This window comes from Xiphophorus maculatus, chromosome 3, assembly GCF_002775205.1.
Source record: "Xiphophorus maculatus strain JP 163 A chromosome 3, X_maculatus-5.0-male, whole genome shotgun sequence".
NCBI lineage: Eukaryota > Metazoa > Chordata > Actinopteri > Cyprinodontiformes > Poeciliidae > Xiphophorus > Xiphophorus maculatus.
The window spans coordinates 6,105,938-6,168,180 of record NC_036445.1 but is presented as its reverse complement, the minus strand read 5'-3'; the positions used below and the strand labels follow the sequence as shown (position 1 = coordinate 6,168,180).

Here is a 62,243-nt window from a genome sequence, read left to right as displayed (position 1 = left end):
TTCCTTTCCCAAAGAAAAATCAGAAGAAAAAAAGAACTCCTGTGCATCAAGGTAGCTTGCACGAACACCTCCCCCTTTGGTGCCTTCGAGTGTGCATGAAAGAAACCTGTAATTAAAAGTTGCATAACAAGGCCACACTGTGCACTCAGACATGACTGATGTTGAGAAATTTGTCAGAAATAGCAGGCCTTTAAAATGCAGGAGGATGTGTCATGTGATGTCTCATGGTATGACTTATTGTTGAGCACCAGTGGGATCACATGATTAAAATGCCATCTTGCTAATAGTTTATTATTTTTAAAATGTGAGGAAAATTGCTCATTAAAGACATGATTGCTTTGAAATGATTTATTATATTTCCATTCCTACGTGCCAAGAATAACAAGGAGACCAACGGTGAACACAGACAAGGCTTTTTTCCCCCAGCTTCTACACTTTAACACAAGGTTTTGCTTGAGATGCTTCTCAAGTAGCACTTATGAAAGCCATAATTTTGGTGACACTTGAGATTACACAATGTGCCTTGATTACACGGGAAGTGAAAGAAAACCAAATGACTATCAAGAAGGCAAACAACCATATTCAGAGGCTCACAGCAGGACTGAATCTCGAGGGAGACAAAGCTCTTAGGAAGCAAAGGGTCTCCGACAGAAAACGGAGGCGGGGCCATAGTGCCGTACAGAAGTGTGCATACTTGTGAACCTTTTCACATTTTGTCACAATAAAACCTCAAAATTCACTATATTTGTTGAGATTTTATGTGATATATCAATATAAGCCAGCATAATTGAAATAAGAGGGGAAAAGGAGACATTTTGAAAATTTCATAAAATAAAAATTGTATGTGCAGAGCTCATTCCCTCTGGTATCCTGGCATAAAATCCATTGCAACCAATTGCTTTCCCAAGTCACCAAACTTATCCAATCTCAGTGTAAGTTTGGTAATTTACTGAATCCTTTACAGAACATAATTTGCAGATGTTCTGTAAAGGATTTAGTGAATGTCATGAATACCAAGGAAGATCTAGTAATTTGAAAGTGTATAATACCAACAGGATTAATTATTCATTCCACAAATCTGGCCTTTATGTAACAGTGGCAGGAGGAAAGTCACTGTTGAATAAAAGCTATACGAACATGTGAAAGAACACGATCTGATTCGATGAGAGCAAAATTGAACTCTTGGAGCTGCATTCAAAGAACTGTGTGAGGAGAAACTAGCACTGCACTTTGTGGTTAACACTCTGAAATATGGTGTTGGCAGAATCATGCTGTGGGAGTGGAGCAAATCACAGGACAATCCTGAAAGAAAGCCTTATTGGACATGAGAGTGTGGTGAACAGTCCTAGACCTAAATCAAATTGAGACTCTATGACACACTAAAAGAGCTTTTCACCGACAGCAACTCTTTTCATAATTTTATTTGTACAAAGATATGAAAACCATTGTATCATTTCCTATCACTTTCCAATGATGTTGTTCAGTCATAAAATCCAAATACAATCCTGGGCAATTTGTGGTTGAACCAGAACAAGCCTTGGAAAAATTAAAGGGTATAAATAACTTTGAAAATCTCTGGCGATAGCCAGCAGTTTCTTTTGCAATCTACCAGTGCTTTGTCCCCTCTGGGTCTTTCTTCATACCAGACATTCCAGAGGTAGCAAGACTGCCCTAAAGATCTGAGTGGCTGACCCTGGAACAGCGTGTTCTGCATGGTAGTAATAACCTCATAATGCCCCCAGAGAGGCAGAGCATCACATGAACAACATGTCAGAGCTTTATGCATGTCAATCCTTGCACCCCATTTTACCTAGCGGGGTTTGGACAAGATATATGCAGCATCCAGCAGACCCCCCTTGGGAAATGGATGTCTGTCCTGAAAAGCTCCTCATCCTGTCTCCACTCCTCTCAGCAAACAACCCACATTCCCCACTAACAAGCCTACAGGTTCTCCTTGTATAAAAAAAATAAAAAAAATAAATAAAAAAAGAGGGGGGGAGGGTTCGATTTAGTGCAAGGAACATTGGAGACAGTCTCACCCCTTTTGTGGCATTGACCCAAGGTAGGCTGCCTTAAAGACTTCCTGCTTGGAGAAACTGCCAGCTTTATGCAACATCCTGGCATTTGCATCTCTGTACTGAAAATTTTGTTTTGTGGAGATTATTGGTGCCAAACAGCTTAAAAAGGGTCATGTTGTAGACTGGAAAGCATAGCATGACTTCCATCCCCAATCAGAGGTCTAATACAATATGATTAACACAATCCAACGTAGCCACTTAATTATAAATATGGGAAAAACAAATAAAACCGACTGGAAAATCTGTGTGTTCTCTGCCCGTACTCAAGGCTGTAAGTGACTAAGTTGTGTAACAAAAAGTACCAAAGCTAAAGATGTTTCAAGGCAGTGTTTTAGAGCTGAAATGTTTTAATCCAAGTCAAAGTAAAGTAAAGCAACAAAGTTCTTCTTAAATGATTCCTACAAAAATGACCTTACATATACAACCAGATCTATAATCATATGTCCCATATGTCCCAGTCAAAGTGGTAAAATGTAAAAATCCCTGTTCATGGACACTCACCATCCAATCTGACTCAGCTTACGCTAATTCACAAATAAATATTGGCAAACATACTCCTTTTACTGCCTACTTGAGGCAAAGGAGGTTCAAAGGATTGACTCAGGGGCTGAATGCAAACAGGTGCCCCATTAGTCAGTGCTTTTTTGTAAAAAAAAAAAAAAAAAAAAACAAGCAAAAAACAACACATAAAACTTAAATGTGAAAAACATACATAACTTCACAAAGCATTATATGTATTTCTGAGAGAAGCTTTTTGTTTTCTATTTGTCTTCATCAAAGTCAGACTTCTTACTTTTGGAAGTTAGTGCTTGGTAACATTCATAATAGCTAAGTAGGCCAGATGCCAAAACACTGATTAGCCCAGCTATGGCTGAGCTCTCTAGGCATTGTGGAGTGGAGGTGCAGTGGGAGACCAGCTCATCACCAAAGAGCACTGCGCTAAACACAACTTTAAGTGGAAAAAAGCCAGAAGACTGTAGTGTATCCTTGCTGGACACATAAAGCCTTAGGCAAGGAGGCATCTGTCTCTTTAATACATAATTCACTTGGAGCTGAAGCATCATACTTTAGTCCGTAGGGCCAGCCCTCTGCTTGGTGTTATTGGAACATAAAACTGTCTCCATCATACAGTTCAGTCTTACCAAGACAAAACTTAAGCCTAACCAGTAATTGAATGCAAAATTAGATCCAACTAAACAGACCAATCATTAAAAAGTGATTAAAACATCTCTACAATTATTACTTTTTTTTTTTTTTTCGTGTTTAGACAAGTGGCTTTCAAAGTGCACTAAATGCATGTGGAAGCACAGTCACCTCACCTTTCCACCTCAGTGAGAGAGCTTGTCCTCATCAGCCTTGACATGCAGGTAGGTCAACGTGTACAGACAGCCATCAGGCCCTGGAGCTCTCCTCTCAGACATGCATGCGGTCACTTTGCATCTGAACTCCAGCAAATGCATCTTCCTGCAAGCGTATTATTAGAAGCACTCACGTCTTTTTGCCAACATCATTATCATAACCGACAGGATGTGCATTAGTTACTTCCGTCTTCTGCTGGCAATTGGCCCCTAATGTTGACGCACCAGTGCAGAGTCCTTTCGTTGACTTCAACATGGACACGGAAGAACCTGAGGCAGCTCCAAGGTTTACATGTGTGACACTTCCAGCTCAAGTTCATGGAAAAAAAGGGGCACTAATGAGTTAACAGTGGAAATGAGAGGGGAAGAGAGTGGAAATCAATGCTTTTGTTGAAGGGAAGAAAGAAAGGCTTTCACAGGTCTATGTATCATTAAGCAATTGAGAAAGCTAATTAGAGTAGGGTAAAAGATGTGCGGATCTCGCAGCTAATTATTTCCATGGCAACCAGAGCTCCTGTAGATGAGGAGAGGTGGCATTCAGTGTGCGCCAATTAAGGCTGGAAAAAAGAAAAAGAGCGACCCCTAGTGGCTTTGACAAGCGTATTCATTTTAAAAACGAGTTTGACTTAAAAGGGTTTTGCATCTTTAAAGCATGGAAAGATTTTGTTCAACTGTTTGGAAGATGAAAAGGAGCAAAGTACAATTACCTGGCAACAGATACCACCTGTTTAAACAGTTCGTCTTTCCCATAGTTTGCTGTAATCACAAGTGTATACTTTATATGCATCTGCTTTTTCTTAAAAAAAACCCAAAGTGATAAAATTACTAAGATAAAAAAAAATATATATATATATATAGTAAAAATTAAATCACTGATATTTGAGAAAAAGCCACACTATTTTACAGCAAAGTTTAGAAAAAAAGCAAATATTATTCAATTGTTTTTACCTACAACAAAAAAAGCAACATATATTCCCAATGTTTGTGCTATTCTGCTCATTACAAAGTAACACAGGTATGAGAGGCTGTATGCCCAGTTAGACCTGCAGTCAACAGGTTGTTCAGTTTTCCAAGTTTGCTGTCAAAACAGAAGGGTCCTAATGAGACTTGCAGGTGGCACTACTCTAGCTTCAACACCACGACTGTAAATATGTTTTCTGCTAGACTTATTTCCAACACACTAACTTTGCCTTCTAAGCAAAGTGAAAAGTTTAGTGGCCTTTTGTCAAGCAGCCGATCAGCAGTGTGCAGACAGGGGAGGCTTAGTTCTGAGTAACATACAGCAGTAGAAAATTACTAATACCACTCCACCACTTTCTCTCCCATCTGATTAAAAGGAATTTAAACTATAGGAACAAAAGTGTTTGTGTCTTTGAAACTGTACATTTTTAAACTCTTGGTTGGCCTTAATATGGGAAGACATCCAATGCCGATAAAAGATTATCTTTTGTCCAACTTGCAGAACAAATCAACCAGAAATATAGCTGCATAGTCAAAATTGTACTGTATTTTATTAACTGTAGCAAAAATATTTTAAGTACAAAATTAACAAGATATTTTGCATTCAGAATAGACTAGATCAACATAAGTAATACTTCAAAGTATTTAAAGTGAGGTTCTGTTAAAAGCTTAGCAGTAGTTATCTTATAAACAGCAGCTAGCTCTCTTGGTGTCTCCATTTTATTATAAATTCAGATTAGTTCAGAAGACTGATGTTAATGCCTAGTCAGATGATTTCTACCATAATAAAACTATTCTAATCTAAAAATGATCATTGCCGATTGTGAAAACACTATTTTATGACAATTATTTTCAAAAACTATGATTTTAGGAAGATAGATGTTCTTACTAAATACTGTTTTAAAACAAACCTGTTAGATAGTAATCACCTTTGATTGTGGCCTCTCTTTGACCAAAATAAAGACACCAATGAAGGTATTAACTGAAAGCAAAGACAGAAGATGCTTCTTCTCGTTTACCAGAACCCCATTTTGAAGCCTTCTTAATGTCTCTGCTTGCTCGGGTCGATCTTCTCCAAATGAATCAGAGGTCTCAGCTGCTCAGCAAAGCTCCGCATGTCCTCCGATACGGTGTCCTGGCCGGCTGGTGCCAAAACACTCAGTTCAACCAAATGTGAAAGCGACATTCGCTCTGTGTTCTCAGTGTTCCCGGGCACCAGCACACGGGAAACGTTGCACACCACAACCTTCATAGCTCCCTTTCGGAATATGTGTCCGCTGGTCACAAACTCGTGGTCCATGCGGAAGCCCATCTCATTGAGGAAATCCGGAAGGCTGTGAGAGGCGGCCACGTCGACGCAGTTACGCACCAGAGCGTGGCGGCTCTTGTCTCCTACTTCAGGTTGGCCCAGATAGCGGAGGTGCCAGGGAGCTGTGGGGTGGGAGAGAGAGCGGCGAGCGCGCAGAATGAAAGGGTTTCCCTGCTGGCCTTTCAAAAGGTACACCAGTTCGTGGTCTGTAAACGTCTCCGGCTCCATGTTGTCACACAAACCACGCAGACGATGCAACAGGCTTTCCAGAGCCGCATCTAACACGCTGCCTGAAATTAAAAGTCAAAAAGATGAATTAAACACAGACGACATATTTTCATGCAAAAACAGACAATGGAATCTGCTAAAAATCAAACAGTAGCTTGATAGCTACAACACCTTAAAACTACACAACTTCTAATATCTTAGTACTTCCTTTTAAAAACACGCAGACATACACACACATTAAAATATTGTTTGATACATATTGTACACCAGCACAGTTTGAGATCTGAGAAACCTTTATTTCTTTGCAGGGTTCATACACATTTCTTATTTCAAAGTTTAACACTCCTTCAGACTAAAATGTTTACATTTTTTCTGCTGTTGTAGTTGCAAATCGGACATTCGAGTATAAAACAGTAAGACTGAACTGTAAAAAAGTTCATTAATTCAAATCATCAAATCATGAAACACTATAGTGTTGACTCTGAAACTGGTACAATGCCATTTCACAACTTTTTTGGAAATAATTCAAATTCTTAAAATTTTTACATTAAGAACTTTTTACCTTTATTTAGTTTGTAAAATCTCTCATCCTAACAGTTGCAGAACCATAAGTCCAGTTTCAAACCATGAATCAAGAAAGTCAAGAGACTAAAACCGATTTGAAATCAAAACAATCAATACGTTTTTCCAAGCGGCATGACAAATGAATTCAATCTGAATTTTTGAAAGAGGGCTATTGATTCAAGATTATTTCTTCATGTGTAAAGTAATACAAGAGGATTCATTGAGAACACTTGCATTTAAATGTTTGTTCCTGTTCGTGGCTGTATCAAACACATCCTACCTTGCAGCAGATACTCCATCATGTTGATTGTGCCACTGGTGATGGGCATAACAGTAACAGGAGGAGCCTCCATCTCGTTTCAGGATTCTAGGAGCTTAAAGGAGAAAAACGTAGTCAATACATTAAATAGTATTAAAGTAACATCGAAGACACTGACATTGTTTTCAGTGCAAAATACAATCTTTTTGTAACATTTGTTTCTTAATTGTCAGAGCGTTACCAACTTCCATTTTAACTAGCAGATAAAGCTAGCTGTTATGCACATCGCTTATGAACAGCGTCTTTTGTACAATTTTACCTGAAAAATACAAGAAAGACAATGTGTCTCCCCGCCGAATGAGGACAACCGGGGAAATGTTCGTATATTTTGTATCTCCTTGCCTAACCTCACAGTGTTAGCCCATTCAACACTAGGCTAGTAGCTTCCCAGTTAGCTCCGAGCTACTTCACTAATGGTGATTGAGGCGCAACGCAGTAACGCCAATAATTGTCTGAACATTTCACAAGATTGTAAAAAAGAAAAAAAGTTGGCAATCAAAACAAAACTATTCGCTACAATTTAACTGAAACTGTCGCCACATCTGCACCTACTGCCTGAAAGAAAAACAGCTTTCCTTCTTCTTCTCAGTAAAGGCAAACTATGCGTACTTCATCCAGGTTACTACTGCCCTCTAGAGCTTAGAGTGGGTGTAAAATCAAAATCAGACTCGGTTATTGGTTATCCAAGCAAATATTTATTCCAATCTCTTTTTTTCTTTCCTTTATATTTCTTTTGCAGTGACATAAATCCATTGTTGCAATTTTGTCATGTAGAAAAGTGGCCTTTTAAAATTAAAACCAAAATATCAAAAGTCTTCTAAGTGTAGCAAAATGTTAATAATTTAAATTATACTTATTCTACAACAACAACAACAACAACAATAATAATAATAATAATAATAATAATAATAATAATACAAGGTAGCATGAATGGATGATGTAAAATTATAAAAACTTTGAGGATTGATATCTATGTGAGTAAAAAAGGGATACCTTTTATTGGAAATAAGATTTAGATAATTCTAGAAAATTGTTCAACCACTTATCTATATGATGACATTGAAACACAATTCAAAATTAGACTTCTATATTAACTGACACATAATTTTTGGTTGGAAAATGGCTCAGAATTATTTATGACTAACATAAGCCAAACAGAGCAGCTTATGTTTCCTTGATTCAAGATAATTGTAAAATCATAAATAGATGACATCATTTCTCTTCAGTAGTTCAAAAACTAGATGAAAAACTTCCTGTGGGTGTGTGGATGTTTTCAACGTGTCATGAAACACAAGTCACTGCCGTGGAATGTATTACAAAATCTATTGACAGTGTGGAAATTATGATCACCAAAAGTTCCATTTAGTGTTGACTTCTATCGACACTAAATAGTATTTCCTCTACACTGTAATTCACTGTAAATACAGCTTTCAGGAACTGTGTGTTGACTTCTTGTTTTTGCTGGTGTCCTGATGATAACAGATGAATAAATTACTGTGGACTCCTCTTCCGCCTGCATGAAATAACAAGTTTCATAATGTGGTCAAGACAACAAAGATGGCATGTCAGTGCCATGCCTTTTTAAGCTTGTACAAAGTTCACTGGAAACCAGCATCTATCTGCATTTGTTCTCACCTCATGAGTGAAGCCACAACATGAAAGATGAAAAGGAAATGCTAAGGAGAAACAGAAACACAAAGAGATTTGGGGGGCGCATAAATTTCAAGACTGCAAACTGCCGGCTGTGCAAAAAACACAGGAAGTGTTTTTTTTTTAAATAAGTAAATAGTTGCAGCCTTACCAGCCTGTACTCTTGATTTCAAACAGAAAGTTAATATTGCAAGTAAAATAAAAAATGTAAAGGCAGCTACTACTCCATAAATAATTGGCATCAAAGATTCAGTCTTCTCAAAAACACCTGTAAAACAATATAAACAAAATTTTAAAAATCCTCAATATGAAGTCATTTTAACATATTTTTTAAGGACAGAAATATACAGACATGATTATGTTTGCTAACGTTGCTGTAAAAATGCACAGAAAATCTCTAATTAAGTTAATCTGTTATTGCAGCAGAATTATATCACTGAAACTTCTTGAAAAGTTCAACATTTGAGTTTAGTGTTTTGACAATTGAATCCATGTTAAGAAAAATATTTTTTTAATAATATCTCCAGCAAAAAAATTAATGAGACCACTGCTGTTCTTACTTCTAAACCATACCTCCGTGTAGGACAATGCTAAGTCTTGTCCAATAATGTTTCACAATCTGTGCAGGATGTTCATGCACAGATTGTGCCACATGTTTTCAATAAGTATTCTGCTAAAAAGAACAAATAATGATCAATGTTCCACTAAGTTGTGGAGTACACAAGATATTTAGTTAAAATGTTGCAGTAATTTAAAAAGTTAATTATGCACAAGAAACTGACCCAGAGCATCACACATCTTCAGTCCTACTAAAAAGTGGATGGAAAATATTTTCCCCAAATATTTATTGATTGTTTTACCCCAGGCCTACATTAAAGCGACCGTTTCAGAAAAGCTGGATGTCATTTCATCAAATTACACTTTCTTTGGAAGAGAATTGAGCAAACTCTTCTAAGACAAAAAAATATGTTTACACCCATAAAACACCTGCTTGGTTTCAGATGCAAGCAGTATCTGATGGTTATTATGAAGACTTTGTGACCAAAGATACCATATCTCCAGTACTCTAAAATTTGGGGGATATTTTTCACCTTCCTTTTAATCCTGCTCATCATACATGGAGGCAAAATAAAGATGAGTCCTTGTTCAGTTACGTACCCACTGCAAAACTAAATGTACGCCGTATGTGGTAAAGGACCCAACCCAGTCATGGGATAGGTAATACACACTGGAAGTAATTTAAGGACAAAGATAAACTTACAAATAAGTACAGTGGGAGGAGACATCTGCCATAACCAGGGAGTATACAAGCAAAGAAAATGCAGAAAGAAGGAGAATCCAACAATGAATTACTGAACAAAGGAGAATAAATATAGAGCAGAGTGATTACTAACAGAACAACCAAGTGAGTAGCAGGGAAAATACTGATAGAAATAGACAAATGAAAATACAGGGACAAAAATATCATATAACATGAGAAAATTCCATAACAATCAGGAATGAACACTGTAATATAAGACACTAAACGTGAGCAACGGAAATCAAATTTCAATAAATTCTTAACAGCAGATTATTTACTGGAATATTACACTTTAAAAAGTAAAGTATAAACTTCACAAATGAGCTTTAGCTGTAGCTATTTTAATAAGACTTTTAGGATTATTGACAGGTTATTTTGTTTCAAACAATTATTTCTTAACATTGTTTTTTTCTCTAGTTAAGTACATCTACTCAAATTAAAGATAGTATTTTCTAAGCATTTTACTCGGACTATGTAGTACTTCTACAATAGGAGATGAATTTATTTAAAGCTTTTTTAAGTTTGGTACAACAATACCAACAAACGTATTTGAATCTGTAGAACAAAAATACCCACCCATTGTTGTGTTTAAAGCAGCTGACACTGTGTAGCTGTTCGTAGTTGGTATAGGCTGCCCATCCAAGATCTCAGTTGAATTACAGATTAAGGACCCGGATGGATCTATGTCCACTGATATTGTTTGATTGCTCATCAGAAGACTCAAATTTTTTTTTAATCCCACATCGCATGTCACAGCACAAGAGAAAATAGAATGCTCTTTGCGGGAAACTGTCAGAAAGCAAACAAATAGTGTTAGACAAACATTTTTCATCTAATAAATCTAAAAGAAAGGAGAAAGTTTAGAACAAAACTTTGGAGAAATATCAAATGCTCACCTGTGACGACGCATAAGTTGATTGTGAGCTGTTTCTGATTCGGACCACCACATCTATTCACCCAACAGGTGTATTTCCCAGCATTAGTATTTTTTACAGATCCAATATATAAGGTCTTGTTGGTAGTAACAGTAACCATTTCTGATCTTAGTTCTAATTCCCTTTGGGTTGCATTACTGGCTTCAAATGTCCATTTTAAGTTAGCAAATTCACCTGGGCATGAGCGGGTGAAACTGCTGCCGGAAAGAATGTAAAATATCTCTTGCATTTCATCCATAATTTCTGAAATCAAAACAAACACAAACTCACAATGAAATTGTGCTTTAAGATGCAGAACTTTGGAACTGAATGAATGATACACATTAATACTTTTATATTAATGACAGCAGCGCAAACCTTTCTGCATAGTGATGAAGCTGGATGGTTCCCTGCTACAGGTTTCTTGAGAGCAGTTTTCACACCAGTAGTCGCCCTGATCTTTGTCAGTAAAATTATTTATAACCAGAGAACGATTTGCCATAACGTCTACTTTTGGACGACTGACATCATAGTGTTTTATTCCATTCTTATTCTGAAAGAATAGCTGGATTTCCTTACTGTGCTTGTCCTCCTTGTAAAACCATTTGAAAGAGCCCGAGTCAGCACTGTGACCCTGACAATGTATCAGAACTCGACATCCCAGCCAGGATCGACGCTGATGTGCTGCAGCTAAAGTATCCGTTTTCAGTTAGTCATAAAGGCAAGAGGCAGGTTCAAAATGTTGCTTTTGAAATACATTGAGATGACAGTGATTTTATCAGCTACTTACCATTTCCTGGGAAAATGCTTGCGTTCCAGTAAGTCAGAAAAAATACACAAATGAACGCGTTTCGAGGTGATGAAGTCATGTCTTTGCATAAACGAAGGCAGAATGAAGCAAATCAAAGATTCCTTCTCCAGTCAAACCATCATCACAGCTCATCAAAACATAGTTCAGAGACTCTGTGCAGCATCACAAGGTTTTAGTTTGAGTGTCATAATTAAGCTGAGGCTGACACATAGGAAGTGGTCCAACAGCCACTGCATAGGAAATTTAACAAAGCTCTCGCCCACACGTTTTTGTCTATCGCTGCGCCTTATGTATTTCGCTTTCTGCATCTCCTAGGTGTCGAGATATTGCATGTGCATCACAAACAAGTTTGATTTCTCATACAGAGGTGTCAGTTCTCTATAATTCTGTGCATATGTTACTAGATTTTTTTTTATTTTTTAGAAAAATACTGATTGACCTTGTGAAAGCCAGCTTTAATCTAAATTGAAGCTTAAACATCTAAAGTTATTATAGTTTGATTGTCAGAAATGTTTTTCAGGTTAATTCGCAAACTCTAATTTTTAGAGGTATTTTCTGACAGTGAACCAACAGTGGAAACATTGTTTCACAGCTTAGCATGAGCACCATGAAACAGACGTGAGTCACACAAGCTGAGTACATCCAGGAGCGGGTTAAAGTGTTTCTCATCTGTCTTATGAAATTTTTCCCAAATATAAATTGAAATTTTTCTAGCAGAAAATTCAATTGTGCATCTGTAGCACAAGGTAAAAATTACAAAGTATATTTACAAAATAAAAAAAATGAAATAAAAGCAAATTAAATAAATTAAGATGAGCCTATATGTAAAAGGAAGTTCTAGGTCAAGAGGTCTAATACTAGGTCAAATACACTGAACACACTGAACTGAAAGCAGTAGTGTCTCTATCTCCAAACTTCGTACCCTAAGTAGATTTAGATTTAAAATGATTTTCATTCAACCAAGAAATAAGTTTCAGATAGGAAATATACAGGAATTTGCAGAGAAAATAATTTTAAGGGAATGTTTATTTCTATTTGTTTTATTTACAAATTATTAATAATGGCACCTAGAAACTTTTTTATTCCCTTATTTAGTAATTGATGGAAAAGTTCTTATTGGCACTACAGCAAGTTTTCACTTCCACGTTATAATGATGATTCTTCCTCATACAACAAACAACAAAGATTTGTTCTTTGTTGTAAAGCAAAATGTGAGAAAAACCAAGAGGTAAGAAGACTGTTGCAAGGCACTGTGTAGATTGTGTGGAAAGTTAGCTTGCTGAGTGGATAGAGAGTACATCATGTACTGATTGAAATCTGCCAGAGACATTATAAATGTCAAAACATCTTTTATATTTGTCATGAAAGATGTACATTTCATTCTTTTAGGTAGAACAGTGATGAAATCAGGAATGTTGCTCAAAACCCCAGTGATAACAACAAAAGGGTTTAGTCTGACACACTGATAAAGTAAAGAATTTGCCAATTACTCAATGATTAAGCAATATGTGCAATCAATACAGTACAAAAACAAACACAATATAGCAAATAATAGTTTGACACCAATCACTTGTAACCTGGCTTTGCTTTGACACACAATTTCCTTCATTATAATGTATTGTGTTTTTTTTTTTTTCTAAATGTAAACGTATCTGTAGCTGATGAAAACCAGAATCAAAAGAACTATTCTTCCCAGGATGTGTCTCTGTGTGGAGGTCCACAAAGGCAAGAGTCCTGAATGAATGGACTTTCCTTCATAACCCTCTCAAGGCTGAGATTATGTTGCTTGTGCATGTACTCTATGACATGTTTCCTTCCACTAAACTTTCCACTATTGCGCAGCATTCTGTGAACAGTCAGCTTTTTTTAATAATGAGAATTTGTGGTTTACTCTTCTTGTTGTCTGCTTAGCAAATGTCAAATCGTGTTACTAGTGAGCCATAACAACATTTCTTTATTAAACATAAAATTTTTGTCAGCAATATTGAATTGTCTGAGAAAATTAATTGTGGGTTTTTATTAACCTTAAGCCAATTTCATCAGTGCTACAAACAGGTTAAATATGTCACTGTAATCATTACAAATTCATAGATTGTTTTTCATGTTTTATTTATAAAAATATAATTTACGGAGATGTACCGGTTTATTACCTAGGAAGTAAAAAGTATGTTTTTAGATGTAGGACGCGCCAAAAACATTTTTATTTTGCATTTAAATCATTTCAACATTTTGTTGACCAAAATTAAATCAAAAAGGGATTAGCTTTCAACCAAATGACATGATGGCATAAAATATGCTGCTTAATTGAACACTTGCAATAATCAGAAACATTTTAAGTGTTTATGGCCCAAATCCCTTTAAATATTCATCAGCAAGTGCAGACTCGGGTGCAGACCCCGCCTCGACACGTCCAATCTCCGCCTTCCGCAGTCAACCACACAACCACAAAGCCCGGCTGCCTGTCGCTGCACACACAGAGGGAGCGTCATTTCTCCGCTTGCACAACACGGACGTCGTCAGAATGCAGTTGACAGAAGCTCTCTTGAAATACCAGCTGGCCTGGCCTCATATGCACTACTTTTTAGCTGTGCTGTGCCTGGTTGCCGCCGTGTACAAATTAACCTTCATCCTCCTCAAACGGAAGTCTGTTCTGAAGAGCTTTGACGCCTTTCCAGGACCCCCGGCACACTTGTTGTTTGGAAATGTTCTGGAGGTAACGAGTTTTAGTGGCATCCAGCAATGCAGCTGCAGCCTTAGGAAGCTATAATACAGTCTCAACGTCAAGGCTTTTATTGTGTGTAATCAAGTTTAAAATTCTTAATTGAAGTATTGTTTAAAGTTTTATACAATATTTGAAGTTTATTCTAATTTCTATATAAACCACCACTAATAATAATAATCACAATCACATTGCTGAGAGAGAGAGGCATAAAGTTTATATTAAGCATTCAGCCTTTTGTTAAATAACTGGAATTAATACAAGTATAATACAAATATCAGTAATAATACCACTCCTAATACTGCTACTACTATGAGTTATAGTAATAGTAAAAATAATAATACAACGAAGAAAGAAAAAAGCTATGAATGTTTAATTTACTCAATTAATGTAACAAAATAACAGATATAAGCAATAAAATATTCAACTTAGAATATATATATAAGTGTTGTGTTATATAAATAAAATAAAAAATGGCTAAAATCAAGTGGGAAATAAAAACAGCTGGGAATAACTTTTTTCCATTGTTGTGCCCCCTTATACCTAATGGAAAATTATCCTCAACTTGTGAAAACATTAAGAGGATGAAATTCTAAAAATTTAAGATGAATGTGACTGCAATTATAATTTGCAATCAACTAGGTTTTACAATGGCCTATATTGGAAACAAACAAATATCTGTAATGCATTAATATGACAAGTTGTTATAATCTGGAGAATTTGGAACATGTTAGAATTTGATAACTTTGGTGGATACCATTCAATCATCTATGGTTTTTTGAAGTTGTAAATTGAAATGAAGTAATATATATATATATATTAAAGCTTTTTAATTATATGTTCGGTTATTTGGACATATATTTGTTTATTAATGCAAATTAGAACCTGAGTGTGTAAATATCTCAGTTTGTGCAGTGTATGCATGTGTGTGTATTTTCATATGTCTTGTATTGTTGTTGCTTCTTTAGTTTAAACAAGATGGGACCGATTTTTTCAAGTTGTTAAAGTGGGCGGAGAGCTATCCCTATGCTTTCCCTATGTGGTTCGGCCCATCTATTTGTGTTCTCAATATTCACCACCCAGATTATATCAAAACTATACTAGCATCAACAGGTGGGAACATATTTTTCTTTCACTTTAACTCTTTGTTACAGTATCATAACCATAATGTAAGCATCAATTTAACTTGCCTTTCATTTACTTTTTTTTAATAATAGAGCCAAAGGATAAATTTGCATATGAATTCATCGAGTCTTGGATTGGTAAGACGACTTTGCTTTCTCCTACTTGCTTGTTTTGTCTTAATGAAGGGTTAACTTTTAACATTTTATTGACTCACTCTCATTGTGCCTCTTTTTTTCTAGGAAACGGTTTGTTGGTGTCAGAAGGCCAGAAGTGGTTTCGCCACCGGAGGCTCCTGACTCCAGGTTTCCATTATGATGTTTTAAAACCATACGTGAAACTGATGTCAGACTCTGCCAAAACAATGCTGGTATGTAATTTATTAATTAATAATAACTAGACGTGTTGCTAACAAGGCAATGCATTGTCCTAATCCTATCCCATTTCAAGAGTGAAATAATTGTGAAACCACTCTTTCCGGAAGTCATTCTGATTCCTAATGTGGTCAGCTTGCAGGTTTTGCTTTTTAAGCATAGGCTTATTTCTTGGTCAGCACACTCTCTGGCCGTGGTTATGTTAAACTCGCTTTAATGTGAACAATTTGTTCCAGCATCTTTCACTTTATGACCGGCCTACAATATGGTGGTTCTCAATATTTTTCAACCAGTCCTTCAACTGGGAGATAGTTTGTATCAGATGGTTAAAATTTGGACACCTTGTGTGCTGTAATGACTCAAATATTGTGAATTCACATCAACACTGGTTTTGAGTAAGAATAAGGATAGGACAGACTTCTTTAGTCAACCTGAACCCTAAGATAAGATAAGATCTACGCCTAAATCCAGCTCAGTGCAAAGGCGCCCCCCCCAAAAAATATAAATCAGAACTAGGTTAGCAACACATGTTGAGAGAATTTTGCCAGAATCTTTGTTAAGGCTACAAAAATTGTGGTTTCTCTGCAACCTGCATAGAACAAATTATCTAAATATCAGTGTGGGTGTATTTTTGAGTATGTATGCAGGTTAGGGAAAGTCCCTAATAGTTTAAAACCAATAAAACGTTTCTACTTTAAAAAGTCTTGAAGTTGTGTGGCGTTCTTTTTCCAACTCTTGAAAAGAACCATTAGATAAATTTGTTTATGCTGCTGCCGAGTATAACCTCTGACTGAACCTGAACTGAGGTTAATGCTTGTATCCCATTTTTTCCTGCTTGCATGTTACATTTGTTTCCTTATATTTTTAAGGACAAATGGGAACGCTATGCCAACTCTAAAGAGACCTTGGAATTGTTTGAGCATGTCAGCCTGATGACACTGGATAGCATCCTGAAGTGTGCCTTTAGCTGCAACAGCAACTGTCAGACAGAGGGGTGAGTAACCTTAACAAAAATCACCATTTCAGCTTCTGTATCCATCCAAAACAAGTTCAGATGCTTTATTAACAAGCAGAAGGAAGATATCACCTTTCATGTTTCCCTGCTTTTTTCTGTCAGGGGAACAAATGCCTACATCAAAGCAGTGTATGAGCTCACCAATCTTATTAACTTACGGATGAGGATGTTTCCATACCACAGCGATCTCATTTTCCACCTCAGCCCACATGGTTTCAGATACAGGAAAGCATACAAGGTGGCTTACAGTCATACAGGTAAGCCCTGAACTCAGCGACATCTTTGTTTAATATAATCTGTCCACTTAAAGAGTAAACGTTTGTTTTCTTTTCAAGATGAGGTCATCAAAAGGAGGAAAGAAGCACTAAAGGAAGAGACGGAACTGGGCCGCATACAGGCCAAAAGATACTTGGATTTTCTGGACATTCTTCTCTTTGCACGAGTATGTGACATCAATTCAAAACTACTGATTTAAAAGCAAAAGTGTGGCTTTTGTTTATTTGTTCAGTGAGAGCTGACTAAAAGCACCGCCAGAGGTTTAGCTAAAATGATATTTAAAAAGCGATTAAAGCAAAAACACTATCAAACACCATAATTGCAAATAATTGTAAAGCAAGTACCTCATGCATCAAATTAGGGCATATTTATAGGGAAAACTGGTGAAGATGCATAAATAACCCAAAACAAATTCATCTTTTGGTATTAGATTAGAAAAGGTCATTAGAAAACACAATATTTATTCATGGGAGGAAAAAGCAACACATTCAGAAAAATGTTTTTTAATGAAATCATCAGTTGCACAATTATTGGTACCCAAAAAGAACCAGTTTTAAATAAACGTCTCATGCATTTTTTGTTTTCACTTTTTAAAAGTTAATATGACTTTCTAGGTACCTAAATACATTGTGATAAGACTTTTACTAATACAACAATGTTAATGTCTAACGGACTCATAATAAAAGTGAAGAGCAAAATGGCATTTAGAGTTTTATAGAGAACCTTGCCCAACATGTCTGTTGGGCAAAGATGTGTAATACTATTAAAAGAATGAAGACATTTTTCATACTTCTGAAATCTGACACTTAAAAATGAAACAACAAAAATCTAATTAATGATTGGTGAAGGGTATGTGATGCTGTGGGCCTGTCTCTCTTCCAAAGTCCTGTTAGAGTATATAACATCAAATACTCTTTGAATATGTCTACCAAATCTAAATACCGCAGAAAACCTGTTGGTTGAACTAAAGAAAAGAAAAATATGCGAGGACAGGACGATCAAAAGATATGTTGTAAATAAAAATGGCTTAACATTTAATTTTTTAAAAGTAGAATTTATGCCAGTGCAGTAAAAAGATGAATTTACATTAAAGCTTTTTAAATGGCATTACAAGGCTGCCAATCAATGTGGCCAGCACTGAAAAATAAAATTGAAATTGAAAAAGGAATTACATAAACCTGATAACAGATTAGAGATGAGGCAACACAAGGTCATAGCGTTAATGCAGCCAGAAGTGACTCAGCAAGTAAACATGCTCTGCATACTGATGTTCTCTGTTAAGGCAGTTTTTCGCCATTTTGTTTCTCTATGCCAAAAAGCTGAGGGGAAAAACTAGATAGAGCTAAGAATGTTTCCTTTTGCAACATTTATAGTCTCTTTCAACAACTCTGGGCAGCTGATAAGGATTTCTTTAAGAACAACAAGGTTGCCGTCCTCTATCTGAAGCAAAGTGGTAGAACGGAGATACTAGGGCAATGACAGATTAAAGAACATTTACCACAGAATCGTAAAATAAAACAAATAGCAACAGTGTGGTTAACCTACGAATGTGAACATCACTATTTTAAAAGCTGCTTTGAGTCACAGCTATCGGAAATAATTGAGACTTCTAAGTGTTTAATGCTTGCCAAAGTGCTTTGAATGTCTTTTTGTTGTTTGTTTTATCAGATGCATTTTTGCTACTGGTTAAAACATAACATGCAGAAAAATTTTAAATGTGTGGCACATCCAAACAATCTGCACATCCCTGTAAAAATGCTTGGGCTAATGACCTGCGATGTAGCCTTTACGGTCTGCAATTATTTTTATTTTTAATTCGTTCTTCAGGATGAAAACCAGCAGGGCCTGTCGGATGAAGACCTGCAAGCAGAAGTGGACACGTTTATGTTCGAGGGCCACGACACCACAGCCAGTGGCATCTCGTTCATCCTCTACTGCTTGGCCTGCCACCCAGAGCACCAGAAGCTCTGCAGGGATGAAATTTGTGAAGCTTTACAAGACAAAGACACCATGGAGTGGTGGGCAAACTTTGAGAAAATGATGCTTGTATAAGAAAGTTGGCCCTCAGCTGTGCTAGATTAATAGTTAAATCTAAACTATGCACACCTTTACCGCCTCTCTGTGAATAACATTAAGTCTCTTGTCCCATATTAAGGGAGGATCTTAATAAAATTCCATACACCACAATGTGCATCAAAGAATCCCTTCGTCTTTACCCTCCTGTGCCAGGAATATCCAGGCAGATCACTAAACCTATCACCTTCTTCGATGGAAGAACATTGCCAGCAGGTCAGTGACATTAGTGTGTTGTTTAAAAAAAACACTGAGGTTGATGGGCACTGAATGTAAACTTTACAAGAGAAAATAAAATATTAACTTTCTAAGCCGTGGAACTGGTTTTATGTGGAACTTGTTACAAAACAAGCCTAACATAAAAATCTCCACACATTAACAAGTGAAGCTGTGGTTGCAAAAAAATATTTGTTTCCTATGTGCACTGTGTAGTATATTCCCTGTTACTGTGTTACTTAGTCACATAAAAATGTCATTATAAGCATTATTTTATGCAGACTGCTATAAAGCACTTTCTATACAAAACCAAGTTTATCCCTACAGCATGTTCAGAAACGCATTGACACAAGCAGTTTTACAGCGATGACCCAATGTTAACTTCAAGGCAGGTTTGAAGAAGAGGTGTATACATGTTTCACTTTTGCATTTTGTTCACTGTCCTAACTAAAATACAGCTTTATTTTTTAAAGGCTCTCACATTGGAGTAAGTATGTTTGCAACTCACAGAAACCCAACAGTCTGGGAAAACCCACATGTAAGTCATGCAAAGTTTATTATAACCATAATGGCATTGGAAAATGTAATTTTTAAATGGATCCAAACTATAGAAACAGCATTAATACAGGATAGATCAGGCTGTCCAGAAGTTATTATTCTGATCTTTTTTTCTTCTGAGGAGTGTACTAAAAGAATTTAGAAAAGAAAATATAGAAAATGTATTACAGGTTCTGCAACTCTAAGTTTTTAATCCACCAGAAAAAGAAGAAATTATTATATGATCCACATTTATGCATCAAATCATAAATTCCCAACCTGCATCTGATTTTTTTAAATACTAAAAAAAATGTATACAATTAGTTGATGTATTTATTGACCAAACCGGGTAGAAGTTACTAGTTTGATGCATTAAATGAATAGAAAAAAAGGGGATTTATCAGCATTTGATCAACAAGTCAGTGTGTGCACATTTCAGCAAATTCAGCCATAGATAAGAAAGCAAAATACATGGCAGGGTTGGTGATTTTATTTGGCCTTGTTTTGGTGCCCCAGAACAGAATCCTTCATATAACAATATTTTATAGAGACATATGAAGTAATTCAGCTGAAGTGAGGAAAGAATTCCCCCACATCAGTGAGAAAAATTGACAAAGCCATAAGAAATATCCAATTACTAACACTTTTGGCTTTTTTTAATGTAATGAACTATGTTTGAATTTGTTGTGTGTTTTATTCACCTAGGATTTGATTTAAATAAACTTAGATCAGATTGGGGTTTTTTTCTACATGCATTTTCTTTGATATTCCTGTAAGAAAACCTGACGTTTTCTCTCCTCCTGTGCTGCCATAGGTCTTTGACCCGCTGCGTTTCCTCCCAGAAAATGTCTCTAAGAGGTCACCTCATGCATTTGTGCCTTTCTCAGCTGGGCCAAGGTTTGGAAAAACTTGACACTGTGACTGTTTGGCTTATCTCAGTTTATAGCCACTTTGTCTTTAACCTTATATCAATCTACAGCTTGTGAATGTGTAACGTAGCACCCACACCTAGTTATACATGCATAATAAAGGTCCTGTTATGTGGGGCTAGGGTAAAGCAGAGGAAAGGTAAAGTGAGTGCATGGCTGCTTTGCTACAACTTGTTTTTGATCATTTATCTTCTGCTTAACCCTTTAATGTCCTTCTTAATGTTGTCTTCCCTTAGAAACTGCATCGGCCAGACTTTTGCAATGAATGAGTTGAAGGTGGTGACGGCCTTGACACTAAAGCGGTACGAGCTGATAGAGGACCCCAACATTAAGCCCAAGATGATTCCCAGACTGGTTCTCCGCTCACTTAATGGCATCCACATCAAGATCAAACCAGTGGAACCAGAAATGTGATGGAGAAAAAGATTCTGTTGGATTCAATCAAGGAGAAACAAATTGCTTAGAAAGTGAATTAGATTTTTTTTTAAATCATGAAGTGCAATTTGAGTAAATTTTTACACTAATGTCTCGTGACGAGGAAATTTGTTGTGTTTTAAACCGTTTTTCTAGGAATATTTGTAATGTTTATCTTAAAATGGGTTTGTTATACATTTGGAGATGAGCTTAATCTTTAAGCAAAACTATAAGCATTGCGTTATGCATTGTTGTAATACATTGCACTTTGTTGTAATACTGAAGAATGTGACTAAAACAGTGAGATTGAATGCTTTTTTTTACATTAACAGTTCATTTCTGCAGCAAGGAATATGTTGTATTTCTGTTGTTGGGGTATATTAAAACAGAAAAAGAAAATAAGTACCGTACACACATTTATTTGTAGTGGAAACTTCATGAGTTTAGACTGATGGTTAAAACAGTAAACATTTAAGGAAAGAATAGGGTGTAATGTTTTTAAACTATAAGCACTAAGTGTACCTTAGTGCAGGCTAGTTAAATAACCTAAAAGGTTTTAACTAAAATTGTGTAGCAGAGTAAAAATAATTACTTTGTATGTATTTATGAGCCATGTGACCTAATCTCAAAATGATTTTCTGCGTTACATTTCTCCATTTAAATTAGGTCAATAGTGAATGTTTAACTCCATGAGAGTCTGAAGAGTAAAACGCAGTCTGAATTTGAGTTCACTGGAAATGACCTCAAGATATGCTATTACAAAGAAATTACAACACTGAAAAGCACAACTCTAAAAATAAGGCAATTTTTCTTATCACACCTTTGAACTGGGTATTACAGAACGCAACTCAAGATTGCATGCTGAGACATATAACCCCAACATTTTGACAAGGGTGTGTATACTTTTGAGATGCACCGTGTTTCTGCATTCAACTTCTTTTCTGATAGAAAAAGAATAAAAATGACACCCTAACAGTTGTGTTGCCCATTTGCAGGCTCCAAACTCAAAATGAATGAATGATTGAGATGTAAAAAATACATTTAAGTTTGTGTTGACTGCACCAGGATAAGAGAGCAAATGATAAAATATACAAGTTTTAGTGTTACTGTGTCCCACTGGTCTCCATAGAATCTACGTTCACAATTACTGGACCTTATTTTCTAAATAGGGTCCTGTACTAAATACCTACAGTAGTTTAGCAGAGGCATCAAACCAACAGAAAGCTTTTTTTTCACAGGAAGTGCCTCATAAAAGTATTTACACATCTATGACCTCGCATTTTGACACTTTACAACCACAAACCTATTTGTATTTTAGTAGGAGTTTAGGTGCCAAACCAACACCAGTTTCAGATAGCAGCACTTCCGGTGTGACCTGCCATTGGACCTGCCACTTTAACTGACACTGCTACAATTTGAGCTAGCTGTCTCTCATCAACACAGAGTAGCTGATAATTGTGCAGTAATAGTAGAAGGGTGCATGGCTTTCAAAATGGTTTAAAAACAAAAACTTTAAAAAATGGCACACATTTAAATAAATCTTTACTGAGTCATTCTACAGCCTAAATGTTTCAATTTCATTATTAATCTTATAGATTCTCTGTCGGTTTTGCACATAGAATGATGTTTTTGGCCACTCTTCAAGTGCTCAGTCTCAGTCAGATTGAATGGAGAGCATCTGTGACAATCAAATTTCAAGGGTGCTCATGGATTCTCAACTGGACTTTGACTGGACCATCAAACACAAGACTCTTTATTTCTTAACCATTCCTTTGTAGCTCTTGCTATATATTTGCTCTGTCAGAAAGTGAACCTTATGGATAATACTGGATGATCTGCAGTGAATTTTCAGCCAAAGTTACCGAGAATAATGACATCCATAATTTGCAGGTTTCCATTATTCATTCAATAATTACAAAACTATTCATTTATCATTCCTTTTTATGTTTTATAAAATCCTTAAAAACAAATGTTTGTGGTAATGTGAGGAAATGATCAGTTAAAGGTTTTAATACTTCTGCAAGGTACTGTATAAATGGAACACATTGCAAGTTGTCAATGCACAAACTGTTTATAGAAGAAACAGACAAGCTAATATGTCAAAAAAGTATTTTTTGTTTTTATTTACATATTACAAAATCCACACAACCAATCAAATGTAGAGTCACTAGTGTAGTTTTTTTTTTAATAAAACAACTTATTTTTCTTTTGCACCAGAAAATCCACAAAAACAGTCAGTATTTTTGTAATTTAGAGGGAATCTCCAATTTGACCAGATGATATGAAATTCAACAATTATAAATCAACCAGATGTCAAAGCTGCCAGACTTTTTTTTTTTTAAATACAAAAAAATACTGGAAAGCATAACTACAGTGTTTGTGATGCAATTTTTGTCTGAGGCATTTGTATGTGAATCATTTTATTACATAGATTCATACAATTCTTCAAATTTGAACACTCAATAAAACCATATTCAAAATTAAGCCTTAAGGAAAGGCTGAGCCTAATGTTTAGTTTTCTAATCCGCATATCTTGAGCTGGGTAAGAAAGGCAGCATTTTACAAATAATAATGCTAAGTATGCATTACAACAATCTGAATAACATTTTAGTAGTCTTTTATGTTGTAGTTAATTGTTATTGTGATATTGTGCTTTTCTCCAATCTGCTATGCTTGTACCCTTTAAATAGTAATCCAAAAAAGCATAAAAAATATTTTTTTTTACAGTATGTTTGTTTGGGGAATATGAGAAAGTACTTTGCACTTATTGTAACAGAAAAAAAGAGGATGTTAGTATAACAGAGCATTGATTTAAGATGCAAATGAAAACTAAAGTTTTCAGCTTCTAATAGAAACCGGTCTGTTTGCTTAAGTCACCACCAAGTGGCCTAAGGGGGGAAATACAACACAGCACAACTGACAGCTTACTAAACAGACAGAAAACATTTTATCGTAAAATGTCTGATCTCATTCTATCAACTTGCTTTAAAAATAAAATAGAGCTGTGTTCTGACAAAATTTTGCTTACATTTGAAGTCTTGGGGCTATCTTGACTTCTCACAGTAAGATACGAATAAAACCACTTTTTTGCAACTCTTTAATAGTTTTATCAATATTCTGAAAGAGTGAAAAAATGTTGGAACATGTATAAAATACAAGTTTACATCAACTCAAAGTCATTCAGCACGTAACTCCATCATTATATCCATATAGTCTATCACTCTGTAGTTCATGTAACTGCCAGGTATTTTGTTGTAAAAAAAAAACTAAATACTTTTGCTGTCGATGTAGTTTGTGGAGGATGCGTTGTGTATTTTGCACTCGTATAATATAACAAATAAAAACAGAGGCGAAGAGCTCCACCTCTGACAGGTCACAGTCCCTGATGGTCCTGCTGGGAACCTGAGAGTCAGCAGTGTTATAAAACTGGTTAGATGAGAAGTGAAGGGGTGGGTTTCTTCCCCGGCCAAGCTTCTTTGGCATACTTCTTTTTTCGTGGCTCGTTGACGGTCTCTGGTAGGTAGGGGGCTGTCACTGGTGTGGGGTTGAGTGTGATCGGGGGCTGAGGAGCCTCTGGGGCCAGATCTACCTCAGGCGCCGGGTTGGGGAAGGGCAGAGGCAGCCCGCCCTGCATAGTAGCACCTCCTGGAGCTCCTGTTGGCTTGTTCTCGTGGCTGGTTGGGGGCAAGTCCCCGTACAGACCTCCACCCAAGCTGTAGCCGTGAATGCGCTTGGAAGCCAGGTCATCAAAACCCAGAGTATTTTGACTGTCAAATCTCCGCTTCTGCAGAGGAATGAAAAAACAAAAACTTCACAAGCCATAGAGAAGACTAGCAGCGTATTAGCCAAACTAAGTTGCTTTGTAGCAAAATCTTTTAGCTGAGAGAATCATTTTAAATACAGTCAAGAATTACCTTCATGGGGATGACAGCTGTCTGCACCATATTTCTAAAGCGCCCAACTGAGGGGTCTATATCTTCTGTAGGAATGAAAAAAAAAAAAACATTGTTACACTTCAGTGTACAGACAAAAAAACTTATTTGGGTAATTAATGAGCAGGCTGACAGTGATTAAATAGAAATGTAACATAAAAAGTTGATTTTGTTATATTGACTCAAAATCCAGCTCTCTGATGGGGAGTCTGCTATAATCAGTTCATAGATAATAAATATTTTATTCTCCAAGTTTAAATTTAGGGGACAAAGAATCTTCATATAAAGTTTTTACTCTTGCACTTTGTTGATTTTCAGTCTCATGTGATCACACTATGACAGACTACACAGAACCCAGAGAAATTTTGATTAAAGTATCTTTAACAAAGTAGTTCAATTAATTATTTTCCTGTTGAATCAAGAAAAACAAAAAAGTTTAACTATTCTCACAAACATCAGTCGCAAAACATTAAACTTACCTGGATTAATAATGGAATCTTCTTCACTGAAAGTAACTCTGGAGTTCTTGCGTTTCCTCTTTGGCCTCTGGATTTCCAGGTTGCCTTCCTCGATTGTCATGATGGAGATGCGTTTGTTGTGAGCTGTGTTAAACTCTGTCAGGTTCTAGAAATTACAAAAAAAGTTAAGTGATTATTATCAATCAATCAATCAAATTTTATTTGTATAGCACATTTCAGCAGCAAGGCATTTCAAAGTGCTTTACATCATATCAAACACAGAAACACAACGCAACATAGAATCAACAATCAAAACACGACATTAAGTCAGGTCCATCGATAAATTTGTAATTGATTACGTTTCAAATACAATCCTAAACAGGTGGGTTTTTAGTCTAGATTTAAAGGAAGTCAGTGTTTCAGCTGTTTTACAGTTTTCTGGAAGTTTGCTCCAAATTTGTGGTGCATAGATGCTTATTATGTCAAGACCAGTTTTTTTAAATTATACTCCACTGGACTGGATATTACCACAAAACATGAATAACTTCAAAGTGACATACTTAGTAAATGGAAAGATTTACAAAAAAAATCATCATAGCTAAAACCTACAACAATAATAATGTTTAATAATATAGTAATAACGTACCTCCAGCTCTGTCTCTTCCTCTGGAAGTCCAAGCAGCCCTTTGAGCTCATCTTCATCCCCCAACTTGCTGTCTCCTGTGCCAGCGGTGCCTTGGGTTTGGGGTTTCTCTCTAATGGTGTAAGTCCGTGTCGACGCCCCAAAAGATATGGTAGAGTCTATGGGAACCTGCTGAGGCTTGTGGGGCTCAAGGCGAATGTGGCCAAGAAAGGTACCGTGTGCTGAAGTAAAAATGTCTAATGTTAGGAAACCTTGAAAGCTGATGAAAAATATTTTAATGGCATTATATTACACAGAAACATGCGTTGAAGTTTATATTGATGTCTCATAAGGCAGTGTTCTAACTTCAGTCCATTTACAAGTCTAAAACAATGTTAACCAAGAGATGCACCGATGCACCAGCTGCAAAAAGTTAAAATAACCAGATCTTTTTCTGATCAGTGAATGCACCATGCTGGCGTAAAGGCCAGTTTCCGTTAGAAAATTGGTTCCTAAACTTTGCAGCTTCTGACTCACTAAATAAAAATGTAAGACCCAAACTCTTGGTTGCATCAACTAAGTACTAGGTAAAGGCTGTGAATCCCTTTGTTCATGTGATATCTTACTTTTTTTTTGTCTTACAGATTTACTAAAATCTCAAAGCTTTGTATCACAATGTCATTTTTGAGAATTGTGTGGAGAGATTAGAGGAAAACATTTTTATCCAGTTTCAGTTAATGTGGATAAAGTGAAACATGGTGAATACTCTTCAAATGCACTGTACATATCCTACAGAGATTAGACACTTAGAAAAAAAATCACACTAATCACTGATATAGCAAAGAAAACATGAGGAATATATAAAAAATTTTCCTGCATGTATAAATACTTGTAAAATCCAGTTTAACCGCTAAGTTACATAAGACACTCAGATATTTCCTACACACAGTGTTTGACTCCTGTGTGTTTGGTTCTGATAAATAATTAATGATCATTCACAACAGAGAGGCTATAGTTACACTGAACGCATGAATGATTTAATGATCCAATATACGACTCTAAATCAGAGGGGTTTCTTTGTCTCAAATGTAAGATAGACACAACTGTTATACATTTTGAATGAGTATTTCAAAATCTTATAATATAGTGCATGTTGCAATTTCAGTTGTCTATAATATCTAAACATGTAAAAGAGATATGCTGTAATCTCTTAAACAGAATAAAACAATCCAATTAAAAATATTTTCTAGTCCAAATTTTTAATTGGATTGTATCTGTCCAAAATACTGGGTTGTTTTTAGGAAATCAGTTTTGTTATTTTTATTTTTTTAATGCATTAATTTTTATTTCAGGGTTAGGATGGTTACATTTTGAATTCACCCACACCTTAGACATAGTTATTTCTAAGTTCTTGAGAAATTTGAGTCCATTAAAATGAGCATCAGCAAATAAGCGCATTTCTAAGAAAACCATGAAGATTATAAAAGGCACAATGTGTGGGCTACAAAATGTTATTATTTTAAAACATATCTAAATACATTAAAGGCTTTAAATATAATATGAAATCAGCAAAATTTCCTGTTAAGAACCACAAAAATACAATAAAAATGTAAGATTGCTAAAACAGTTCTATTAATATACCATATTTCTTGCCCACATTGACTTTGGGGCAATTGTGGTTTTTTTGCACAATTAATACCCACATATTTTCTAGTCCAAATGAAAATTGGTAAAAAAAAAAAAAAAGTGTGATTGTAAAAGATCTCTTACTGCTGTTTAGGTCTATGAGGAAGACCCTTTTTAGGTGTTTGTGGTAGACTAAGGCCGCATGAACCCGAGAGCAGGACTGATGGTCGATGGTGAAGTCGCACCAGTCGGGATTCCTTCCAAACAGGTAAAACTTCTTTTCATCTATGATCAGTTTCTATAAAGAGAGAAGGTCTTTGTGAATAACACACTGAAAGCACATCTAAATCAGGTCATCCTGATGCATCTGTGCCTCTGAGTTATAACTCTTCAGTGTTGCTTCCACTAAAGGGCTTAAATCTCATGGCTGATGTTGCTCTCGCACCATTTGAAGCCGAGCAGCCACAGAGGAACCCCACATCTGGGACGCAACAGACTGTCAGACTCGTATCTGGTGCACATTTCTAACATTAAAACGACCACTGCATTGTTAACCTACATCTGTAGAGCTTCACTTACCTCTATCAATTTGTCCCCCTTCATCACGTCCAGATGAAGCCCTGTGGGTGGTTTGCCTGCCCTGCAAGCAAAAGGTTAGAAACTCCTGTGATGATTTACTTAGTATGAACACTGCAGAAATCATATTTACCAAATCAAAGATAAAAATTAATCAAGAAAAATAATCACAATTTTAACTACAACATTTTTAATTTGGTAAACAGGATTCAGCAAATGAAAGACACGATGCATTGATCTTTCTGGCTAATTCATTGCCAACATTGACGGGTTAGCCTGCTAGCTTTATTTAATGTTAGCAAAAGATATGATTTCATCTCTAATAAAAGTCTCGCAAACACTTTGAAGTTCGTTGTTTTGTTGGTTTGCAACTAGTAATGATCTACAAACATCGTGCTACTACTTTGGCGTGTGCATTTGGCTCACCATGATGGACAATCAAAAGGAGGAGGACCGTCTTTGCTTGTTTTACTCGCCATCTTGCTTCAGCGCATTAAAGCCGAGGTGCATCTTGGGAGAACAGTGGTTTGTGTTTCTGGGAGTTGTAGTTTTATCATATTATCCGTAACCGAAGCTTCTAAACTACAACTTTTGAATAGAATAGAATAATCCTTTATTATACACAGTGAGAAAATGCAGGTGGTACAACGGAAACTTAGCATGAATATTTGCACAATACAAAAAATATAAAAATAATAAGAGACTGTAAAGGCAGGATACGTCTGAAAAATAATACATTGTAGTTATTAAAAATAGATTACTTTAATAACTATTAACATACTCCGAAATGTGCCGCTTATTACCTTAATTGCCACTTTATGCTTTATCCAAGTGTAATAAAGTCAAATCATGTCAAGTTTATAGACTATAGCACATTTCAGCAACGATGCAGTTCAAAGTGCTTTACATGATAAAACATCACAATGCAGATTAGTGCAGCATAATTAAACTATGTAATTTCAAGGTTAGAACATATCAAAGAACGTAATTAAAGGTTATTGTATACATGCAATCTTGTTGATATTTGTATTCTTTAAGAAAAAAAAAGTCAAACATCTAAAAATGTGAAAAACAGTAGAAGCAGGGCAATGTTTTTTTTTAATTTCACATTACACTTCACAGACTTTAAATGTATTTTTTTCCTAGAAAATGAACCTACTCAAAAAAGTATAATTGGTAAGGAAGAGGAAAATGAAAGTTCTGCATCTCTGTTTCCATGCTTTGTAGAACCACCTTTTACTGCAATTACAGGTGGATATCTTCTGCAATAACTCTTAAAAGTTTGCACATCTGGAGATAGATACATGTTCTGTTCTTCACAACTCAAGAGTGTCCAGATTGCATGTAGAGCATCTGAAAAAAATTGGTTTTCAAGTCTCCTCCAAGATTTTGAATCTTTGGGCTGAAATTTGAGTGGGTAATATGCTTTGATCTACAAGCAACATGATATAAATATGCTAAATTGTTTCTCAGTGAGCAAACACAGGTGTTAGGAGATTCACATCTCCTATATTTTATTGATTCATGCCGCATTCCCCAATCACGTATTTTAAAAATTGTGTTGCTATAAACACTTTTTACATCAGACAAAAAGTAAAACAGAAATAATTTCCCACTAAACAAATATAACAAAGGGAATAAGTGTCACAGAAAATCAGAGCATTAGATACCTCTTTTCTTGATTGAACTCAGTACTAGATCACAACTTGACCTTTTTTCTTTTCATAACATATTACTGATCTGAACTACAATCAAAGTTATCAATAAAAAAAAGTATGTATTCTAAAAAGTAGCACTAGAGGTCTCCAACTCCTCATTCCAAACGTCTCAGCATGAAAGTGGCACTGTAAAAAAAGATATTGTGACATTGGTTTGAAAGCCTGAGCACCACATGTTTCTCAGAGTATTATATTTGCTGCAAGGACGTAGCACCTATTGTTTGATGGTGTAGGGGGAGGGGGATCAAACCAACAGATCAGGCTGTTGTTTGAGGTTTTTTCTGCCTCATTTCAAAACTGTGGGTTTACGTTCTAGGCCTTTCAGAGAAACAGGAGAATGCTTTCTGTGTTGTAGAGTCTCATTGCAGCATAGGGAAGTGAGGCTGCTTACTTTTCCTTGTATTTGTCAGTCTGCCTTAAATTTCCCAGCATAAGGATGTGTCATATGGCTTTATTATTTTTGGAAAATGCTGATGCTTGATTGATTTAAATTGATGATTAATTTTTCTGTGGCTCGTGTTTTAAGTTACAACTTCTGTTTTTAAGATTTTCTTTTCAGTACTTTCCATCAGACTGAGCAAGATTTAATGTTGTGGCTTATGGGTAGTTATTCAAGCAGATATAATATAATGTAAAAGCCTTGTGTTTTGACAAAATAACAATATTGTATATTTTGTCAGACACAGAAATATATTTTATTATTTCAATTTAAGCATATTTCCTTTAAAAATGTCCCTCTTTTTTTGGTTTCAGTATGTTAGTACTCAAAATAATGGAGCCCGACAAGTGAAATAAATGAAGGAGTGAATTATGAATTAAAAGCGAAATGTTAAAAGCCAGTTTTTCCACATCTTTACAATAAAACAGTGCCCAAGTAATAACACGTAGGCTCCTTCAGTAAATGAAAAAAAAAAAAAAACCTTGTGCAAAAGCTCAGCTCCTGTAACTTCCTCATTCACTTCTGTGGTTTTGAGCTGTGAGTGCAACTCCTCTTTTTGCTGCACTTGTCATTTGCCGCCTGCCTTCGTTTCTTATTTGCAGCTCAGTGAGCAGCAATGGCAGGCAACATTGCTTTGCCGCTTCAAGAATTCATCGCCTCATTGGAAAGCACTAGTTTGCCAAAAATTTTGCAAGTTTGTTCTGGAGTGTATTTCCAAGGTAAGCAATTCCTTTTTTTTATTGGTGGGAAATTCAACTGACATTGTCTGAGTACAAGGTTTAAACAATCAGGAATTATCACATGAGATTAGATTGGATTCGATTGTGTCTGGTTGTCTGAATAAGTGTAAATCTTTTGCAAACCTTTATGTGAGTATGTTTTCCTCAGTTACTTCTAGATCATTGGTTACTGTTGCCAAATACGACAGTCAAGAATTTGTTGCGGTTTTAAATTCATGTCCACGAGTTTCAAGGGGGAAAAAATTTAGTCAAAAACAATTATAAAATACAGAATCTTTCCTGACTAAACCTATCTTTTGTCCTTTTCTTGGCTTATTTTTTGTCATCAGGTTCAATATATGAAATTTCTGGAAGTGAAGTGTGCTTTTCTACTGGGGATCTCATAAAGGTCATTGGTATTGAACTGCAATCTGTTTCCTGTGAAGATGTCACTAACAATGAGAAATTTGAGTTGCCAATCACTCACACAGGTTGGCTGGAAATACATAATTTGAATAAAATCTATACTTTTTTAAATCTATTTGCTGTTCACTAACATACTTTAGTTTATTCTAGGATTGTTCAAAGTGGTCCCTGAGCAGATGCCGTACACATCAGTCGAGGAGATGTTGAGTCTGAGGCCTGTGGGCCTGGATGATTCCCTTCCTTTTACCTTCACCAGCCACTCCAAGATGACCTTCGGCAGTCTGAAGCTGGGGGCCGGCAAAGCCCTGACCGTGCTCTCTATCGAGAAGCATGACGGTGAAGAGGATCTGGTGCGTTGCCATGTAAAAGGCCAAACGGAGGCTTCAGCCGAGGTGTGCATTCCTCTGTCTTCTCGAGGCGAATTTTCTGAATGCGAGAGTGAGGAATGCTACACCCTGAAGGAGATCATGGCTTCGCCTTGCCTGCGCAGTCGAAGATTTCGCTTCGTTAAGACCACCAAGTGTGAGCGGATCCTTATCCTGAGTCCAGTTTATCAGGTCCAGGCCATCATGAACTGTAAGTATAACCTTCTCTGTACTGAATATTTGCTTAAAAATGACATACATTTCAGTGTTTTGACAATAATTAATATGTTGTTATTTTCAGTGTTGTTTTATGTAGTTAAACACAAAGAAAAAAGGTTGTTTCAAAATCAACACAACTTGCTCTATTATAAAAAAATTATATTTTTGTTCTGGAGAGTAGAAACAAAAGTTTGATTTGAATGGATTTACTTTTTACATATTTGTGGTGAGATTTGTCTGGAGAGAAAAGGGAAGAGAAAAATAACTGCAGCCCTGCAGAGCTTTGAATACAATCAAGTGTGGAAAGGCGCTTGTCTGCATTACATACGTACATAAAAATGTATAGATATGTCCAGAAAAGAGTGCAGGGGAGTTTTTGACCAGCTTGTTTATCAGAATCCTGAAGAGTGAGAAGATGCTAGATGATAGAAAAAGGGGGATGGTTTCATGCACAGAAAATACCCCACAGGTACAGTTTTTGCTCTTTGTCTTTGTGAACCTATAGAGAAAGCATAATGTGGTACCCAGAGCGGAACTGTGATATGGTATGAGGACGTCAGGGTGGCATAAAAATGTGTAGGATAATACAGGACGTGTGAAGAGAGTGAGACAGTGGTGAGGCGTGCGTTGGAGTCACTGATGGGTTCAAGGTAGGTGTGGGGTTGCATCAAGGATCAGCTCTCCTCTTGTGTGCAGTGGTGATGAATAAGTTGATAGATGAGGTCAGACAGGAAGCTCTGTGGACCAAGATTGTTGCAGGTGGTATTACGATTCCGGTAAAAGTAGAGAGCAAACGAAGAACAAGAGAAATGCAGGTTTGCTAAAAGAGAAGAGGAAGAAAAGTCAATAAGATCAAGGCAGAAGAATATTTGTGTCTGAATAAGGGCTTGGAAGGTGAAGCTGGAAGAAACAGAAGTAGTGAAAGTGGATGAGTTCCCATAGCTGGGGTCAATTATCAAAAACAGCTGACCGTGCAAAACAGTGGTGAAGAAGAGATTGCAGACAGGGTGGATTGGGTGGAGGCGAGTGTCAAGACAGGAGTAACGTACATGACAATGGGATAGCCTCAAGTTGGAAAAGGAAATACTACAACATAGGAGAGTAGCCTGCTGTAATATGTGGTTTGTAGACAGAAGCACTGTTCAAATTTCAGGACGCTGGGGCATGCTGTGGTGGCGCAGGGGGTTAGCACGCCCCACGCTTGGAGGCCTTAGTCCTCGACGCGGACGTCGCAGGTTCAAGTCCCGGTCCCGACGACCTTTACCGCATGTCCTCCTCACTCTCCTTCCTGTCTGCCTACTGTACAAAAAATACGAGCCACTAGCGCAGCAAAAACTCTTCGGAGAAAAATAAATAAATTTCAGGACGCTGAGCTGGAGGTGACAGAGTTGAAAATGTTCTCACTGTCAGATTGCAACTCTCCATTGCAATCATTCTACAATTTTCTACCCTCCTAGGTACAGCTGAAACCAGATATTTACATTGTATGTTTAGGCACCCTGTCTATTGTACCGATTTATGAACCAGGCATCTGAATTCTCTTGATATATTGATTTGTTTTTATTTCCCCATAATATCATTCAAGGAAGTTATCTGTCCTCCATTTAACTCAGAAGTTCTGAATGAGAGCCTTCCAAAACCATTGTGCTGTTTTAAAACAGTCTGGAAACAGTAATAAAAATGTTCAAAAATAATTATATCTAACATTATTCTGACATTCAGCAAATAAAAATAATTCTGGTCATCCTAATTGACTAAAAACATGAAAGGTTTAGACTGATTTAATGAAAAATAATGAGGAAAAAAGAATATACTTATGTATTTTATATACATTTAGTTGCAACTGTTAAATTTGATTATGATATTTCATTCCTTAAGACATTAAGGGCAGTAAATGGAAATATTTATTCAACAGTGCTGCTATTTTTGCAGCACAAAAATGTTCAGTTCAAATACTGAAAAAGAAGAGGTGTTTTCTGATTCACTTTATGAATTGTCTGCCTCTTCTTTGTATTTTTTCTCATTTGCACAGTGAGGAAGAACGTACTAAGATTTCCGTCCAGCCTGGAGGTGGATGTGGTCGATGTCACTGATGTGTGTAAAGATGCAAATTTTGTGACACCTCTAAACCTGACAGAGGTCCTGTCTCAGCCAGACGAATCATTTCCTGTGGTGGCAGAGATATTAGAGGAACCGGAGAGCCGCTCTTTTTTCAAGTGCGCATGGCTGCCAGGGCTGGTCAAGAGCACCAACCTGATTTTGCACAAGAAAGGAACTACGCCCATGGTCCTGATGTCCAGCTTGAAGGGCCGGAAGACTCAGCAGTACTTCCTCGTATCCTTGCAGTATGGTGGACGGTTTCGGAGGAGGCCAAGAGAGTTCAACTCAGTGTACGAGGTGTATGTTGCTTCAACGCAGACACACAACCTCATAGTGAGCGTGACAAGGAACTGTGAGGAAGTCGAGGAGGAGGGACTGCCAGGCCTCAGCATTGGGGAGAGGCTACAGATTGTGGACTGTACTAGAATGGAGTTGCCTTGTGAAAACAATAAAGGGGAGAAGCAGTCTGTCGAGGCTCTTTTGTGTTATCGTCTCCAAGAGCCAGACGATGAGGAGGAAGATGAAGATGACGAGACAGAAGAGAAGGATAAACAGGAAGAGGCAAAAGAGGAGGTCTTACTGCCTCTCTACATGCAGGGTCACTTTGTAGAGGTTCTTGGTGAAAACAAAAAGTATAAACTCTGTGATTTGGGTAAGGAGTTTAGTTTGCCACTGGATGTCAAAGTGGTGAGTCGAGATACTGAACTAGAGACTGATCCATTAGTTGGGTTTTCTTGTCTGAGGATAGAGGGAGCAATGCTGGAGCCAAACATTCAGGCAAGCTTTCCAGACAGACCTGACCATTGTTTCCATCTCCTCCCCCAGTGGCTCTCTTTGTCCGTCTCTTTCACCAAGGATGCTCTTCCTTGGCCTCGGGACCAATTCCCCAAGTGTTTCACAGAAAAAGTTAGTGAGATGACAGACACGTTCTTTTATGAATTTCGCAAAAAGGGTAACTCAGATGAGGCTCCTCCACCTCGACCGCCAAAACGAGATATGTCATCATCAAACTTAGTCAAAAAAAAATCTAAATCCACAAAGAAATCCTCCAAGGCAAAGAAAAACAAAGACAAAAGCGTGCTGACGGAGAAGCTCAATGATTTGACGTTGAACCACAAAAAACGGCCCCCGGCTCCACTGCCTCCAGTGAGTACAACCCATTTTTCATATTTCTCTTTAAAGCTCAGTGGAACGTTTGTCTTTAGAAGCTTCCACTTTTTTTTTCTTCTTTTTTGTTGCGGTCACAGTCATTTTTTTGTAATAACCAAAAGATTTCTGACTTCCTCTTCTAATGCAGGATGGCGTAAATGATGAACCTCCTCCGCTTGTACCACGAAAGTACTCAGCTGCGGATATCACAAGCAAGGCCAAGCCAAACACTTACGTTAAGATAAACCAATCAATAAAAAGGGGTAAGAATTTTCTGCTTATATTTGAGATATTATCAAGTTAAAATTTAAACATATTTTCTCTAAATTTAACTGTGAAGTCATAGAGAATTTAACAATTTTGGTTTCATAACAAATCATGGTAACAAAAGAGTGCAAACCACATATCTCCATATTTCTCAGACTGTGGGAAAAACTGTTGTCTGAAGTTCTCTTCAGAAGACCTGTGGAAATTTTTTGACAAATCTTGGCCATCTGCAAACATTTCTTTTTCTCATGCAGTTATCTGATCAAAGTTGTACACTTGAATGTTTTGAATCAAATCAGAATTTTAAATTATCATGTCAAAACTATCAGTTCCATCTGAAAAAGTAACCTTTGATGATGATTTCACAGCATCTTTTCCACATAAAAACCATAAAATACAAAATGTTGTTTTGTTCTGGGGTTTTTTTCTGTTTGGTTATTTCAGTCCAGTTTGGACTCTTCACACCAAATCACACACACTCTAGCAAGGCTATGGGACATTTAAACTGTTCTTTCAACCATAATCCTTTATCAACCAGTACCTGCCAGAAGATGCTGCAGCTTATTCTGTGTTGCTCTCATTTACGTGACCAGTTTAGTCTCTTCTTTTCCTCAGTTTTGGATAGATGTACAGTTTTTGGAACGGTGACTGCCTTCTCTTTGAATATATAATGTAGTGGATATTAAACTAACCTTCTCCTAACTTTGTTCAATAAGATAGTTTGCAGATAAATTAAAAAGTATTTTACGGAATACACATTTACAAAAAGCCCCGACAGGAAATAAACTTTAAATGTTAGCAGATGTAAACTCAAGAAGACTGAATGCTAAAAGTATATAAACTGTGCAAATGGGTTACAGTAGTGTTTTTTATACTTTTTATACTTCCCATTAAAGATGGGAATAATTTTGTAATGAATAATCAATATCTAATGTCTTGATTTCACAAAAAATGGAACATTTGAACAGGGTCATGGACAGCCTCTACCATCTTGTCAGAAGTTCAGAAAAACATTTGGCTTGATTAATCAAATTCTTCAGATAAATAGAATGCATTTAGTTTTCTTTGAGCACACGTAGAAAAAGCAATAACATTTTACAATAAGATGGTTGGAGATGAAAAGGGATATAGTGAATTATTCTCTTTGATTAAAATATTTTTTTTTCTTTCCCAGATGTGTGTGATGTGGCTGCAGACGTGGAAAGTGACCATGACTATGAAACTGTGGATGAAACTTTGGTGGCTGTGGTTAAGACAGCTCAAGAAAACGTGATGTTCTATTAAAAAGAAAGTCCTATCTTGCAAACATTACTCTGAGCTGGATCTGAGGTAACCAGGGAGTGTCAAGTTTAAAATGATTAAATTAGAAGAGTAGCGGCCTCTGCATTGTTCATGACCTTTCAAACGATGCGATCACATCCTTCAGTCTTTTATTACTAGTACATAGTAAAAATTTATTATTACAATGATGACCACTGTTGAGAAAGTACTTGTGTTATAAATGCTTTTCTCATATGGTCAGCAAGAATCCTCCCTGAATTACCTCTTTATTACACCAATGAAAAACTTTATACCAGTACGATCCTACAGTATTTCACAGCAGACTCGTTTGGAGTGAGGCTCGAGCTTTTCCTCTAACCACCGATGGCTGAAAAGAGTTACTCTGCTTATCTCTTCATCATTTGCACTTGTTACAGGGTGATGTATATTAGGCAGCAAGGTAAATTATGAATGTCACAGCGATGTGCTATCAGCAGTGGTGAGTGTAAGACTCCAAGAAAGTTTAAGAGTGCTACATTTTTGGTGCATCTGAGTAACTCCAAAAATGCAGCTTTTATTGGTTATCCCCAGTCTTTGGTAATTATTTATTAAAAGTGGGTCAGTGAGGAACAGACACCACGTTTCATTGCTTCATGGGGGAGATAAGGCACAGACCAGTGGTTTGAGTCAACAGACAAGCTACTATAATTTAAACTGCTGTAGACGTCACTGCTGGTTCTGACAGCATACATGCCACCAACAAGCAAGCTATTATGAGACCAACAGTAACATTTACCTAAGCATTGTTACAAATAATACTCTCCTGATTGCTTTGGTGTCTTTAAGCGGATAGCACACCCAGCCATAGAGTGAGGAATGCTCTTCAAACCATGTGGGGAGCACAGCAAGTTTTAGAAAATGTGGGATTTGCGAGGAAATCAAGTGCAGTTAATGGATACCTTCAGAAATCCAGGGGTATCTGGTATATTAGGAAAGTGTCAAAGCAAAGCAAATTTCCCTCACTGTTTTTGATGGGGCAACAGTGATGCATGGGCAATTTTCTCTGAGTTCTTAATTTCTGCAAAATCTTGTAGGGTTTTGAGGTGTCGTGCCAAATTTATGTGGTTGTTCTTTGAAATTATTGGCCATTTCTGCTTTGCCACTCTGATGGCTAAAGTGTGGTGTTGTCAAAAATTATTAGCTTCATCATTGTTAAAGGGAACGAGGTTGTTGCTTCAAAACACTTCTGTATTCTCTTATCAGCTGTCAGTCACTTCACTTATATCCTAAATAGTTCTTGGTGATCTTGTGTATATTTGCGTTACAGCAGTTATTAGTTAACATTATTCTGAATAGTGTTCAGACACAGAGTCTTGAGGCAACAAAAAGTACTCTGTGCTACTAAGGTCTGCAGCTGCAAAAACCTACAGCTGTGTATAGTGGTTATCTACAATTCTCAAACTGATGTACAGATACCAGTGATACTAGTGGTTTTACTTGCAGACATTTTAGTGCTACTTAATACATATAGGTATTGAATATTTATTATTTTTGAAAAACTAATGGTATCTCATCGTTTTATCATATTGCAACCCCAAAACATGCGACTTCCCAATAAAAAGAGTAACTAATGTTAGAGTTCGAGAAAAAGGAAACAGTTGGTTTCTTTTGCAAATAATAATCTGAAAAGTGTAGCATGCGTTTGTATTTAGTCACAGAATTAATATTTTAAAGATTCACGTTCACCTACATTTACACCAGAAAATCTTTTGCAGTATTCTCTACCTGCTTGGCATATCTAGAGAGTGACATTTATGCCTATTCCTCTCAGTCAGATTGGATGGGACTGTTTTTGAGTTTTGCAACAGATCCTCAATTGGCTCTACTGTAGGTCTCGATCAGGATTTAGTTTGGGTCTGTCATTGTAAAGGGAACAAAATGCAGGACAGATTTTACACTTCTGCAAGGCCTGGAAATAAATATGAACAGAATTAGCCACTGTGAGCTGAACTGTGGTGAAAATATAATAGGCACAAGCAGCAAAAAAGTGAACCACTTAAGCACGTCATTCTTTGCTTCAGTCAAAACTACTTAAAAAGCAGTTATTGTGCAAGACATTTTAAGAAACACCATAAGAAGCTGAGGTGAATGAAGCAGTAAGTTCTGGTGGCTGCATTGTGCTGTGTTCAGTGACCAGGCCAACTGCTATGAAAAATACAAGGCAATAAAAATTGTTCTTTTAATGTCTTGAATTGTAGCAGGATATTCTCTAATAAAAGTTGCACAGTGTTAGAAGAGAGTAAATTGTTGAGAAGAAGACAATCAGAAGTGCAGATATTATGTATGTTCTAAGCACATAGCAGCCATATTGGACTTTGAAGTCTAGGTTGTTGTGAAATCACCAACTGTACAAACCGTGATTCAGACTTCAGAAGACCATTTACTTTTACAACCTGAATCTTGAAATACTGGCGTTTCAGTATATAGAAAATTCACAGTTAAACCACATCCTGCAACCATGCAGCCCCCGAGTAATGTTTCATGGAACAGACGATGTCTAAGCAAAGTGACATTGGGTTTGAAAAGTTGCTTCAGACGTTATTGATGTCAAAACGTCAATAAGAAGCTGACCGAGACCGAGCTTCAATGTCTTTGTTTTGACTGTATTTGGATATGAAGCATATTACAACATGATTTTCTGCGCTGAACAGGCATAGGCATTTTCATAGAATTCATACTAAAATTATAATTGCTTTTCTATAATAGTTTTAAAATGTCTCATAGGTTAGTGGTACTTGGAATACTCAGTTTTTATTAGTTTTTCCCAAAAGAAAAAAATAAAAAGAGCAGAACTTCCTCTATTTGGGTACGGTGCCTATTTACAAGAAACAAAAAACTTGTAGCTTTCCTTTTTCTACTAGTCCAAGAGTCTCCTGTGAAATATGTAATAGTAGTAGTCATGATTACTACACTGGAACTCACAAACTAATACTATCCATGTGCTTCAAAAAAACTTTTAGAGGATTTTTAATGTATATAGTGAAGTGTGGTGTATATGTCGGGATGACTTTTGTATTTACGTGTACAGATCCTGTATTTATAGTGCAATACTAAGCAATTATCTATTGTATACAAGGCGTTTTTTGCATAACACCTTCAAAATGTAAAAAGCAATTATATAATGAAGGTAATAGCTTAAATTGCAAACTGCTATGACTCATTGAAGTAGGGAGGGCTTGTACTTGCCTGAAAAGGCGTTTTTTTTGTGTGTATGTCATTGTGCTACTGTGGCTATGCAAACTAAACAGAAAGTAGTCGATGGGAGCCAAACTAAACCACTTCAGAAAGTTCCAACTCTTCCCCCAACCACAAGCATCTATAAAGACAACATGTTAAAACTCTGCGTTTGGTTTTGATTAAATATTTTAAGCTGCAAAGAAAAATGTCAGTGAGTGCACTGGGGTCCATATGGCTTTTGGAAACTGTTAAAATGTGTTTTACGACAACTTCTGTGTGATCCTGAGATACAAATTCATGCTGTGGTTCAGGCTGAAGTAGAGAATCTACTTTAAAGCTATCATTTAAAATGTAATACATTTGCACAAAACAAAAACTGTCATCAAACGCATCAAGTAGAACAATCAATGCAATAAAATGGTGAAAAGTGTATTTGTGTCTTCTCTTTCATTTTTAAAATGTCAAGAAAAAGTAATAAAAACAATCAAGAAAGCAAAGTATTTTGGTAGAATCTTTAATTTTATCAAACGTGAATTTTAGATGTTGAAGTACATATGTTGCAAATTATTAAAAGTAATAATTGTTTTACAGAAGGAGAGGGGGCAGTACTTCAGAACATATAAAAAAAGAAACATATATGGATTCTTTTTCTGACTTGCACACTTTGGAGGCAGAAGTGAGCCCCGGGGAAAACAGGATGTGAAACCAAATGTTTCCTCAAACCCCATTTTCTTCAAACATTGGCCAGAGTACCTCAAAGTAAATGACGACAAAGTTTCACTTACTTATTCACTGGTAAAGACGTCAGGCAATTGCAGTTTTTAAGTCTTTACTGATCAAGCTAACAGCTTAAATTCAAACATTTAACTCAACAAGTGCTGCTGAAGTGGGTTAGTCGTCGTTGTCTGTTGATTTGTAGTGATCCTCGTCTATAGTTGAAAAGATGTGGCCTTCATTGCTCAGGAATTCCACTGCTTGTCTATTAGATCAAAGAGACATTTGAACTCACCACCAATGAAAAAAAAAACATTTTTGGATAGTAATTTTAAATCTAATTCAGAAGGAAGAAGGATGATAAAAGCTAACTGTTTAAAATACAAGAATATCACTGAAATCAAATCGCTGAAGTTTTAACTGAACATATAAGAAGCTTTAGTAAAAAAAAAAAAAAAAGCTTTCAGATTTTGAACCTAAATATTTATGAAACTGTGACCTTTCATAAAGCCACTTTAAATGCTTTTTTCAAATAAACCAAAGGTCAAATTAAGATCCTCAACTCATTTATTTAACATTACATTTTGAAAAAAAGCAACATAGATATTGGTTTACTTTGCTAGGAAGTACCAAGAAAGTTAGACATTTCCTCAAGAGGTGTTTTTCCTACTATCTCAGTTTTGTGATATTGAAAAAAAGAAAAGAAAAGAAGACAAGTCTGTCCATTGATGACTAAAATGAAATATTTAAGTTATCTAGCTTAGTTATTCTCAACAGAAAATCACATTGCTACATTTATGTTCAATTACTTTTTTACAGAAACTGTAAGCAAAATGTATCTTACTTGATCACTGTAAGACTGATGCCGCTGAGCCTTTGCTTCAGATCCTGAATGCTAATACCCTGAGGGTCCGGACAGCCTTTTATCAAACTCAGCACCTTGTGAGAGGGGGAAAAAAAAGAACATTTATGTATTAACCAAGCTTAAAAAAACTTAGCTGAAATAAAAGATAAGAGGAATATGGAAGCTTATTAGGTTGAAATGATTGGAAACACTTTGTTCCTTATTTAGACCAACCTGGTTCTGATTCCCACTTAACCCATTAATGACCATTAGTGGGATCTCATTGGTGCCTGCATAGCTCCCTGCAGTCATCCCTGGGCCTTGTTGGAGCATTGGCATGCTGTTTACAGTCATTCCTCCACCAATAGCTGGCTGTTAGAGGAAAAAAACAGAAGAGGTACTGATGGGTTTTTTCCCTTAATCTGCAGCAAGTCCTAAAATGCAATTGTCAATTTATACGAGAGAGAGTTGAGGGCAATTCAATTCCTTAATGATGTATTTATTACTAAAAACCTGTGGAAGAAATTCTACAAAGTGTTCTACTACGTATGAAAAATAACTTCCATGTTTTGAATTAAGAACAAGGCAAAATTTGCAAAAATAACGATGGAAGTGACCAACCAAATCTGTTCATGTCTTGAAGTTAATAAAAACTTTAGCATATTTTGTAAAACTACAACTCAGTTATTTCTCTTTTTGTAATAAACCAACAAACATGAACTAGTGCATATTTGTGAAGAAAAAGGAAAAAGATAAAAGGTTTTTAAGGTTGTATGAACCTTTTGCAACTGATTATGATCAGATGTCACCTTATTAATAAATAAGTCCATATAGGTTGTGTGTATAAAATCACAACACACAGCTAGAGAGCATCTATGTGTCTTGTCAAGATTCTCAAAGATTTTAGCTCTGGACTTTGACTGGGACATTCCAACATGCTGTATGAATACAGTTTGATCTTATCTGTTCCATTTTATCTCTGTCTACTTAGGGGTGTTTTTCTGCAGGAAGATGAACGTCGCAAAACCAACGTTTTTAGACTGGTATTCCTGCAGGGTCAGGGTTCATTAATTTCCATCCGTCTTCTCCGCATCTAAATTAGCCTTTCTGTACTCGCTGAAAAAAATACCCACCGCAAAATTATGTTACCACCACACTGGACTGTAAGGTTGGTGTGTTTAGAGTGACATTCTGCTTCACCTAACCACAGCACCATATTTCCCTATGCAATTTGTGGACAACTGAAATCCTTGCTTCTGGTTTTCGCTATATTGAATGTTTCTCTGAGTCATGCTCTCTTAACCATTCAGTTCTGGTGTAAAAATGGCTAAAGAACATCAGTGGCCTTCAAAGAATATCTGTATTTACACAGAGATTAAAATGGTTGCACTTAATTTGATTTAGGGGTATCAGAGTAAATAGGACTGAATAACAATGCATGCTATACCATAAGAAAAAAAATGTGAAGAGTGCATCTTTTTTTCCACTCCACAATTATTTGCTACTTTTATTTGGTTTTAGTTCTAATGAAATGTTTGCACAGTAGTTAAAACATCACAACCCATGACGTTTGAGAGATCTGAAAACCTTTGCAAGTCACTGCTATACCCATGTTGAATTTGACAGTCATATGTACTTAGAAACTCAAACACAACACATCTCAGTTCCTGTGTTAAAATTCAGGTTGCTGTTCTCTGAATCGCTACCAAGGCAGAAGCTAAACCACAGTCACTCGGCTTTTAAAGAACATCTTTAGTTTCTAAAAGTGGAGATTATGCTTGAGTGCACTTCATAAAACACTCTACTGGGTTTCTGAGAATTTATTTAAATGAGGAAATTAAACAAAGCTGCGACACATATAAACTGAACCGTACTTCCTTATTCTCACGTTTTAGTAACAGATAAGTGACTCAGTCAGGATAAGCAGGCACTTTCTCACCATGGTTTGAGGTTTGCCAAGCGCCATGTGCGCATGGACAACCTCCAGAATGTGCGATGTAATTTCATTCATGTCCTCCAGGGTCCTGACGCTGAATGCCACAACAGATCTGTGGTTCTTGAGGAAGAATTAAAAAATAAAAACAAAAACAACCTTTAGTTTGTATGAATTCACATTGTTATAACAGAGCAACAGCAGCTTCCTCATATAAAATTGACATGACAAAGACTTCTTCTATATTTAAATAAACTTCTGTCTATTGTGGCAGATGAAACCTCTTATCTGACCATACAAGGTTACATTTTTAAGGTCAAGCTTGTTTACCTGAAAGGAGCGCAGATTCCCTGACACTTTCACATAGGTTCCTGGGGGCAACACTGTGCTGTCCACACTCGGGTCCTAGATAAATAGATATAAAAAAAGGATGAATAGAACTGAGGAAAACAAGGTTTCCCGTAGGAATGTAAAAACTAATCTATTTAAATATATTCAATGCAAAAAATATAGATATTCAAAAATACTCATTTGACCAAATTGCTGCACTTCTTTCTACTGCAGAAGATCAATAACAGAGACACTCAGGCCCTCCCCTCCCTACCCATCTGATCAAAGCAATGAGTTGCTGCTGGACGTTTTAACTTCGGAAAAACAAACAAGACATATGCAACTTTCTTAGTGGACAAGACTAACAAAAAGTCGTTTGTAAGCATCTTCCCTATGAGGCAGGAAGACAGACAGATGCTAGCTTTGCTAAAGCTAGACTCTGATGTTTGAGAGCAATTTATAAAGTTCACTATCTATCTGCAACAGTGATGCACAAACCTCCTTGATGACAAGTTAATGCTATTTGGTTAAATATTAGCTTTACTGACAGAAAACTTAAAGATAGAGATTCAATGCTGTGTGATTATGGTGAAGCCAGAGCCTACTGTCCTGTCAGTCTACTTTCATAGAAGGGACACTACAGCCCACAAAAGGCCCCCTGGAGGGGTAAAAAAACCAACAACATATGGGTAGAATTATTATTTCCTAATATTAAAGGTTTACACAGTGGTTTGTTTGGTTGCTTAATTCTTTGTTGTTGTTATGACAACATTTTTTCTAATTTTTTTTAATTGGTCAGTGCATGTCTGCCCAGACAATTTGATGTTGTTAGCCAAGTTTCTTGTCACAACTTACAACTGTGTGTACATAGTGCTAAATGTGAAACCACTGACAGTTTTTCTTTCTTGTTTCTATATAGCTGCAAACTCACGCTCCACATTTTAAAAGGTTACCCCCCAAACAAAAACAGCAGCACTTATGGCCAAAGTGACACATTTTGTTTGAAGAAGGAAGAAACTGTACCCAATACTTAAAATATGAAACAAAAATCAAACAACACAACTAGCAACCAAGTGTATGAACTCTTCCAAGCAATCATTACCTAATGGACAAAATAGAGCACTCATTGCACCAATGGTTGACATTGTAGCCCGATGCATTGCTTTTGTGCCAGTGCTATTTATCTTTCTACATAGTGTTTTTGTTGCCTAAATGTACATGAACCCATTAGCTTTACAATAGGAAAAGCAGCTGATAATAAGCTCGCAAATTAGCCCAAATCTCACATTTTGTTTGGTGGTGATGAGGCTATGAAAGCTTGGATGAACAAGACTTTGAGTCCAACAGAAAGAAGTTAAAGGGCTGCTTCTGACTTCAGCATCTCTTCTGAGTAAAGCTTTATAACTTTAACATTTTCTACTGTACTATAATGCAAAATATTGATCATAAAAGTCATATGAGGACACAAGTGTTTCTTTAAAAAAGATCTACAACAATCTACAACATTCAAAAAAAACATACAAAATATGTAAATGTGAATAAATAAATAAATAAAAATCTGCTCCAGGGGGTACATTGTCTATTATTTTCACCAACAATGAACGGTCATGCTGATGATCAGCAAATATACACTTCTCAACAAATGTCATAGAACAGCAGCAGCAGCAGCTTCCTCTTATAAAATTGACATGACAAAGACTTCTTCTATATTTAAATAAACTTCTGTCTATTGTGGCAGATGAATACACAATAGACAGATAGTGGGTACCTCTGTGTCTACCCACTGCTTCACATCCATAGGAGCGCCAGTCATGTCGTCCACCTTGTACTGGATATTGGTCATAGATTTGTCTGTACTTCTAATGATGCCCACAATGGTGACCTAGAACAAACATACCAAAAAAAAATCTTTAAAACTCAAAAATAAAGTAAACATAAAGACTCATATGTATGTGTCTGTGTGTTATGTACTGTTGACTAAAGCACAGAAATAAAAATATTTGTTTCAAAAGTATTAGAATTTCTTGTTCTTCATAAGACCAAGTGGATGTCTGAGACCATAGTTTATTTACACTGATCGATAATACAGGAGTTTATGCTATTTTGGTTGCTTCTTTGGCAAACAAAACAGCTGATTTTGGTTGCTAAAGAAGCTGACATTTTCTAGAGTTTTCAGATTCTTTATATCATCAATAAAAATTAACTGATCAAATTTTTAATGGACAATTATGATATCCTTTTTTGTTTGTTTGTTTTTTAGGTCTGACCTGCTAATTCCAACCTTGAAAGGCAAGGACCAAACCATACAAAAGACAAACAATCTAATAAACAACTGCTAGCAGTGGTATTAGTTTTCCATCAATTAGATAAAGGAATTACATTTAAAAGGATCAAAATTTATCCACATAATGTTGATCTGATTTTTAATAAATTCAAAACAATGTATTGGTTTTGATGCATTTAATAAGATTAAAGATTAATAAAAAATGTTTTTTAAATAATCTCCAATCAGTGCCAACAAAGAAAATAAATAGCTTGGAATAAACTGGTTGATTGATTGGTGCAATAGAAAATGTGGATGTGGATTTTATGTTGCAGTACAAATTACATACTTAAAATCTAGATTTTTCAAGGGGAACTTGGTCATTCAAACAAGAACAGCCTCTTTTGTCTGGAACATTAGTCAGCGACATGTAGATTCACACCCAGTTTTTCTTCAGCGTACCTGTGTCACTTCCACATCTCCCACTCTGAAGACCTCATCAACCTGTGAGGCGGACATCAGCTGGGACACTGTGCAGGGGATTATTTGTGTGGCCCGAGTCCTCTAATTTGAAGACAAATTTAAAAAATAGAAATATATTTAAGGTCCTGTAATTCAGTTTTCAGTCTATTAACATCTATATTCTTCAACATAACGTGCTGAAAAGACATGTTCAAAAAAGAACAGGAGCATGTTAGGTTAGGTGACAGTAACAAATTACAAAATACTAACTCAATTTTTTTATAGTTTTAGATTTCATAACCACTATATTTTACACTCTGACATTATCATCACATAATCACTCACCCCTTTCTTCTCTCCTCCCTGGGACAGGGAAGGGGATGCAAAGCCTCCAGGGGACTGAGTGTAGCCCCCCATCATCCCAGACTCGCTGTATCCTCCTGGGAGTACAAAAAGTAGGCGCTTATTTCATATCCACCTTAATTCCAAGAAAACCGGATTCGACTCTAACCAACAATCACTTCATTACCAACAAAACAACACGGTTGTTGAGCTAACGTTAGCCTAAGGAGAAAGCACCAACAAAATAAGGTCCGCTTTATAAACACACAGAATAGCGTGGAAAGTGAACTCACCCTGATTCCACATACTGGCACTAAGGATATAAAGTATTAAAAACTAATGTGAATGGATTAATACGTTGCTAAACAAGGTAGTCAGTGGGGATTAGCAGCTGTTACCCTTCTTGTGTGTACCCGCGCTAAACTTTATGCAAGACGCATGCGCACAGCCTAAAATCCCGCGAAACTGGAGTGACTGTGGGTATATTTTAGCCCCGATATTTGCTTGCTAGGTGAACTTTAGATCATATATTTTAATATTGTCTCGTTAAGAAGGTAACCACTGATGTTATTATATATATATAAGAATTGTTGGGTATCTTTACTTAGTGGTTCTGTAGGAAGTAAGACTTATCATATGGTATTGGAAACCTCGCAGACAAACATCAGGGCAAATATAGCACAAGACAGCGTTCACTGCTGTAAACATTGGGTATGCTCTGCACACTTGTAGGTTAAGATTTCCGCATATAAATATTTAGTTGGAAATATTTAAATTCCCAACTAAAATAGTTAATATTACATACAAGAAAAAGTAAAATAGTGTTACAAAATTCTGAATCTTAGAATTTAAAAATAAGTTTTAGCAAATTCTCACCCTACGGGATGGATTATCAAAAAAAAAAAGAAAAAAAACTTTTCCGCTGACATTGTTACAATAATGATCTTTGTGCTTGGTCCCACTTCAGTTCTAATCATCTCACAATCCGTAGTTTTGCTCTGAAATAAGTGATATTAAAAAGGACTGTACCATGAACGCAACACAGGAGTCATTATTTGGAATAATCCCGTTTATGCCATCTGTTTATGTGCTTCTCAGTAATTAGAATGTCATTGAAAAATGTAACTTATTTTGGTAGTTGAAGTCATAAAATATGTATTCTAGATTCACACACACAGAGGGACATTTGTCACGTGTTTCTGTTTATTTTGATGATAGCTTGCTGACAATGAAAATCCTAAATTACTGACAATTTTTTCATAGACTTAAACAGATACATTATCAACAAACAATTGACCATATCTCTTTTTGTGTAATAAACATATGTGTGATATGGACATAGTTTAAATGAATTTGTGAATCAAAGCTATTTTTTCATATTTTCCCATAATTCAAAGACAAAATAAACCTAAAGCCATATGTAATACACAGATGATATACAACTTGTACTCTGGACACCTCTTTATTGTAGACTGAAGCATGATCTTACTTAACTGGCAACAGTATCTGGATATCTTTAGCCCACATAAAAATAGTTTATGTATGAATGCCTTTCCTGGCAGTTCCTTCTCCCATTCGTTCCATATACTATTTAATGTTTGGATTCTGAACTGGCATACGAGAAGTGATCAGTGCGGGGTCAAAGAGCCAAATAAAGTGATTCGTCACTCTGCTTTCTATCTATTGCATTAATTGCGCATATTGAAAATGATAACGTCATAGCATGCTCGTGCTTATTTTTTCATCTGCAGTGATTTCATGAGATATTTGGCTATAAACGTCAAGGTGACGACGTTTAGATATCTTATCGTTCTTTGCCCTTTAATCACTTGCCTTTTAAACCTCTCCTTTGCTTTTGTCGAATGTTTCCCGTTGACAAGGTGTCCAACATGTCTCCTGTAAGGTTGCTTTTAACTTGTCTATTCTGTGGAGAGGCTCTTGCACTGTCAGGTAAGAAGTAAAGTTATTGCACATTGTGAGACTTCTTAAATCTCTCCGGTATCAGATGACCTTTAAAGAGGTCACTTACTTTGCGTAATTACGCGCTGGTTTTATCCAGGGAGGTTTTGGCATATCACGGATTTGCACTGGGACCCGACGTACAAACTAACGGATAACCCGGAGCTAGTGTGCGCATCCAGCGGTAAACGTCCAGCGCTCAGTGCTGGTAAATTTGGAGCCTATGCCTGTGACGCGCCATGGCACCTGATCAACTCCTCGGTCTACGCCATGAAGAGGATTCTGCCAGATCCAGACTTCATTGTGTGGACAGGGTAGGCTATGTATCGGTCTGCTGTGATGAAAAACTGGATTCGTCTTTCTGGTTAAATCTGATTAACCCGAAGGACTATAAAAGGAAACACGACTTAAGTTTGCCTTTTTGCAAAACAGTAAAGGAAAATATGGGACTTATGATTCATCATTGCCCTGCAACTAAATGAAAACCATATGCTATCATTTTACTTTTCCAAATATATTGGCAGTGACGGTTTTTGCATGAACTTTGTCCAGGGCTAACATGTCCTCCTGCAGCCCCCCTTCCAGCTCAACACCTATTTTGGTTCTCATTGTTTCTCATTATAAGAACCAATGAGAACCAAAATACAGCAAATAGGTAGGAAGACAGACGGATTGAAATCTCAAAAATAGTTAAGACAAAGGATTCTGGAGCCAATTTTAGCCTCAGTGCAGCTAAAAACCAAGTTTAGAGTCACATGTTACAAGACCTTATAAAAAAAAGAAACTTTTGATTTTTGATGAATATCTACTGTAGGAGATTTGCTGTCGATTTTTGAAGAGTAAAGATTTTATTTCTCTTCTTTGGTATTAAAATAAAATTAAAACCAATATTGACAACAGAAGATTGAGACATTGTCTTCTTGATCTTTGTTGAAAATTGTGGGGAAAAAATAAAAGTATGTTTCCAAACTAATGTCAAGAAAAAAAACTGACATTACTTAGCAAATGCAAAACCTGCATGTTGTTGTTATTGCATCTGCATATATAAATATTAGTTGTTCTTCATTTTCTTAGCCAGAGTTATAAAGAGCCACTTGTGGCTCCAGAGCTGCAGGTTGCAGTCCTCTGGTCTAGATTTTAAAAAGAAACCGCAAAAACAAAAATAATCTGTGAATCACATGACATTGGATACCAAACTTAATGCAGTCGTGTGTTTTTTTTCTCTCGATTGCCTTCAATGTGTATAACGCAGTTGGGCTACCAATTCCCCCTTAGCAGACATACCAAGAAGCAATAATGAACTAATTTAGCTATCTAACATCACCTGATATGACCGATTCCAGAAACCATCACTGCATTTTTGAATTGAAACAACCAGTTCCCTCTTTTTGAGTTTTTAATCCTTAAAATGGTTATTTTAAAACATTACAGAGATGACACCCCGCATGTCCCAAATGAGGATCTAGGAGAAGAGAAGGTGATCAACATCATTGGCAATCTCACTCAGATCATAACTGAGGTGTTTCCAAGTAAGACATCATTGGGTGCTTATATAGAAAACAATTTAACACCAATATCTACACATTTAATCTAATAAATGAAATGTTTTGATCATATGTCTTTTACAGATACAAAAGTGTACTCTGCACTGGGGAACCATGACTACCACCCCAAGAGTCAACTTCCTCCAGGCCCAAACTCCATCTATGACAAAATAGCAGAAATGTGGCGTGGTTGGCTGGAGGCAGACTCCAAAGAAACATTTAAAAACGGTGACTCTTGCACATTTGTTCTTCAAAGATCAGTTTGTAATGTTAACACCTGCACGGTTCATAGCAAAACTAGGCAGTGAAATACACTGTATGTATTTTTTTGATTAGGTGGATATTACACAGAAAAACTCCTGAACCGAGCAGGTTACAGAGTGTTGGTCCTCAACACCAACCTCTACTACTATCAGAACGAGGTGACCATGAATGATGAAGATCCAGCAGGTCAGTTTAGCTGGTTGGATCAGACCCTTACAGCAGCCAGCAACAACAAAGAGAAGGTATAAAGCGTGACATTGTACGTGCAAGCGATATAAACAGTCATGAAAAAACAGAACCTGCTAAAATTTAATACCCACACTAAAAAATGTGGGTGCATGGAGTGACACTAGTTATTAGTGGGTAGGATGGACATTTCTGTTGATATATTTTATTTAAAGAATGACATTTGAGGGATTTACTTGTAAGTTAATCACTTTCTCTTACAGAGATAAAAATGACATGAACATTTCTTAATAATTTTTTCACATGACTAAGCAAGTAAAAATGGCCAAGTTTGAAAGAATAAACCTCTTTTGTTTGTTTTAATTCTAACATGAATAAAGAAAACTAAGCAGTTATTTGAGCTAACTTTACTTGGTTTACTTTCTCAGGTCTACATCATTGGTCATGTTCCTCCAGGTTTCTTTGAAAAGAAAAGAAGTATATCATGGTTCACACAAAAGTTCAACACGAAATATTTGGAATTGATTCAGAAGCATCATTCGGTTATAATCGGGCAGTTCTTTGGCCATCATCATACTGACAGCTTTCGCATGTTCTACACCACAAAAGGTACATCAAAGTGTTTCACGACTGCGTTTGAAATGCTATTTCTTTGCAACTGTTAGACTTGAACTTTGTTTCCACAGGCTTGCCCATAAGTGCAATGTTTCTGAGCCCAGGCGTCACACCATGGGAAACAACACTTCCTGGTGTCAAGGACGGAGCTAACAACCCTGGGATTCGTGTTTTTGAATATGACACTGAAACATTGCTAGTAAAAGTAAGTAATGCTCTCTCATGCAATCGTTTCAATGGGAGCCATAGCTTGCAGGTGACACTGTTTTTATGTTAGTTTATAAGCTCTCCAGAAAAATAATACTTCTCACTCTTAATGTTCTGCTTCGTGTTGTCTTTCAACCCCATTGTGTGAACAGGATGTGGTGACATATTATCTGAACCTCACACACGCCAATGCAGACGCAGAACGCTGGGAGAAAGAGTACCGTCTGACAGAGAGCTTCAGAGTACCCGATGCTTCTCCAGGCTCCATGCACCAGGTTCTGGAACGCATGGCGGCTGATCGCTGCTACCTGCAGAAGTACTACGAGTTCAACTCTGTCAGCTATGACCTGACAGAGTGTGACGGCGACTGCCGTGTTGATCATGTATGTGCAGCAAGAGAAGTAGACTTTAGGAGGTATGAGAAATGTCTGTTGAAGGAAGGAGCCGTTTCTATTTATGGAGGGCTGCTGCTGGTTGTTTCTATGGCAGCAACTGTGTTGGTCGCTGGGTGATAGAGATGATGAGCATCGCAGTTTGTTTCTAAGACATTTAGAGGTGCATTTAAATTAATTTTAATATTATTAAAAAGCTTATTTATTTCAGGCATTCAATCCAAAAATGCATAAACAGATTTATCACAAATGATGCTTCAGATGTTTATTTTTGTTGATTTTTATGATTATGGCTAATCAGTTTCTCTAACAGTAATAACTGTACATAACATAACAATTATTTATATATAAAAATATGCTGTCTCTATATCATGGCCTACACAATGAAGAAGAAAACTGCAGAAGCTCGGTCACCCTCAGTAACGAAGGTAATACACATAAGTTAACTGCTAACGAAGCTGGCTTTTCACAGAGAATTGTGTCCATCAATATTAATGGAGAATTAAGTGTTCATTTATTTGAATGCATTTATAAGTCGATGAGCTGAATTTAATGTGGCACACTTTACTGGAAGATAGTTTGTGATGCAAAGTCGTGCAGCAATAGCTTCAGGAGGCAAAGAACATCAAACTGTATGTTACACACCTAAAATAAAAGCTGAGAAAATACCTTAGTTCATAGAGCAACAGAGATTGGAGATTCCAGAATAACAGCACCCATATATAAGAGTGACAGGTCTCCGTTGACATTTCTTGTAAACGTCTAATGTAGAAGTGGTTTCAGGTTTTCACTTACACATTAAAAAAATATTGTAATTGACATTCAGCTTAAATTAGACTGTGCATAACAATTGTATTCTCATAACTCAAAACTTTGAAGGAAGTTAAGGTAAATGTTTTCTCCACTGAAACTGTTATTTAAATGAAGAGATAAAAACAACAACAAAAAACACCTCACTGCACTGTTATTTCTGCAGCAATAAATTCACTTCCTGATAACAGTGTCGCTCCTCTTCATATTTCTTTTTTTTAGAAGCGCAGTGATTTGTTGTTGAGCAAGACAGATAGCTGTTATCTGAGTATTTTATAGCTTTTGCTATCTCCTATGTTCAAATAAAGGTTTGATATGATTTTTGTTACTGCTTGTAAACCGAACACCGAGAAGCATTACTATGAGGTGAAAAGACAGACAGCGAACTTTGAGGCTGTTGAGAAAGCATGTTTATTGAGCACAGTAACTGGTTTACTGGTAACTGGATCAACAATAATGTGACATGGGCCTCAGGTTACACTTTAGTTCACTCACTTCTGTCACAACATTGTGGTGACTGGTTAATGAAAGCAGAACATTCACATAATTAAGATCTGTTTACGGGAAGAAAAAGGTTGCATGGCTGCATCCAGCGCCTTTTTATAGTCTTGTATGCGCACCTCCGTGCAGGCAGGAGCTGTTAGCTTCCCCTGCTGGATAAGAGAGCACAGTTCATCCAGCATGGCTCTGAATGCCTTCCCATCTAGGGAAAAAAATTATAATAGCAAACCTACTTTAAAAGTTCTTTGTGATACTCTCACTCTCATTTCACACAGCAGGTAATATGCTTGCTTACCGTGAGAGTGATCTTTCTTCCACTGTGTCACCCAAAAACCCCGAACTTTTACATCCTTGAAAATGAGAGCACTCTAGAGACACCATATTGAATTAGTGTACAATTGGAAAACATTTCAGCAACAGCTAATCTGATTTTCAGTGACTCGCAAAAGTATTCATATCCCTAAACATTTCTCACATTTCTGATTTTATCTGAATGTTTGAAAAGGATAGTCATCTATTTTTAAAATTAATTTTCTAAAAGGGTGACATACGTACACATTCAAGCCCTTTAACTTTGATACTCGAAAATAAAACCCAATGCAACAACTTTATTAATTTTATTAAGACAGTCCACCTGTGTGTAGATTACTCTGTTACTCAAGGCCAAAGAACACAGGAGACCTATCAGAGACTTGTTGATAAGTTAACGGCAGGATTAGGCTTTAAAACAATATCCCAAGCTGTAAACATCTCAAATAGGTCTATTCAAACTACTACCCAAGCCATAACCATCCGCCTATAAACTGACACCATATCAAATTGAGAGCTTTTCTAATCAGACACGCAGCCAAGAGTCCTCTGGTAACTCTGGAGGAGCTGTAAAGATTTACATTACACAGCCACATCTGTAGAGGAGTGTTTTAGATTGAAGCTTGATTATGTTTTAGAGTTGCCTGGTTAATGTCCAGAAATACTTCAAATTGAGAATCTATAGCTAAAAAATTAAAACAAGGGGTCCCTTTCAATTCCTGATCATTTTTGTTTCAATGGAGAACTGGTAGTAGTTTTAGTTTCAAGATAAGAAAAGCGAGTAGAGACAAGCGCCAAAATACTTGCTGCCAAAACTGCAACAAAATGTCATTCTGAAATTATTGGATAGAAATTTGCAAAGAATCTATTATTGGATAGAAATGCATTTAAGATTTTTATTTTCCTTCACTTCATAATTATGCCAGTAAAATACATGGTAGTGATGTGACAAAATGTGAAAATGTTAAAGACATATCAATAATTTTGTAAGTCACTGTATCTATCTTTTTTCTGTTGTTATCGTTTAAAGTGATGCCTTACCACGGGAACAGTCACCGGCTGCTTAGACATTCCTCCGTATGTCACCATAGACCCTCCAACTCTAGAAACAGAATCAAATGAATGGAAAAGAAAAATAACAGGCCATTTGTTAAGACTAAAAAAAAAATGATAGATGAATAAAGACTATCTAAGATGCTCACTGTAGATGACGAAGCAATTCTGTTGCACTCTTTCCTCCGACACCATTTAAAGCCAGTTTGGGCTTTGAACATGTCTGTGAAAAAAACGTGTCAATGAACAACAGGCCAAAACCACATCACATCTCTATTTTTATCAGTGGGCTTATCTTCAAAAACAACAGACCTTAAACAGTTCCTTCATCTCTGGTCGCCTCAGGCTCTCTTCTTTGATTACATGACTGGCACCTATAGCCTTTAGCCTGTCACTGAGTTGTGTGAAATCGGGCCTTTGGAGAGTATGAAACAAACAAGACCCTCAGCATGGTTTAAAAGAAGAAAAGAATATTTAAAAGGTTAATAAAAATGTTGTTAAATTTTACCTGTCTCGAATAACATTTATGGTGTTTATTCCTCTTGCAGCAGCAATTTGTATGATAGCCTGCCCTACTCCACTATTGGCTGCATTCTGGATCACAGAGTCTCCTATTAGGGCAGAAAATTGAGGAAAATGATATTGTCAAGACACCTCCACAACAAAATTTTATTTATCATAAAAAATTTGCAATGAATGTAGTGAAAAATGTCTTCACTCAGAATGAATACCGAGGTGCTTTTATGAAACTAGAAACCCCAATGATTTAGAGTTTGGTGAAATAAGAACATATGGATTACGTGTGTAAAAGCTTACCTGGCTTCAAATCTTCAAAGTCAGAGAGCATCCTGATGGCGGTGCAGGGATTGACTCCCAGTGTGGCGGCGGAGAGCAGAGGAATGTCGTTTGGCACTGAGATAACGTCATCTTCAGCTAACACTGCCTCTGTCCTCCATGTTCCTGCTCACACAAATCAAACAAAAACAGATCAAAAAGATAACAGAAAATGTTACTTTCTTAAACTAAGGAATCGTTTTAATTTACCAAGCCCTGCGTCTCTGGGGATTACCCAGTCTCCTGCTTTAAGAGACTTCACCTGACTGCCCACTTCTAAAACCTGAGCCACTCCCTCATTGCCACCAACGGCAGGAAGGTCTGGCAGAATAGAATAGGTACCTAAAACCACAAAAAACTGTTAGAATTCCAATAGTATTTTCATAATGATGTAGTTTTTTTTGTTGTTGCATTATGTGGAATGAAACCAACCAATACCTTGAATCATGTTTATGTCAGATGGATTTATTGGAGATGCCAGCAGTTTAACCAGGACTTCCTTTGCACCTGTTTGATGCACTGGTACATCTTCCAGCCTGGAATGGAAAAAAATACAATACACATTCAGTTAAAAAACACAGACCATGATATCTTTAGTCTTATTATGTTGCTTTACAGTCAGAATAACATGAATATCGGGAAAAAGTGGAAAAAAAAACTGTGCCATATGTACTCTTTATGAAAAAAAAGGAAAAGCAGAGTTCATAGCTCAATCAATCCTTCCATTTAGGTTTGCTACACAAAAACATCTGTACCCAAGGGTACCTTCAATGGAATTTAAAATAAAAAAGCACAGTAACACATGAGGTTAATTTCAATGACACTACAAAAAAAGAAACAATTAAGCACAAAACCAGCGGTACTTTCTAAGGGAAATAAAAAGGGACAGATACAGTAAGTTGCAGCAATCCAGGTCAAAAAACACCTCATAAATCAGGCATATTGATTTAGTGGGAAAGAACAATTAAAGAGGTAACAAACTTAAGAATGTCATCAGGAAATATACGCAGCTACACACATAAGTAGTCAGACCTACTTTCAAAGAGCAAAACAAAGATTACATAAAGTTAGTGAGTGAGAAAAACGGTTAAAAATGGAACTAAGTGCTTCCTTTGGTGAATAAAACCCAAATACACATCAGTAAAACTGCCAATAGCTCTCTGTCAATGACTCCATCCAGAATTAAAAACATGTCAAAATATGTTTTGTTTATAAAAAAAAATAAAATACACAAAACTGTCAACTTACAAGCCTGTAGTATTTCATAATTTAACTAATGCACTATGTTTTACCTCAATATTAAGTTGCTGAAAGTACAGTTTCAGTGGAAGGCCTGAACAGTAAGAAAGTATTATGTACTGGTTTCTGTTTGGTTTAGGACTAAAATTGCTTTAGTTTTCTTCCCACCTGCTCTCATTGCCCTAGAATGAGTTAAAAAAAAACAATTGTTACCATAGACAATTACTAAAGTTTAGTTTTTCTTAATGATCAAAACCAATGTCAGTAAAGTGGGATTGGGAAAATGGCAAATCCAGCCCTATGAAACTGTGAGACAGAAGTTTATTATCTCAAGAAATAAAAGTGAAAGGGATCAATAAAAATAGTGAACAAAATAAACTCAAGGTATCTCTTTGTGGGTTGTTAAATCAATTCAAAACGTTTCTTTTAATATAAGTGCATTAATTTATGTTGATGTGTAAAAACATCTGTTTTCATATGGTAGGCGTGATTGTATCAATCATACAATGTTGTTTTATGTTTCAATCATAAAACTGATTGAATGTTTTCAATCATGAAAACAAGCTGTTATAGTTGGTGTGTGGGCTGCAATGTCATCAGTCCCTTGCAAGGTGAGACTGTGATCGAGGGGGAAAAACATTCACCACAACCCCGGTGCTACTCAGGGATTTCCCATACAAGAACCTCGGTGGACACTTATGAGCACAAAGCAAGACAACAACCACAGAGAGGCGAGATGCAACAGATGTGATGCATTGAGGAGACATGCGAGGTAAGCAACATGGACCCATCCATTTTCTTACACCCTTGTCCCTAGTGCAGGTGCCTATCTCCAGCTAACGTTCCCTGGACAGGTCGCAAGTCTGTCGCAGGGAAACACAGAGACAGGAAAAACAACCACGCACACACTCACACGTAGGGAGAATTTAGAAACACCAATTAACCTGACAGTCATGTTTTTGGACTGTGGGAGGAAGGCGGAGAGAACCCACAAACTCCGGGCTGAAAGACCCGGGCAGGGAATCGAACCCAGGACCTTCTTGCTGCAAAGTAACAGTGCTACCAACTACGGCCGCTGTGCAGCCCCAACATGGATTCAAAGAGGGGTACGTCTTCTTTGCAATATAAAGAAAAACTTAATCTTTAATGTTTTTTTCCCAGACGCATATTCTTACTCAACCACTCCAGAAGGGTCTCCGTGTTTTCTGTAGATCAGAGCTTGACAGGTCTGTGCGCAGCGTCCAGCTGAATGGCTGAAGAGAGAAACTCTAGCTTTCATGTGCTTCGGACAATTCAAAAGAGCCACAATGCCTCTTTCACAAACTACCCGGCTTCTGAAAATAGCCGAGAGAACCGGAAGCCCCATTTTGACCCAAAACACAACTTCACAGCTAGTAGTAATACATATATTTTTAATAACAGCTGTAATTTAAGGCAGCATTAGACTGCGAGACTAGTGCAGCGGCGGCAGCCATGTTTGTTTTGCACGAGGTTGTCATTGAAAATATAAATAGAGATTAGCGCCCCTAATGGATATTCGCGGTACTACCTGACTCTGTCTCAAAGTCGAGAGAAATTAATTTATTGTTTTTTCACTTCATGAAACGTGAACCTTATGGAAGCCAGTTTCCGCCACTCTGTTAAAAAAAAAAAAAAAAAAAAAAAAAAAAAAAAATATATATATATATATATATATATATATATATATATATATATATATATATATATATATATATATATATAAATTAGCTCATTATAATGAGATAGTATCTCAAAATAATGAGTTACTATCTCATTATAATAAGATACTATCTCAAAATAATGAGATAGTTTGATTCTGGCAATATTCCGGAGATGAAATAAGAAAGTCCTAAAAACTTGCTTAGAATGGGATTTAAGTGACATATCCTTGTCAAAAATATCATAGAAATTCTTCGCTTTATTATTGGAGGCTAATTTAATGTCATCCTCATCAAGTGATTATCAAAGCAGTGTCTTTATCAGAGGTTCTGATCAAAAAACGACAACTCCTTTATTGGTAAAAGAAAAAATTTACTGTCATCAAGATTTTAATGCATTTCCTCAAGAAATGGCTGTGATCTACCAAATGGATTGAATTCATCAGGACTTATTGATAGGTATAGCTAAGGTAGCTAATAGATATATCATAAATAAATAAATCTATCTGTTTGTAATCAATGGGGGCATTAACATCCCCTGCTTGTTGCTGAGAAGGGGGAATATTTTATGTGCTTTGTGGTTTTCTTCATTTTGATTATTTGGAGGGCAACAGAAGGAAGGACTCACTCACCACCAATTATGAAAGAACTGCCAAAGTTTGGGATTGTATTTACTAAACACAACGTATTCATTTTATTCAAATTCTTGTGCAATCTCAGTTTTAAGGGCAAGAGAGTCACGCTCCCTTGCATTTTCCCTACAACAGATAAACAATTGAAGCTTCCCACCCATAAATGTAAGCTGAAGAGCCACAAAGTAGGGGCAAGGAGTCTTTTTACTTGGGAATATTGAGGATTTGTTGCAGATTTTGTTTTAAGTCTATTTATTTATTGTTTTCGTATTTTAGGGCTGTTGAATAAAAAAATTCTTGTTATAATATTATTTCTAAATGTAGTAAAGGAATGTGCAATACATGGGCAAAGTCCCAAAAAGAGCCCTGACATGAGTCAGTTCACTCCCACAAGATTTCGTAAGGACATTACAAAAAAAGACATTGCAATAAATACATGAAAGGAGTCATTTTACTAAAGAATTCAGAAGTGAAAGGTCAGATTAGTTGGCCCAGTGGGCTGTGCTGCACCAGCAACAGGAAACATGTCAAAGAGAAACAAATTGAATGTAGCAATGCACCATTTTTAGCACGTTTCATATTCCAAAGTAGTTGTGTTGAAAGAGCATCAGAAACAAAGAATCAATCAATCAAATTTTATTTGTATAGCACATTTCAGCAGCAAGGCATTTCAAAGTGCTTTACATCATATCAAACACAGAAACACAATGCAACATAGAATCAACAATCAAAACGCGACATTAAGTCAAATTCCATCATAAATCTGTAATTGATTACATTTCAAATACAATCCTAAACAGGTGGGTTTTTAGTCGAGTTTGCATCCATAAAATATTTACCTGTTACACTCCTATTATGTTATATGGAACAAAATACCTATTGCTATTTTTATTCCCACTCACTCTCACAATCACACAGTTTAAAACGATATAGACAGCATTTTAATGGGCTTCTGGCACAAGGCTCCGTACACCTCTTTCACGGAATTTCGAGCAGGGACTCCGCCGTCCCTCACAGATTTTTGTGCAATTTTATGGTAATTGTTAGGGTCTAGAATTTACAGGGCTTGTGTTACACGCAGTTACCCTCAGTCACTCGCTGTTTTTCTTCCGGCACTAGGCTCCGTACACCTCTCACGGAAGTTCGCTCTGGGACTCCACCGTCCCTCACAGATTTTTGTGCAATTTTATGGCACCTGTTAGTGTCTAGAATTTACAGGGTTTGTGTTACACGCAGTTACCCTCAGTAACTGTGCGTAACACATAAAACATAACATAAAGAACATAAGATATAGAAGTTAAACTGACTTCTATATCTTCTATACATAAGATATAGAAGGCTTAAATTTGTTTTAATTTACTTTAAAAAAAAGAAGAAAAAAATCACATTTGTGCATATCTAGTGAAATAAATAAAAACTGTTTGGCTTTAGAAAAGAGTACACAACAGCTCTAGGAGGTGGAAGGCAACTTTTGTCATTGACCTCTTTTAATCTTTTGACATTTATGTCAGTAGTGGAACCTATTTAACTAAGCCAAAAACTCAAACTAAGGGTATATGCTGTAGCTCCCTGTAGCTAAAAGTATTCTGCAGAGACAAGTTCTCTAATAAATGTTACATACTACCAGGTTTTAAAAATATTTTTATGCTGACAATACTGCAAATGTACTCTTGAGTTTAGTGTTCTTATTCTGTTTTGAGGACAGAGCTAGCGTCTGAAAAAAAAAGGAAGAATACTGACTGCTGATTCTCATACATCAAGCAGTTGGTAAAAAAGCAAGTTAAAACTGCTCTAGAATCATATTTTCTTTTAGAGCTGGTGGACGATTTGTATATATGCTACATTTATGTCTCATGTGTCCTGTATGTCCACAGTGCCAACATACACTTGGTACACTCTACCAATTTATGTTTTTCATACCATGTTGTATTCTTATGTTGAATGGGAGGGTCTTTCTTCCTTCATACTAAAAATCCTATTTCCTCAAAAGTGCAGTAGTTTCAGGTTTATGTATATTGCCTATTCCTATTAAATGCACCAAGTAGCTAGTAGTTAAGCCTTCAGATATTATACTTTATAGAATCAGCTCCATATTGAGTTGAATTTATATCACAATCTTTCAACATTGTAAAACCTTTTTATATAAATTGATAAGTTTGCAAATGAAAACCTTTTTATGTTCTTTACTGTGTCAACTCTGAGTGTTATATTTCAGCTGCATTGTGAGCTGCTTTTATATTGTCAGCACTCTTGTGAAAATTTAAATATCTGGATCTTTCCTGGTCAAAAATAAATAAGAAATACTTAAGAAAAGAAAATAAGATAACAATTAGTATCTACTCTAATTACCTTTTTTTTTCCAAGTCTTTCTCCTGACAGCAAGTTATTGTTTTAAATTTTGGAAATGCATAAATTACATTAAAACCTATATGTATTTTCTATGTATTAAAGTTCATGTGATGTGTACAAGAGGTAGACAGAATATGTAACAGCATGATAAATACATTGCTTTTGATTGTAGTCACCGAGTTGACTTCAGAAGTAACAAAACAGGACTCTCGACGACATAGATTTTAAAATGAAAAGCTGCAAGAAAATAATATTGACAAGTTTATTATGAAATGAAGCAACATTTTACATATAGAAACTACTTTGAAAATCTCACATGCTGCTCATCACTGACAGACTATAATCATTAAATTTCCTGAGTTACAGATAATTGCGAGTTTTATGACAGTAAATACTAATACATTCATTAATAGTAAATGCACATTTTTCTGATGTAGCTCTGTAGAAATATGTCTTATAAAATACAATAACACCACAAATGAACTGACTGATGGTCAAAAACA

The 62,243-nt window shown here is 36.4% G+C and overlaps 7 protein-coding genes and 1 non-coding gene across 12 annotated transcripts; 2 read left to right on the top strand and 6 right to left on the bottom strand.

The window, feature by feature from the left end:
• Positions 1-4,928: 4,928 nt before the first annotated feature.
• Positions 4,929-7,399, bottom strand: med18 (mediator complex subunit 18). 2 transcript variants are annotated; one of them, XM_023329537.1, is made up of 3 exons: positions 7,369-7,399; positions 6,778-6,871; positions 4,929-5,995 (listed from the first exon to the last, which is right to left on the bottom strand). In XM_023329537.1, exons 2-3 carry the CDS (start codon positions 6,848-6,850, stop codon positions 5,439-5,441), a joined length of 630 nt encoding a protein of 209 aa, XP_023185305.1. In that variant the 5' UTR covers positions 6,851-6,871; positions 7,369-7,399; the 3' UTR covers positions 4,929-5,438. The 2 variants fall into 2 exon arrangements, with proteins under 2 accessions (XP_023185305.1, XP_005796000.1); XM_005795943.3 differs by having other exon boundaries at positions 7,076-7,386.
• Positions 7,400-7,533: 134 nt separating this feature from the next.
• On the bottom strand, positions 7,534-11,927 carry LOC111607610. Of its 2 annotated transcripts, XM_023329507.1 has the most exons (7): positions 11,471-11,927; positions 11,059-11,370; positions 10,663-10,944; positions 10,343-10,555; positions 8,618-8,734; positions 8,452-8,492; positions 7,534-8,329 (listed from the first exon to the last, which is right to left on the bottom strand). In XM_023329507.1, exons 1-7 carry the CDS (start codon positions 11,547-11,549, stop codon positions 8,201-8,203), a joined length of 1,173 nt encoding a protein of 390 aa, XP_023185275.1. In that variant the 5' UTR covers positions 11,550-11,927; the 3' UTR covers positions 7,534-8,200. The 2 variants fall into 2 exon arrangements, with proteins under 2 accessions (XP_023185275.1, XP_023185283.1); XM_023329515.1 differs by lacking the exon at positions 8,618-8,734 and having other exon boundaries at positions 11,471-11,926.
• A 2,004-nt stretch (positions 11,928-13,931) lies between these two features.
• On the top strand, positions 13,932-21,470 carry LOC102227399 (cytochrome P450 4B1-like). Its single transcript, XM_005795944.2, has 12 exons — positions 13,932-14,204; positions 15,179-15,323; positions 15,428-15,472; positions 15,575-15,702; positions 16,576-16,700; positions 16,824-16,978; positions 17,057-17,163; positions 18,825-19,015; positions 19,153-19,286; positions 19,760-19,824; positions 20,638-20,720; positions 20,989-21,470. The coding sequence occupies exons 1-12, from the start codon at positions 14,013-14,015 to the stop codon at positions 21,164-21,166; spliced, it is 1,548 nt and encodes a 515-aa protein (XP_005796001.1). The 5' UTR covers positions 13,932-14,012; the 3' UTR covers positions 21,167-21,470.
• A 1,795-nt stretch (positions 21,471-23,265) lies between these two features.
• ppp1r8 (protein phosphatase 1 regulatory subunit 8) lies at positions 23,266-28,895 on the bottom strand. Its single transcript, XM_005795945.3, has 7 exons — positions 28,807-28,895; positions 28,384-28,444; positions 27,949-28,102; positions 26,203-26,420; positions 25,578-25,722; positions 25,081-25,145; positions 23,266-24,950 (listed from the first exon to the last, which is right to left on the bottom strand). The coding sequence occupies exons 1-7, from the start codon at positions 28,857-28,859 to the stop codon at positions 24,597-24,599; spliced, it is 1,050 nt and encodes a 349-aa protein (XP_005796002.1). The 5' UTR covers positions 28,860-28,895; the 3' UTR covers positions 23,266-24,596.
• LOC111608215 lies at positions 28,170-28,324 on the bottom strand. The gene has a single exon (XR_002752604.1).
• A 2,184-nt stretch (positions 28,896-31,079) lies between the features above and the next one.
• On the top strand, positions 31,080-40,703 carry themis2 (thymocyte selection associated family member 2). The gene is made up of 6 exons (XM_005796044.2): positions 31,080-31,256; positions 31,607-31,747; positions 31,833-32,258; positions 34,299-35,512; positions 35,664-35,778; positions 36,957-40,703. Exons 1-6 carry the CDS (start codon positions 31,154-31,156, stop codon positions 37,064-37,066), a joined length of 2,109 nt encoding a protein of 702 aa, XP_005796101.1. The 5' UTR covers positions 31,080-31,153; the 3' UTR covers positions 37,067-40,703.
• A 74-nt stretch (positions 40,704-40,777) lies between these two features.
• On the bottom strand, positions 40,778-49,338 carry rpa2 (replication protein A2). Of its 2 annotated transcripts, XM_023331139.1 has the most exons (10): positions 49,197-49,338; positions 49,001-49,110; positions 47,171-47,265; positions 46,826-46,927; positions 45,869-45,982; positions 44,101-44,175; positions 43,777-43,893; positions 42,072-42,209; positions 41,838-41,932; positions 40,778-41,258 (listed from the first exon to the last, which is right to left on the bottom strand). In XM_023331139.1, exons 1-10 carry the CDS (start codon positions 49,238-49,240, stop codon positions 41,171-41,173), a joined length of 978 nt encoding a protein of 325 aa, XP_023186907.1. In that variant the 5' UTR covers positions 49,241-49,338; the 3' UTR covers positions 40,778-41,170. The 2 variants fall into 2 exon arrangements, with proteins under 2 accessions (XP_023186907.1, XP_005796003.1); XM_005795946.3 differs by lacking the exons at positions 49,001-49,110; positions 49,197-49,338 and adding an exon at positions 47,461-47,593.
• A 4,198-nt stretch (positions 49,339-53,536) lies between these two features.
• Positions 53,537-58,564, bottom strand: mecr (mitochondrial trans-2-enoyl-CoA reductase). 2 transcript variants are annotated; one of them, XM_005796046.3, is made up of 10 exons: positions 58,256-58,564; positions 56,280-56,377; positions 56,052-56,183; positions 55,824-55,967; positions 55,516-55,618; positions 55,320-55,422; positions 55,157-55,230; positions 54,996-55,056; positions 53,941-54,013; positions 53,537-53,847 (listed from the first exon to the last, which is right to left on the bottom strand). In XM_005796046.3, the coding sequence occupies exons 1-10, from the start codon at positions 58,444-58,446 to the stop codon at positions 53,684-53,686; spliced, it is 1,143 nt and encodes a 380-aa protein (XP_005796103.1). In that variant the 5' UTR covers positions 58,447-58,564; the 3' UTR covers positions 53,537-53,683. The 2 variants fall into 2 exon arrangements, with proteins under 2 accessions (XP_005796103.1, XP_023186906.1); XM_023331138.1 differs by having other exon boundaries at positions 53,537-53,797.
• Positions 58,565-62,243: the final 3,679 nt, after the last annotated feature.

What these genes read in the sequence shown, in the direction of transcription:
- med18 (XM_023329537.1), bottom strand. Translation starts at nt 6,850, where the DNA reads ATGGAGGCTCCTCCTGTTACTGTTATGCCCATCACCAGTGGCACAATC. An exon ending in GATGGAGTATCTGCTGCAAG is followed by an intron (nt 5,996 to 6,777) that starts GTAGGATGTGTT and finishes TTTTAATTTCAG; the next exon opens with GCAGCGTGTTAGATGCGGCT.
- LOC111607610 (XM_023329507.1), bottom strand. Translation starts at nt 11,549, where the DNA reads ATGACTTCATCACCTCGAAACGCGTTCATTTGTGTATTTTTTCTGACT. An exon ending in AAGCATTTTCCCAGGAAATG is followed by an intron (nt 11,371 to 11,470) that starts GTAAGTAGCTGA and finishes CGGATACTTTAG; the next exon opens with CTGCAGCACATCAGCGTCGA. An exon ending in GAAATCAAGAGTACAGGCTG is followed by an intron (nt 8,493 to 8,617) that starts GTAAGGCTGCAA and finishes GTTTCTCCTTAG; the next exon opens with CATTTCCTTTTCATCTTTCA.
- LOC102227399 (XM_005795944.2), top strand. Translation starts at nt 14,013, where the DNA reads ATGCAGTTGACAGAAGCTCTCTTGAAATACCAGCTGGCCTGGCCTCAT. An exon ending in ATTCATCGAGTCTTGGATTG is followed by an intron (nt 15,473 to 15,574) that starts GTAAGACGACTT and finishes CTTTTTTTCTAG; the next exon opens with GAAACGGTTTGTTGGTGTCA. An exon ending in TGGAAGAACATTGCCAGCAG is followed by an intron (nt 19,287 to 19,759) that starts GTCAGTGACATT and finishes TATTTTTTAAAG; the next exon opens with GCTCTCACATTGGAGTAAGT.
- ppp1r8 (XM_005795945.3), bottom strand. Translation starts at nt 28,859, where the DNA reads ATGGCGAGTAAAACAAGCAAAGACGGTCCTCCTCCTTTTGATTGTCCA. An exon ending in CCTTTTGATTGTCCATCATG is followed by an intron (nt 28,445 to 28,806) that starts GTGAGCCAAATG and finishes TTTTGCTTGCAG; the next exon opens with GGCAGGCAAACCACCCACAG. An exon ending in AGGAAGAGACAGAGCTGGAG is followed by an intron (nt 25,723 to 26,202) that starts GTACGTTATTAC and finishes TGTAATTTCTAG; the next exon opens with AACCTGACAGAGTTTAACAC.
- themis2 (XM_005796044.2), top strand. Translation starts at nt 31,154, where the DNA reads ATGGCAGGCAACATTGCTTTGCCGCTTCAAGAATTCATCGCCTCATTG. An exon ending in GTTGCCAATCACTCACACAG is followed by an intron (nt 31,748 to 31,832) that starts GTTGGCTGGAAA and finishes AGTTTATTCTAG; the next exon opens with GATTGTTCAAAGTGGTCCCT. An exon ending in GGTCCAGGCCATCATGAACT is followed by an intron (nt 32,259 to 34,298) that starts GTAAGTATAACC and finishes TCATTTGCACAG; the next exon opens with TGAGGAAGAACGTACTAAGA.
- rpa2 (XM_023331139.1), bottom strand. Translation starts at nt 49,240, where the DNA reads ATGCCAAAACCTCCCTGGATAAAACCAGCGCGTAATTACGCAAA. An exon ending in GCAAAGGAGAGGTTTAAAAG is followed by an intron (nt 47,266 to 49,000) that starts GCAAGTGATTAA and finishes TTGTACTCCCAG; the next exon opens with GAGGATACAGCGAGTCTGGG. An exon ending in AGCAGTGGGTAGACACAGAG is followed by an intron (nt 44,176 to 45,868) that starts GTACCCACTATC and finishes CTATTTATCTAG; the next exon opens with GACCCGAGTGTGGACAGCAC.
- mecr (XM_005796046.3), bottom strand. Translation starts at nt 58,446, where the DNA reads ATGGGGCTTCCGGTTCTCTCGGCTATTTTCAGAAGCCGGGTAGTTTGT. An exon ending in GAATTGCTTCGTCATCTACA is followed by an intron (nt 55,057 to 55,156) that starts GTGAGCATCTTA and finishes TTCTGTTTCTAG; the next exon opens with AGTTGGAGGGTCTATGGTGA. An exon ending in AGCCGGTGACTGTTCCCGTG is followed by an intron (nt 54,014 to 54,995) that starts GTAAGGCATCAC and finishes TGGTGTCTCTAG; the next exon opens with AGTGCTCTCATTTTCAAGGA.